General features: G+C 53.6%; 2 protein-coding genes across 3 annotated transcripts; both read right to left on the bottom strand.

The window, feature by feature from the left end:
- Window positions 1-31,630: 31,630 nt before the first annotated feature.
- Window positions 31,631-39,294, bottom strand: PLPP2 (phospholipid phosphatase 2). The gene is made up of 6 exons (XM_065874133.1): window positions 39,243-39,294; window positions 36,145-36,296; window positions 35,688-35,962; window positions 32,383-32,440; window positions 31,973-32,149; window positions 31,631-31,720 (listed from the first exon to the last, which is right to left on the bottom strand). Exons 1-6 carry the CDS (start codon window positions 39,292-39,294, stop codon window positions 31,631-31,633), a joined length of 804 nt encoding a protein of 267 aa, XP_065730205.1.
- Window positions 39,295-47,392: 8,098 nt separating this feature from the next.
- Window positions 47,393-60,335, bottom strand: MIER2 (MIER family member 2). 2 transcript variants are annotated; one of them, XM_065874964.1, is made up of 13 exons: window positions 60,248-60,335; window positions 59,232-59,374; window positions 56,583-56,708; window positions 56,028-56,151; window positions 55,410-55,501; window positions 55,068-55,137; window positions 51,515-51,666; window positions 51,319-51,400; window positions 51,121-51,215; window positions 49,348-49,472; window positions 49,131-49,264; window positions 47,889-48,327; window positions 47,393-47,414 (listed from the first exon to the last, which is right to left on the bottom strand). In XM_065874964.1, exons 2-13 carry the CDS (start codon window positions 59,364-59,366, stop codon window positions 47,393-47,395), a joined length of 1,596 nt encoding a protein of 531 aa, XP_065731036.1. In that variant the 5' UTR covers window positions 59,367-59,374; window positions 60,248-60,335. The 2 variants fall into 2 exon arrangements, with proteins under 2 accessions (XP_065731036.1, XP_065731037.1); XM_065874965.1 differs by having other exon boundaries at window positions 49,369-49,472.
- Between the last annotated feature and the right edge of the window lie 10,479 nt (window positions 60,336-70,814).

The raw sequence follows: 70,814 nt of genomic DNA, 5'->3' as shown, positions 1-70,814 counted from the left end.
GAGGGGCCTGACCACGAGGGCCCCGGGGGGGGGGGGGGGGGCTGCTGGGCACCTGTCCAGGTGAGCTCCACATCCTGGGAGGGGCCTGACCACGAGAGCCCCATGGGCTGCTGGGTACCGGCTCAGGTGAGTTCCATATCCTGGGAGGGGCCTGACCACGAGGGCCCCGTGGGCTGCTGGGTACCGGCTCAGGTGAGTTCCATATCCTGGGAGGGGCCTGACCACGAGGGCCCCGTGGGCTGCTGGGCACCTGTCCAGGTGAGCTCCATATCCTGGGAGGGGCCTGACCACGAGGGCCCCGTGGGCTGCTGGGTACCGGCTCAGGTGAGCTCCATATCCTGGGAGGGGCCTGACCACGAGGGACCCGTGGGCTGCTGGGTACCTGTCTAGCTGAGCTCCATATCCTGGGAGGGGCCTGACCACGAGGGCCCCGTGGGCTGCTGGGTACCTGCTCAGGTGAGCTCCATATCCTGGGAGGGGCCTGACCACGAGGGACCCGTGGGCTGCTGGGTACCTGTCTAGCTGAGCTCCATATCCTGGGAGGGGCCTGACCACGAGGGCCCCGTGGGCTGCTGGGTACCTGTCTAGGTGAGCTCCATATCCTGGGAGGGGCCTGACCACGAGGGCCCCGTGGGCTGCTGGGTACCTGTCTAGGTGAGCTCCATATCCTGGGAGGGGCCTGACCACGAGGGCCCCGTGGGCTGCTGGGTACCTGTCTAGGTGAGCTCCATATCCTGGGAGGGGCCTGACCACGAGGGCCCCGTGGGCTGCTGGGTACCGGCTCAGGTGAGCTCCACATCCTGGGAGGGGCCTGACCACGAGGGCCCCGTGGGCTGCTGGGTACCTGTCTAGGTGAGCTCCATATCCTGGGAGGGGCCTGACCACGAGGGCCCCGTGGGCTGCTGGGTACCGGCTCAGGTGAGCTCCACATCCTGGGAGGGGCCTGACCACGAGAGCCCCGTGGGCTGCTGGGTACCGGCTCAGGTGAGCTCCACATCCTGGGAGGGGCCTGACCACGAGAGCCCCGTGTGCTGGGAGGGGGCGTGTGTATGCGCATCCTCTCTCTGCAGCCGGCACAGAGTTGCTTAGCAACTTCCCTGTGGGCGGCGCTGGGATGAGATGAGAACCAGGAGATGCCGTGGACCCCCTGAACCCGTCCATCCAGGGAGATGAGGTCAGTAGGCGGGTACTGGCCACTGTGCTGCATAAGGGAGGCCCCACGGGTACCTCTCGTGTCATCCACCTGACGCCACGGAGGCCTCCCCAGGACAGAGAGCCTCGTGACCCTGCAGGGGACATGGGAGGGACGGACCAGGCAGGAGGAGGTGGGAGCCCAGGCAGAGCCATGGGGCTCGGGGCCGAGGGGGCCTTTCTGGCTCTGAGCTGGGAGTGGACGTGTGATCCAGGAAAGCTGCCCTGGTGACGTGAGGCTGACCGTGCTTCAGTGACAAGCTTCCGGGTGATCCCAGAACAGGATAGTAAGGCGGATCCTGTTAGAAGAAGGTAAGTGAATCCCCCCAAGAGGAGGCTCTGTGAGCTGGTCCCGGGCGGGGGTTGAAGGGAACAGGCGTGGAAGCTGCGGGGAGCGGGCAGTCCCCCTGGGCGGGCGGCGGGTGCAGACCCCACTCCGTGGTCCCACAGCTGTGCTTCCGGCTGGATTACTTGGCTTCTCGGAGCCTCAGCTTCCTGGTCTGCTCGTGGGGTGATGGTAGCATGGACTGACTAGTAATTTGCTCAGAACAGGGTAGGAAGGGGTCAGGTGGAAATTCCACAGAACACCGTCAGTGTGGGAATCACAGACCCTGTTTCCCGCAGGTCTGCCTTCAGGATCGGGAGAGCAAATCTGAGCAGACTTGCAGCAGGGCCTGGGGACGGGCTCCGTTTGGTGGGGCCCCCTGTTTCCTGAGTCTCGGAAGGAGCAGCTCCAGCGGGCAGTGGCAGCTTCATCCCACACCTGGGAGCATCCAGACATCAAGGCCCAGCAGCCCCGAGCCCTGTGTCTGGGCCCCCGGGAGGCAGACGGGACAGGCCGGCATCCTCCTTGCCCTCTTCCCGCCCAGAACATTCGGGATCCGGGCCGTCATTAGGGAGAAGCAGGGATGGGGGTGTCCCACGTGGGAAGAGGACACGGAGCGGCTTGTGCACGTGGACGTCCACACCGGGAATGGGGGTCGGTGGGACGCGGGCACCGGGAGGGGCAGGCGGTGGGCCTGAGGAAGCAGGGCGGGGCCGGGGGTCCCGGGGGTGGGGGTGCGAGCTTCGCCTGTGCAGGGCCTCAAACTCCACGAGGCTTCCCTCCCCTGGTCACTGGGCAGGAGGGGCCGAGCAGCGTTGGTGGAGGGACCCCTCGCGTCCCCAGCCCTCCAGGCTCTGGGTCGGGGAGCCTGAGGGGCGCAGGCCCAGCTGTGCCCGCAGGGAGGCCTGGAGGGGTCGGGCGGGAAGCACGGGTGTGGTCTCGCCTGTGCGGAAGCTCCCGAGCCAGTGTCCAGTGGGAGCCCTCACCTCGCACGTGGGTTTCAAGTCCACAGCTCAGATCACCTTCTAGCCGCTTGGTTTGTTTTCTAGACACAAAGTCCTAATATCTCCTATGTCCCCTGCCGGTGAAAAGGCGCGTCTCACCTGGCACCAGGGGCTGCCTCTGGTCCCTCCAGCAGCCAGTGTCACCGCGTCACGACTGTCAGGGGGTGTCAGGCGTGGGGAGACGAGAGCACACGGTCCAGGCCCACGAGGGGCCGTGCCGTCCACGGAGCCGGTGCTGTGGCTGTAGGTGTTCCCTCCCCCACCCCGTGGGCAGAGACCACCGTCCCCTTACAGACTGTTGCCAGGTGAAGTCATGTGCACCCTGCTCGGGCCCCAGCCTGCGAGGCGCTCTGTCCCAGCGGGGAAGGTTTCCTTTTTCCACGTGGGTTCAAGTAGGCAAGTAACAAAACCAAAGCCGAGACCAACACAGCACAGGCTCTATTCAGTGGCCAAAGAATGGAGAAGCGGGAACTAAGTTCACAGATCACCTGGCCCCCCTGGAGAGAGTGGTTTCATTTTAAAGAGTAAAGACAAAGGGAGGAGGAGGGAGGCTAGTGATGGGATGAAGAGGCCTTCCGGGGGAAGGGGCGGGGCTTTCTCCAAGGGGGTGGGGTACCACCTCCTTTTACCCGTTTCTGGTCCTTCATGTCCAGTCATGGCCCCAAGATCCTCCCCACCGACTTCTAAGCCAACCGCAGAGTTGGGGACCCAGAGACCCCGTCCCCGGCTTCTTTTTTCTTGGAGGCTCCCAGAGTTCCCTGAAGCTGTTATACCCAGGTGGTTATTATGGTGAAGGATGCAAGTTAAATCAGCGAGGACAGAGGGGACGAGCAGGGTCCAGCTTCCTCAGCTGTGGCAGCCCAGGGAAGCCCACCTGAGTCCTGAAGTGCAGGGTTTATTGGGGTCTGTCACGTCAATGTGGGGACCGCCGTGTGCCTGGCCTTGGCCTCCAGCCCCCGGGGGGACACAGGAAACCCCACCGTGTATCACACCGTCGGCACAGACCAGCCTGGAGCGAGGCCCACGGAGCACGGACACTCCCGTCAGACTCAAGGTGACCTCTGGAGCCAGGACAGAGGCCCGGCCTCTCTGTGGGCAGGTGAACCCACACCGCACGGGCCCTGGTGCAGTGCCCGTTCCACGTGGTCAGCTGGGTGCACGCGGGTCAGCCAGTGTCTGTGTGTCTCGGCCTGTAACCACAGACCACACTGGCCTGCTCTGCTCACAAGAGCGAGGCCAATGGAGGGACAACGGGGGTGGGAACAAAGCCGGGTCATGGTCCGGCTGGGTGAGAAAGGGTCCAAGGAGTGAGAACCCGGCTGCCCTTGCCTGGTGAGCTGAGAGCTGACGTCCGTTCTGTGGGCAGCCCCTCTCCCCACATCCCGAGGTAAGGCTGCCTTTCCTGCACCCTGGGGCAGGGTCATGCCTGTGTATACAGCAGTGCACGCAGCAGGCCTGATGCCTGCCCTTGGCATGTACTTGGGGGCTTGCTGAGGTTGGAACATCCCGACAGGACACGGGCCGACCCCGGGGAGGATGTAGGGGTGAAGCGTTTGGGAACCTCTGGAGGGCATCCTCACCTGTCTGCACACGTGGACTGAGTGGGGAGCCCAGTCCTGGGTCATCGCTGAGGCTGGAAGAGGGGTGTGGAGCTGGGGGTAACGGCGGTGGGGACGAGGGGCTGATCACAGGACAGTGTGGAGACAGCATCCGAGGCGGCGGGGAAGGTGGAAGACTGTGCCCGGCGGGAGGACGAAGAGACCAGCAGGGCGGCGCTGCAGGCGCGGGTAGCAGGGCTGCTCCCTGCAGGGCAGCGCCAGAGACCCGCACCGCTGGAAACCACGGGGCGTCCGGACAGAAGCCCAGAGGATTGGGGGCCATATGGGCGGGAAGAGTTTGGAAAAGTCACCTGATCTCCACATGTCCTGGGGGAGGGTTCCCTGCTCTTTCCTTAGAATCTCCCCACCCGGGGAAGTCAGCACACTCAACAGCCAGTCAGTGCGAGGCTTGGAATTTCTCGGGAGGATGAAAGGGAAGGGGGGGGGCGCGGGGGGTAAGGAATGACAGACAAGCTCTACGTGTTTGGACAGCACATGACACTCTAATTTCCAATCAGGAAGAGGAATTTCCCAAAGGCTTAGGCTGCCCCTGTAACCAGAATGGGGCTTGGAGCGATCCTGCCACTTTGTGGCCAGTTTCAGAAACAAGTTGAAGACAGCTGCTCAGGGGCACTGCAGTCCACAACGCCTGCAAGGTTGTAAATGACAACTATCGTAGAAAAATGTCTTGGGGTAAGTAACTGAAAAGAACTTGAAAACAAGGCAGAATTGCAGGAACCGGATTGCAAGAGGTAGATTGGACTCGCCGTTAAAGCACGTGAGAGCTGCTCAACATTGCCTATGATTCAGTTGGCCAAAAAGGGTGTAGAGAGGCCATACGACCTCTGTGGCCAACCAAACATGCGGGAAATACAGATCAACACTACAAAGATGTAGCACTTTGCCCCAGTCAGAATGGCCAACCCCACAAAGTGTAAAAACCAGAAATGGAGGAGAGGATGTGGAGAAAACGGAACCCTGCTGCGCTGATGGTGGGAATGTCAATTGCTAACAGCCACGCTGGAGAAGGGTATGATGTTTCCTAAAAATTCTAAAAAATAGAGTTACAGGGACTTCCTGGTGGCACAGACTTTAAGGATCCAACTGCCAAGGCAGAGGACACGGGTTCGAGCCCTAGTCCGGAAAGATAACACATGCCACGGAGCAACTAAGCCCGTGTGCCACAACTACTGAGCCTGTGCTCCAGAGCGCATGAGCCACAACTACGGAGCCCGTGTGTCACAACTACTGAAGCCCGATGCCTAGAGCCCGTGCGCCACAAGAAGAGAAGCCACCGCAATGAGAAGCCCGTGCACTTCAACGAAGAGTAGCCCCAACTTCCTGCAACTAGAGAAAGCCCGCGCGCAATAACAAAGACCCAACCCAGGCAAAATTAATTGCTTGCTTAATTAAAAAACAGTAGAGTTACAGAGCATACGGCACTACCACTCCTGGGTGTATATCTCGGGATAACCATAAATCTATAGGACACAGGAACTTCAACTATGAATGCAGCACTTTTGCAGGATCCTTGACTTGGAAACAATATAAATGTCCTCGGAAGGACAAAATGGATAAAGAAGATATGGTACTTATGTACAATGGAATAGTACTCAGCCGTGAAATGAATGAAATAAGGCCAGTTGCAGCAACTCGGGTGGACTTAGATACGATCATTCTAAGTGACAAAAGTCAGACACAAAAAGACACAGCATACGATATCATTTATAGGTGGAATCCAAAAGTGGTTACACGTGAACTAAATTACAAAACAGAAACAGGGTCACACATTCAGAAAACACATTATGGCTGCTAAAGGAGAAAGGTGGGGTGGGGTGAGGCATAAACCAGAGGGTTGAAATTAACACAGATACGGCTGCAAAGACCAAGCAGGTAATCGACAAGACCTACTCTACAGCTCCAGAACTGGACTCGGCACACTCCAGTCAGCAGACAAGAATATACACGACTGGTAAGAATCTTAAAAGAATATATGGATGTCTCTCTGTAAGTGAAACAAGTGGGTGTGCAGCAGCCAGAAAGAACGTGGAAAATCACCTTTACCCCATTACAAAAATAAATTTTAAAAAAAGACACGGAAAGGAAATGTTACAAAATTCGTTCAGGGGCTGTGATGCAACCTGGATTGACCACATCTAGACCCACAGCTGGATGAGACATAAGGCTGGTCGCTCTTGGGGCTGAGAGGATTGGTGAGGTGGGGTGAGCAAATGCAGACCCTTTAGAGTAGTACTTCCTGGTCCCCATTCCATGGATCCAAAATCTCCAAGTGCAGGGGACCCTCCGTACAGCTAAAACATGCATGGGACACCCTGACGATGGTACACCGTCGTATCGGGAAGAGTTTGGAAAAGGCCCCTCATCTCCCCGTCTCCTGGTGCTCGGGTTCCCCCCTCCAGCCTCTTTCCTAACAACTTCCCCACTAGGGGAAGTCAGCACCTTCAACGTCCTGTTTCGCACACTTCGGAATTTGTCCACAGGATGAACTGGAAGGTGGGGAACGATGAGAGACAACGCCTAGGTGTGTGGAGAGGCACATGCCACTCTAATTTCCAATGAGAAAAAGGAAGTGACCAAAGGCTCAGCTAGCCTTGGGAGCCAGAAGAGGGCCTGAAGCAATCCTGCTGCATGGTGGCCAGTGCCCAAAGAAACAAGTTGAAAAGTGGAGCTCAGGGGCACTAGAATTCACAATGCCGCATGATTGTAAGTGGTACCGAACGTGGAAAAATTCCTCGAGGTAAGTCACGGAAGAGGACTTGAAAGCAAAGCAGAATTGCAGGAATGGGATTTCAAGGGGGAGATTGGTCTCGCCTCGAAAGCACATGGAAAGGGGCAGAACTTCTTCAACAATGCCGCTGGCCAAAAAGGGCGTAGGCGTTTTTCCTGAATATATTCAGGAAAAACGCCTACGCCCTTTTTGGCCAACCAAGCAGGCGCGCAGTGCAAACCAACACTACAGAGACGTATCACTTCGCATCAGTCCGAAGGGCCGTCCTCACAAAGTGTAAAAACCAGAAATGCAGGATAGAGCGTGGAGGAAAGGGAGCCTTTTTACGGTGATTGTGGGAAGGTAAACTGCCAACGGCACTCTGCAGAAGTGTATTCTGTTTCCTAAAAAAAAAATCTAAGAAACAAAGCTACAGAGCGTACGGCACTTCCAGTCGTGGGCGTGTGTCTTTGGAAAACCAAAACTCGACAGGACAGAGGCACCACAACGTTTAGTGCTGGTCTGTTTACAAGAGCCTCGACTTGGACACAACAGAAATCTCCTTGGAAGGAAAACATGGATATAGAAGATGTGACACCTATGTACAATGGAATGCTACTCAGCCATGAAATCAATGAAATAAGGCCAGGTGCAACAACTCGGGTGTACTTAGGTACAATCATTCTCAGCGACATAAGTCAGACAGAAAAGAGAGACTTACCAGAAGATGTCAGTTATATGTGGAATTTGAAAATTGCTACACATGAACTAAATGTCAAAACGGACACAGAATCACACATTTAGAAAACACACTTGTGACTGCTAGAGTGAAAAGTTCGGTTGAGGTGAGGCGTAAACCAGGAGTTTGAAATGAGCACAGATACCTTTCCATAGACCAAATGGGCAATCAACAAGGCTTACTCTAAAGCTCAAAGGACTGGACTCAGCACACTCTACACACCGGAAAAGATTATATACAACTGGTAAGAATCTGAAAAAGAATTTATCGATGTCTCTCTGTAAGTGAATCAAGTGGATGTACGGCAGCAAGAAACACAGCACCGAAAATCAGCTACACCCCATTATAAAAATAAATTACAAAAAAAAAAAAGAAGACACTGAGTGGGAGATAAATTCTTAGAGGATTCGTTCAGGGGCTGCGTGCAACACGGATTGACCATATCTAAACACACAGCAGGATGGGAACCAAGGTTGGACACTTGTGGGGCAGAGCCTTGGTCAGCATGAGTCAGCAAATGCAGCCCCTTTAGAGTATTACTGCCTGGTCCTGATTCCATGGCTCCCAAATCTCCAGATGCAGGCCACCCTTCGTACAGCTAAAACGTGCTTGGGACACCCAGAGGACGGTACACCGTGTGATCGGGAAAGATTTCTAAACCGCACCACATTTTTCATCTCGTTGTGCTCGGGTCCGCCATTCCAGCCGCTTTACTAACACTCTCCCCACTTGGAGAGTCAGCACCTATAACCTCCTGTTTGGCACAGTTTGCAATTTCTGCGCAAGATGAACAGGAATAGGGAGAACCAATGAGAGACTAGCTGTAGGTGTCTGCACGGGCAAATGTAACTCTCATTTCCCATCGGGTAGAAGTATTAACCAAAGGCTCAGCCTGCACCCCGGAACCAATACAGGGCCTGAAGCAACCCTGCGGTTTTGCTACCAGCCCCCAAAAGAACGAGTTGAAGAAAGGAGCTCAGGGACACTGCAATTCACGAACCAGCAGAGTTATAAATGACAGCTATCGTCCAAAAATATATTGAGGTAAGGCTGCGAAGAGGACTTGAAATCGGGGCAGAATTTCAGGAAAACCGATTTCAGGGGGTAGGCTGGAATTGCACTTAAAGCAATCGACAGTGATGCAGTTGGCCAAAAAGGGCGTATGCGTGTTTTCCTGAATGTATTCAGGAAAACACGCATACGCCCTTTTTGGCCAACCAAGCAAGCCTGTAAAGGAAATCTGCACTACAATGAAGTCTCACTGCCCCCCGGGCAAAAGGGCCATCTGAAAAAAGTGTAAAATCCAGAAAGGCAGGACAGGACATGGAGAACAGGGAGCCTTGTTATGCTGATGGGAGGGATGTAGATTGCCAACAGCCACTCTGGAGAAGTGTATGGTGTTTCCTGAAATATCTAGAAAACAGAGCTACAGAGCATAGAGCACTTCCACTTACGGGCGTATATATTCGGAAAACCAAAAATCGACAGGACACAGGCACCCCAAAGTTTAGGGCTGCTCTGTTTACAAGGACTTCGACTTGGGTACACCTTAAATATCCCAGGAAAGAGAAAAATGGATAAACAAGTTGTAGTACTTATGTACAATGGAATATCACTCAGCCATGAAATCAATGTCATAAGACCAGTAGCAGCCTCATGAGTGGGTTTAGGTACGATGATTCTAAGTGAAATAACTCAGAGAGAAAAAGAAACTTATCATAATATTTCACTTATAAGGGGTTTCGAAAAACTGCTACACATGAAGTGAATCAGAAAACAGAACAGAGTCACACATTTAGAAAACACACTTATGGCCGCTTAAGGGGAAAGGTGAGGTGGGCTGATGCCTAAAAGAGGAGTTTCACATTAGCACAGATACCGTTCCATAAACCAAATATGTAACAGAAAAGATCTACCCATTGCTCAATGAACTGGACCCAACACGCCCTTTTCACTGCAGGAGAACATATCTGAGCAGTAAGAAACTTTAAAAGTATTTATTGATATCTCTCTATAAGTGAATCAAGTGGGTATAAGGCAGCGTAAACAGAGCAGTGAAAAGCAGCTAGACCCCATTATAAAAATACATTTCAAAGAAAAAACAGTGAAGGAGAGAGAAATTCTTACAAAGTTCATTCAGAGCCTGTGATGCAACCTGGATTGCCCACAACTAGACCCACAGCTGGGTGAGACATAAGGCTGGACACTTGGGGCTGAGAGGATTGCTGAGGTTGGGTGAGCAAATGCAGACCCTTTAAAGTAATACTGCGTGGTCCCCATTCCATGGGTCCCAACTCTCCAGGTTCAAGGGACTCTTCCTACAGCTAAAACATGCATGGGAAACCCAGACGATGGTACACCGTGTGACCGGGAAAGGTTTCTAAACCACACCTCATTTTTCATCTCCAGGTGATCGGGTTTGCCATTCCAGCCGCTTTACTAATAGTCTCCCCACTTGGAGAATCAGCGTCTTTAACCTCCTGTTTCTTACGGTTTGCAATTTGTCCGGAGGATGAAGGGGAAAAGGGGGAACCAATGAGAAACTAGCTGTAGGTGTTTGGACGGGCACACGTCACTCTAATTTCCAATCAGGAAGAAGAATTAACCACAAGCTCAGCCACCCACCCCCCACCCCGAACCAGAATAGGGCCTGAAGCAATTCTGCGGTTTTGCGGCCAGCTCACAGAAAAGGAAGTTGAAAACGGAGCTCAGGGGCACTGCAATTCACAAACCTGCAGGGTTATAAATAATAACTATCGTCCAAAAATATATTGAAGTAAGGCTGCGAAGAGGACTGGAAAGCGAGGCAGAATTGCAGGAAACCGATTTCAGGAGGTAGATTGGAATTGCATTTAAAGCATAGGAAAAGAGGCAGAACGTCGACAATGATGCACTTGGCCAAAAAGGGCGTATGCGTTTTTTCCTGAATATATTCAGGAAAAAACGCATACGCCCTTTTTGGCCAACCAAACAAGCGTGCAATGGAAATCCGCACTACAATGAAGTCTCACTTCCCACCGGTCAAAAGGGCCATCTGAAAAACTGTAAAAACCGGAAAGGCAGGACAGGCCATGGAGAACAGGGAGCCTTGTTATGCTGATGGGCGGGATGTAAATTACCAACAGCCACTCTGGAGAAGTGTATGGTGTTTCCTAAAACATCTGAAAAACAGAGCTACAGAGCAGAGGGCACTTCCATTTACGGGCGTATATATTCGGAAAACCAAAAATCGACAGGACACACGCACCCCATAATTTCGGGCTGCTCTGTTTACAAGAACCTCGACTCGGGTACACCTTAAATATCCCAGGAAAGAGAAAAATGGATAAACAGGTTGTAGTACTTATGTACAATGGAATATCACTCAGCCATGAAATCAATGTCATAAGACCAGTAGCAGCCTCATGAGTGATTTAGGTACGATGATTCTAAGTGAAATAAGTCACACAGAAAAAGAAACTTATCATAAGATATCACTTATAGGGGGTTTTCAAAAATCGCTACACATGAACTGAATTACAAAAGAGGACAGAGTCACACATTTAGAAAACACACTTACGGCTGATTAAGGGGAAAGGTGAGGTGGGCTGATGCATAAAACAAGACTTTCAAATGAGCACAGATACCGTTCCATCAAGCAAATATGTAAGACATGCAAATCCAAATTACGACACCCTATCAGCTCACAGCAGTCAGAATGGCCATCGGCAGAAATTGTGCAAACAATGGATGCTGAAGGGGTTGTGGAGAAACGCGTACCCTTGGTGCTAAGTGGGACGTGGTAAGAGCCACGAATGAAAACACAATGGAGGTGCCTTAAAAAGGTAAACACTGAGCTACCATATGACCCAGCAGGCCCATTCCTGGACCTATAATCTACAAAGACAGAAACAAAGACACAGGCAGGCAAATGTGCATTGCAGCAGTATTACAACAGCCAAGACATGGAAGCAACCGAAAAGTCCGTCAACAGATGAGTGGACAAAGAAGAACTGGTACAGGTACAGATGGAATATTAGCCAAGGAGAAACATGACACAATGCCATTTGCAGCACCGTAGAGGAGTCTAGAAGAATCACGCAACTTGTAGTAAGTCAGAAAGCGAAAGACACATGTTCTACGATATCACTTATAGGTGTTACCTAAAAATTGATACCAGTGAAGATATTTCCACAGAGACAGGCAATGAGACATTCATTAAACAAACTTATGGTTTACCAAATGTAAATGTGGGAGGATTGCATATATTAGGATATTGGAATTAACAGAGATATACAAACACATGTGAAATATATAATCACCAAAAACCTATGGAATACCAAGAGAAGAATACTCAACATTGTGTCATAACCTACATGGGAAAAAGACCCGAAGGAGAATAGATATATGTATATGTGTAAAAAGAACACATCTTGCACACCTAGAAGAAACAAAACATTGTAATCAGATTTGCTGTGATAAAAAATAGAAATTAAATTAAAAAACAAGAAAAAAAAAGTAAAATTTTAAAAAACGAACAAGAACTAATGAGACATAAAATTAAGGGACTTTTTCCTGCCACAGTCCATTCTAATTTACGACCTAGGAACACGACTTCCAGAAACGCTCCGTTGCCCTAGCAAGCAATTTTGGGAATGGAGAAATGCTGCCGCCTTGTGGCCGTTTCCCACAACAGCAGCTTTAAACCCAGCGCTAATACTCATGTAATATTCAAAATAATTGCAGACGTGTAAATAACACCTGTCGTCAAAAAAAGTCCTGGCATCGTAAATCGACCGGAAAATTCAAAAGATGTCAACATTTCAAGAAGACAATTTCAACAGGCATATTCAACGCACACTTTGTCTTTCTTTTTTGTTTGTTTAAAAAAAAGAGGCACGGAAAAATACTCAACATCAGGAATTAATAAAGCCATGCAAACCCAGTCTACAGAAACGGTCACCTCACAGCCGTCAGAATGATCATCAGCAAAAACGTCTACAAAGAATAAATGCTGAAGGGGATTCAGAGAACTGTGTACCCTCTAGCTGCTGGGGGGATGTAAACTGGTAACAGCCAGTAGTCAGAACAGAATGGATGTGCGTTTAAAGGTAAAAATTGAGGTACTATGTGATCTTGTAGGCCCTCTAATGGGCCTACCACCCGAGCAGAGCAGAATCGAAAAGACACAGGCTGGCAATCCCGCACTGCAGCAACATGTACCATAGCCAAGACCTGGAAGAAACCGAAATGTCCAACAGAAAAATGCACCAAGAAGAAGTCGTCCATGTACACAATGGGATATTAGCCATGGGAAAGCATGGAACAGTGCCGTTGGCACCGCCATAGAAGGACCTAGAGATAATCACCCAACTTGAAGTAAGAAAGAAAACAAAAGACAGGTATCCTATGACACCACTTCTAGGTGTTACCTAAAATATGATACCCAAGAACTTATGTCCAAGAGAAGGACACACATGGATTCAGAAAAGAAAATTATGTTGAACCAAATGGAAAGGTGTAAGGAATGGATGAATTAGGTTATGGGGGTTAACAGACATGTACTAATACATACGAAATATATAGTCACAAAATACCTATGGAATACCAAGAGAGGTCTACTCAACACTCCGTAATAACCTACATGAGAAAGGATCCAAAGATGAATAGATAGATACACAGACATGATAAACCAGATTCCGTACACCTAGAACAAGCAAAACATTTTTATCTGATTTGCTCTGATAATAAATTTTAAAAAATTTAAAAGACAAACAAGAAGTAAGGAGATATAAGCTCTTGGGGGTTTGCCCTGGCACATTCCACTCTAATTTGCAGCCTACTAACACGATTTCCAGGAAGGCTCAGCTGCCCAAAAAGCCAGAGTTGGAAATGTGGAAATGCTGCCCCCTTGTGGCCGTTTCCCGCAAGAGCGGCTTTAAAACCACAGCTAATGGTCACTTAACATTCACAAGAATTCAGGGCTGTCTGTAAAGGACACCTGCCCTCAAAAAATATCCTGAGCTAGGGAATGGCCAAAAAAATTCAAAACAGGCAAATTTTTCAAGAGGATAGTATGAAGAGTTAAGTTTTACTCACTCCTTTTTTAAATAAAGGAAAATGGGTAAAAGCTCAACATCAGGTATTATCAGACTCGTGCAAATCTAGCCTACAAAGAGGTTTCAACTCACGCAACTCAACTACCATCCGCAAAAAGTCTACAAACAATACATGCTGAAGGGGTTTTAGAGAACTGTGTGCCCTCTAGCTGCTGGTGAGATGTAAAGTGGTAAGAGCCAATAATGAGAACAGAAAGGAGCTGCGCTTAAAAGTAAACATTGAGCCAGCATTCCATTCAGCAGGCCCAGCGCTGAGCCTCTCACCTGAGAAGACCAGAGTTGAGAAGGCACAGGCTGCAACATCTGCACTGCAGGAGTTTTCACAACAGCCAAGACACGGAAGCAACCAAAATGTCCATCAACAGATGAATGGCTAGAGAACAAGTGGTCCACGAACAAAATGGAATACTAGCCATGGAAAACAGTGAAACACTGCTCTTCGAGGCACCATAGTTGAGCCTAGAGATAACCACAGAACGTGAGGTAAGTCGGAAAGCAAAAGACATATCCTATGATATCACTTATAGGCGTTATCTAACAAGTGACACAAATGAACGTATTTCCACAGAGAAAGACACTCACAGACTAAGAAAACAAACTATGCTTATCTAAAAGGAAAGGTGGGGGCCATGGAAAATTAAGATGAGGGTTACCATACGTGTACAAATACCTATTAAATACGTATATCAAAAAGACCGACCATATAGCAAGGGAGGTCTCCGGAACACTCTGTAATATTTTACATGGGAAGTGGATCTGTACATGAATAGACATAAAATGTACAAAGGAACCAGATTGTGTACCCATAGGACAAACAATATTCTAATCATTACCCCGATTACAAAAATTAAAACAACCAGGAAGAAGTAATGAGACATAAACTTATGGGGGTTTCTCCTGGCACATTCCATTCTAATTTACCACCTAGGAACACGACTTCCAGAAAGGCTGTGCTGCCCTAGTAACCAGATTTGGGAATGGAGAAATGCTGCCGCCTTGTGGCCGTTTCCCACAACAGCAGCTTTAAACCCAGTGCTAACGGTCACTAAATATTCACACTCATTGCAGGCCTGTAAATGACACCTGCCGGGAAAAAAAAAAATCCTGGGGTCGAAAATCGAACAAAAAATTCAAGAGGGCAACCTTCCAAGAATTCAATTTCAAGTAGTATATTGTACTCACACTTTTTTCTTTCTTTTTTTTAACAGAAAAGAAAAAGGCATGGAAAAATTATGAATTGTAGGAATTTTTAAAGACAGGCAAACCCAAATTACAAAAACCTATCAGCTCACAGCAGTCAGAATGGCCATTAGCAAAAATGCTACAAACAATAAATGCTGAAGGGATTGTGGAGAAATGCGTACCCTGGGTTCTAAGGGGGACGTGATAAGAGCCACTAATGAAAACACAATGGAGGTGCTTTCAAAAGGGAAACATTGCACTACTAGTCAATCAATCATACCCACTGCTGGGCCTATCATCTGAGAAAAAGAATCAAAAAGTCACAGGCTGGCAATCCTGCAATCCAGCAATATTTACCATAGCGAACACTTGGAAGCAACGAAAATGTCCATCAACAGAGGAGTGCACCAAGAAGAAGTGGTCCATGTACACAATGGAATATTACTCCAATAAAAAATATAAATTAAATTTTAAAAACAAACAAAAGTAAGGAGACATCAGCATTTGTGGGTTTATCCGGGCACATTCCACTCTAATTTATAACCGAGGAACACCACTGGCCGGAAGGTCTGTTCCCCTAGTACCAGCGTGGGGAACGTAGAAAGGCTACCGCCCTCTGGCCGTTATTTTACATATTTATTGGAGTATAATTGCTTTACAATGGTGTGTCAGTTTCTGCTTTATAACAAAGTGAATCAGTTATACATATACATATGTTCCCATATCTCTTCCCTCTTGCGTCTCCCTCCCTCCCACCCTCCCTATCCCACCCCTCTAGGTGGTCACAGAGCACCGAGCTGATCCCCCTGTGCTATGCGGCTGCTTCCCACTAGCTATCTACCTTACGTTTGGTAGTGTATATATGTCCATGCCTCTCCCTCGCTTTGTCACAGCTTACCCTTCCCCCTCCCCATGCCCTCAAGTCCATTCTCTAGTAGGTCTGTGTCTTTATTCCTGCCCTACACCTAGGTTCTTCATAACCTTTTTTTTTTTTATTCCATATATATGTGTTAGCATACAGTATGTTTTTCTGTTTCTGACTTCACGCTGTATGACAGACTCTAGGTCCATCCACCTCACTACAAATAACTCAGTTTTGTTTCTTTTTATGGCTGAGTAATATTCCATTGTATATATGTGCCACATCTTCTTTATCCATTCATCCGACGATGGGCACTTAGGTTGTTTCCACCTCCGGGCTATTGTAAATAGAGCTGCAGTGAACATTGTGGTACGTGACTCTTTTGGAATTATGGTTTTCTCAGGGTATACGCCCTGCAGTGGGATTGCTGGGTCGTATGATAGTGCTATTTTTGAGCCAACTATTTTAAATAAACAGATAATTTTTTATTACTCAGTTTTACTGACTCACGGCTAAAATTTTGGAAAGAAAGATATATCTATTCGCATTTGACTGCATAATTGTGTATATCTTTTATTACTGGGTGGGGGGGTCTCAATCAAGAACCTAGGAGGGTAAAGGGAAAATTATTTTTCTACCATACATATGCAATAAAATAATACTCGGAGATAAAAAGGAAGAAACCATCAACCCATGCAAGAAACATGGATGAATCTTACATGTATATTGCTAAGTGATAGAATTCAGTCCGAGAAAGCTACACAGTGAATGACTCCATTTATATCACATTCTGGAACAGGTCAATCGGAGATGGTAAACATGTTAGAGGGTGGGGGGTGTCAAAATATTGCATATGACGCTTTAGTGATGGATACCTGCCACTACGCTTTAGTCTAAACCCATGGATTCTTACAACCCAACAAATAAATCGTAATATATTCAAATATGACATGGGAGTGTCATGGGGTGGAATAGAGAACGTGACAAAGAATATGATTTATAAATGTATGGAAAAAATTCACTGTTGGTGGTGGGGCAAAAGGTACTTGACCTAGTTAACTATAGAAAAGAACGGAATCTGTACTACAAAGGCAAATTCTGTCATACGTAAATACTGGACTCTGTAAGTTCTTTCCCGTGGTGTTCGGAGCTAACAATACTGAGGGTACTATATCTGTAATCTGGAATGGAGCAGGCAATGAATTCAATGAATGACAAATGGTGGAACCCTTGGAGTGGGAAGTTACAGATGAACAAAGGCGGAAGGTTACATTCCCCTTGTAATAATCGATAGATTCTATTTCCTCGGTTTTAAAAACTTCTGTGCATCACACGGTACTACCCAGAAAGTGAAAACACAGACCACAGAACGGTCTGTGTTTGCACATAAGACATATCCGAGAAGAGTCTGTTCTTCCGAATGTATCAAGAACTTTTATGAATCATCAACAAAAAAAACAAATAAGCCAATTTTTTAAATGGACAAAGGATTTGCATGGACCATTCTGCAGAAAAGACATACAAATGTCCAACAGGCAGATGGAAAGATTTCAAACATCAGTAGTCATAATGGAAATGCAAATTAATGCCATAATACAATACCGCTTCACATACACTAGAATGGTTATAAACGAGAAAACTAAAGATAATATGTTGGCAACGACGTAGAGAAATTGGAACCCTTAAACATAGCTTGCGGAAACGAAAAATGTTGCAGCTTTATGTGTACAATACTTTGGCATTTCTTTGAAACGATAAAAATACAATTACCGTCTAGTTCAAAACTCCACTCCTAGATATAGCCCCCAAAGAACTGAAAACAAAAACTTGTACACAATTATTCACAGCAGCATTTTTCTCAACAACCGAAAGTTAGAGAGAATGAAAATGTCCACCAGAGCGTGAATGGATAAATAAAATGGAGTAGATCCATAAACTACCATATTATTCTGCCATATAAAGGGATAAAGTAAAAGGAAAACAATACGGCACTTCCTCAAAAATGTAACCATAGAGAAACGTATGACCCACAAATTCCACTTCAGAGCATATACTCAAAATATTTGAAAGCAGGAACAGAGATCTGTACACCCATATTCATAACAACATTATTCACAGTTAGCCAAAAGGTGGAAGCAACCCAAGTGCCCATCAGTGGATGAATGGAAAAACAAAACGTGGTATATGCTCAAGGAAATATTATTCAGCCTTAAAAACTAAGGAAATTCTGACGTGTGCTACAATGTGGATGAAACCTAAAGTCACTATGCTAAGTGAAATAAGCCAGTCTTGATGGACAAGTATATGATTCCGCTTCTATAAGATACCTTGATGAGAGAGAGTCAGAAAGGGAGCGAACGTGGGGCAGCTGGTGAAAGTTGAAGTGGGCCTGTGGAATGGATTATAGTGTGGAAACCGTGTGATTTCCGCATCTGGGGGTTATGTGCTGGTACACGGGGCGAGCGTTCCTGATTTGGGTCAAACACACTGCAGTGCTTTGTGTAAAGTGGTAAGTGTGAGTATTTTTACTGTTACTGAAGGTTTTCTATACGTTGAAAAGCTGAGAAACATCAGACTTTTTTAGAGAGGCCAAGACTTACCCAGACCACGTTCACCCAAAACGATGATGCCAATCGCCCTTGTAGGAGTCCATATGTTATTAAGAGGCACTATGGGAAGATTATATTAGTGGCCACAATGTCTCGGGTGTTGTGGATGACCTGGAATACAGTGGAAACTGTGGGATTTTAGAATTACAATTTTCCACATCACCCCACCAAAAAAATTGTCAGAATATAGCTGCAGAATAGAAAATCAAGGTACAAAACTCAGCTGCATTTCTATACACTAATAACACACCGTCAGAAAGAGACATTAAGAAAACTATCCCATTTATAATTGCATCAAAAAGAACAAATTACCCAGGAATAAATTTAACCAAGGACATGAAAGACCTGTACTAGGAAAACTATAAGACATTGATTAAGAAATTGAAGAAGACACAAATGAATAGAAAAATACTCTGTGCTCATGGAATGGGAGAATTAATATCGTTAAAATGTCCGTCATACCCATAGCAATCTACAGATACAATGCAGTCCCTATCAAAATATGAAAGGTATTTTTCACAGGAATAGAACAAACAATCCTAACATTTGTGTGGAACCACAAGGGTCCCCGAACAGCCAAAGCAACCCTGAGAAAGGAGAGCAGCCTGGAAGAATCACACTCCCTGACTTCAAACTATATCAGGGAGCTACAGCAACTAAAACAGCATGGAACTGGCAGAAGAGCAGACATGTGGACTAGAGGCATAGAGCCCAGATATAAACCCACATACGTGTGGTCGGTTAATTCACGACGAAGGAGTCAAGACACACAGCAGGGAAAGGACGGGCCCCTCAATAGAGGGCGCTGGGAAAACTGGACGCCATCTGCGCCACACACAAAACCAATGAAAAACCCACAATGCTCCAATCAAGCCCTTCTTCTGCTGGGTCCTCAGCATTGGCCCCCAGCAGTCAGCCATGCACAGGAAGCTTCTCCCCACTTCTCCCGCCATGGCGCCTCCTCCCCAGCAGGTCCTGAGGACACACAGCTCCCGTTCTCTGTGCAGGGAGCCAAGACCGCAGATAGAACGCACACACACTGCGGGGTCACAGAGGCGGGCTCCGCACCCCCAGGGAGCCGCTGAGGACATGCAGGCCACACCATCCCACAGTTCAGTGGGGACTGTGCTCCCTGCTGGCAGTCCTGGTGAATCCACTAAGATTTGGAGATAAAAATATGAAAATAGCCAAATAGCCCATGACTTCTCCACAATTAGCTATGGAACAATTAATTGGAAACTGCATGGAATGAAATGAACATAGACACAAACTTTACAACTCACACCAAAATTTACTCACCATTGTCCACAGACAAATTTATAATGCAAAACTATAAAAATTCTAGAAGAAAATCTACATAACCTTGGTTTTGAATCCACGCACCTCTGATTGGGACTTGAAGCCATGTGCCGGGACTCGGACCCAGCCGAAACCCAGATTGGGGGCTAGAACCCACAGTCTTTTAATTAGAATCACTCACCCGGTGTCTGGACTTACTGAGGCTCAGGTTCTTTGTGTCTCCAGTTCAGCGAGAGGCAAAATGATAGGCAAGAAGTAGATTTATAGGGCACTTGTGAGGGATGCAAGCGGGCAAGAGAGGGGGCTCTGCCCCAAGGATCAAGTGGGCTACGTTTTTATAACCAAAGGGAAGTGGGGAGGGGAAAAGACCGCTTTCTTCGTCATTCTTCAAGTTGAGGTCAGGCTTACATCACCGCACCTGTTTAGTATCGGGCAGGATACCTGCCCTTGGTCCTAAGGGCCATCCCCTTGCTGAACCAGCAGAATGCAGGCCTCATTTGTTCCTTTCACTTAATGACCTAGGGTATATCTCGTGGCTTTATTTATTTATAGTTAAACAAGCCTGCTTCTTGCCCGACATTCAGATAGCTTTCTTGAGCGGTCATTAACTCTCAGTGTTCTCCCAAAGTTCCCTGGGTTTCCCTCTCTATCTATAATGCCCTACTGGGACTTCTACAACTACCTGTGTAACTATCCTACTCTATCCCTATCGGCTTTGGTAACGAATTTTAACACAAAAATCACCAAAGTCTACCCACAAAAGAAAAAAAAAAAGTATAATGTGGACTTCAGAAAATTAAAAATCGTTACTCTGTGAAAGACCTTATTCAGAAAACCAAAAGACAAGCCACAGAGAGAAAAAAATATTCTCAAAACACGTATCTGATAAAAGTACTCAAATTACACCAAGAACTCCAAAACAATACCATTTAAAGTGGGTAAAGATCTGAACAGACACCTGGTCAAATAACATACAGACAATAGATAAGCATACAATGTTTCGTATCATATACCATTGGAGAATTACAAATGAAAACAAGATAGCACTGCACACTTACTAGAACTGGTAAACTCCAAAAAAGTGACAGAACCGATTGCTGGAGGGTGAGGAAAAATAGGAACTCTCCCTCTTTGCTGATGAAATGCATGTACAGCTGCTTCAAAAGACAGCTTGGCAGTTTTTTCCCAAAACTAAACAAGTCTCACCTCAGGATCCAACAATTGCTCTTCCCACCATTTAGACAACTGTTTTGATCAACTATGTCCGCAGCACCTCCACTCAGAATGGCTAAAAACATAAAGAAATCAGTATGTCCTTCAGTGGATGAAAGCATAAGCAAATTGGGGTACATCCATGTCACGGGAACTGAACATGCCACCCCAAAATATGTCTCTTTGGCATAAGGATTATTGGGGGCTGATGGTGGTTTTTGTTTTTTGGTTTTTTGGGTTTTTTTAAAAGGGACACATAGGGACTTCCCTGGTGGTCCAGCAGTTAAGACTCCCTCTTCCAATGCAGGAGGTGCGGATTCGATCCCTGGTCAGGGAGCTAAGATCCCACATGCCTTGCGGCCAAAAAACCAAAACATAAAACAGAAGCAATATTGTAACAAATTCAATAAAGACTTTAAAAATGGTCCATATCATTCTGTTTTTTTTCCTGGTAATCTTTTATTATGGTGGTGGTAGGCAGGGGTGTCTCAACAAAGAACCTACAATGATAGAGGGAAAATTTCTTTTTCCTCTCATACACAGGCAATGGAAATACTATTCAGAAATATAAAGGAAGGAACCATCAGCCCATGCAAAAAAAAAAAAGGATGAATCTTACATGAATTCTACTAAGTGAAATAATACAGCCAGAAGAGGCTACACATTGTATGACCCCCATTCATATGAAAATGTGGAAAAGGCAAAACAGAGACGGTAAACAGATTCTGGGGTGGGGTGGGGTAAAGGGTTCCATTTGATACTTAAGTGATGGATAACAGACACCATGCATTTGTCTAAACCCATGGATTTGTACAGTCCAACAAGTAAATCATAATCTATTAAAATTTAGTTATTTAGGATATAGGAGTGTCACACGATGGATGCAGAATGTAAGAAAGAATCTAACAATTTACAAATGTATGAAAAAAACTCACTGTTGGTGGTGGGGCAAAAGGTGCTGACCTCAGTAACTTTGGAAATGAACAGACTGTAGACTAAAGGCAAAATGAACCACACACAGACTCTATTTTATAAAAGTCTTTCCCATGGGGTAGTAGCTACCAATACTGAAACCAGTATATCTGTAACCTGGAAGAGAACAAGCAGTGAATTAAATAAACGACAGACAGCGGGAGGCAGTGTTCTCACCGTCTGAGTGGAAAGTTACAGATAATTAAGGGGAGAAGGTTACAACATCCATGTGATAAAAGATCATGTTGGAGACATCAGTGTAAACTCATCTTTAGTTTAATATGGATAAAGACAGTTCCACACAGAAATCTTTATAATTAGATGAATATACTGTCAGCGAGGGGGAATTTCCCTTTTGAGTCCTTGAGGCTGAACCGATAATAAAATTGACACAAGACAGATTAACAGGAGGAAAAAAACAAATCTTTATCCCTGCACACAGAGGTCTCACAGAAATGGGACCCAAGTAGTAGTCAGAGCAGGCAGCTTTTATACTTTTTAGGCAAAGAAACAATAAATTTGTGAGGAATCGACAGGACAAAGAAACTGAGGTTTGACGTGTTCAATTAGTGAAGAATCTAAACAGAGTCTGGGCTTCGGGAGTAAATTAAAGGAGTAGGGGCTTCCCTGGTGGTGCAGTGGTTAAGAATCCGCCTGCCGATGCAGGGGACACGGGTTCGAGCCCGGGTCCGGGAAGATCCCACATGCCGCGGAGCAACTGAGCCCGTGCGCCACAACTACCGAGCCTACGGGCTGCAACTACGAAAGCCCACGCGCTCTAGGGCCCGCGTGCCGCAACTACTGAGCCCGCATGCACAGACCCCATGCAACAAGAGAAGCCACCGCAACGAGAAGCCCGCGCACCGCAACGAAGACCCAACGCAGCCAAAAAATAATAATAATAAAATAAAACCCACTTGGTGCTGGTGTACGATCGTTTAAAAAAAAAAAAAAAAAAAAGTAACGAGGTTTGTTTATCTATGTTCCTGGCCCTGAATTCCTTGTCTCTAGCGATAGCGATGTCCTTTTACCTCCAGATGCACCTTTCACACAGGAGATTTATTTCCTGCTTTCAGGGAGACAGAGAGAAGGGTCAAAGTGTTCCTCTTGCTTCAGCCTGTTTCTTAAGTAACTTGAATTTAAAATGATCACTCTGTCGTTGTGACATAGTTTGGAGCTGCCCGCCCGCCCTGAGCGCCAACAACTCACACGGGTTAGAATGCGTGCATAAAAAAAAAAAAAAAAAAAAAAAAAAAGAATGCGTGCATAAATTTCCCTGCATCGTCAGCTGGGCACATTTAGCTCCCACATGTTTTAATATCATTCTCTGGTAAAAGGAACCAGGGCTCTTCGAAGAAATGGCTGATACTAGGACTGAGACAGTACATATATCAGCCAGGATAACCCTGAAGTATAAATAAGAAAGTACCAAGAAAAAGAAAACCACCGATGGAATTATGTCAAGGGAAACAGGACCAATGGACAGAGCTCACGGTAGCCAGAGCAGGAATGAATGAAGCAACCAAACACTGTAGTGCTGGATTATAAACCAAAAAGCCTAAAATATCTATACAGGTGTCCACACTGGTAAGAAATAAATGATCGCACAGCTTTTTTTTTTTTTTTTTTAATAAATGAGGTTGAACAGAAATCTCGTATGCAGGGGGATTCCGAACAATTGATAAGACACTCAACCATGCATCAGGGAAGTGAAGCTAACTCCCCTTTCCTGAAGTGTGGGGTCTGCACGGTGACCTACCTCCGTCAAGGTCATTGACACAAGGCGTCTAGAAACTGTCAAAGCCAAGAGGAGCCCAAAGAGACATAACAGATAAATGTCATGTGATACCCTGGATGGGATCCTAGCACAGAAAAGGTAGAAGGGAACCCAAATAAAAGACGGACATTTTAGTTTAAAATGACGTATGAATATCGGTTCACTAATGGTAACAGTTCTGTAGAAAACTAGAAGAAGAGGAGAAATCGAAAGTCAAATATGAGAAACCTATCGCATCAAACTGGAAAACTAGTGGAAATGGGTGATTTCCTAGTAAAAATACACAGTAACGAAACTGACCCTAAAATAAAGAAAATACAAACAGACCAGTTAACCACCCGGGGGCCTCTTCCCTCTGCTGGTTCTTTGCTCGTTGTTCAGGGGTCTTCCTCCCCCGGGAAAAGGAACAGGGACAGAGATGTTTGGCAGCTCCCCTAAAACCAGACCCCAACCAGTGTCTTCAACTCTTCCAGCCATGCCACACCCAGTGAGGACAACTGAAGGAATCTCAGGGATTACGGATTCTCTCAAGTGTCGGGACTTTTTTGATGGCAAGTGACTGGACACACTTACTGAAGTAAAGTAAACTAATATCTTTAAATGATAGAAGTAAACTAATCGTTGCAAGAGGCAGGTTGAAGAACGGCTTTGGACCTGGCAGACCCAGGGGCTCACCCTTTCACGGTGTGACCTCCCGGTCCCTCTCCAGCCCTACCCTACTAAGTGCCCTGGGGTGGCCCATTCACAGGCACAGTCTCTCTCACTGCTTCCGCGGGTCTACTGCGAAGGGTTTCTGCGTCCCTAGGGCTCCATGACAGCTTTAAATGCCTTTGGCCTGGCTTGGGTCACATTCTCATCCTTGAGCCCATCAGAGCACCCACAGGATGGAACATGGGACTGGCTAGACTTGGATCATACACCTGTCTTCACAGTGGGTGAAATAGAGGGTCAGCCCTCTGGAACTGTTTAGACTGGAAGCAGGGGAGAGGTAGTTCCCAAAGGAAAGCTGAGGTGCTGGACTTGGACATGAGGACAGATGCCAACTCAGTGAAAGCAGCAGATTCCACGTCACTGACAGCCCGCTGTACAGCTGTGGGATCGGAATCCCAGGGAAAGAAGGGGTTGACTCAGGGTCAGGGGCTGCAGCCGCACACCCAGTGCCCTTGCTGTTCTCCCAGGATGGCAAGCTCTTCCACTTGCTGAAAAAGCAAGGTAGGTACCGGTGGTAAACTCAGGGCTCCCGCCTTGGGCACTGGATCCCTGCATCTCAGAGACTGGCCGAGAATAGCCCATGTGCCTTCGACCGAATGCTAGGATGGCAAGGAAACTGGCTCAGTGAAGCAGAGGGACGCTCAAGGATTATTCCCTACCATGGAATCCAGAGTCGGCTGGCTTTCTGGAGACCACAGGGGCTGGACCGTGGACGCACATGGCTCTCCAAGAACACAAGGCCTTAGTGTGAAACTGCCCATTGGGAGGCCCAGTTGCTCCCATATCTTTGATTCTCAATGAACAGGAATGTCAAACTTTGTTACAACCAGAAGGGCAAAGGACTGCAGGGCCACCGTCTGGTTGCGGTGGCCAGGGCCACAGTCAACGTTTAGAGGGCCATTACCTAACTGGATGTGAGGAAGGAGGCCCTCTTCCCAACTGTGGGGATATTGGGAATTAGAAAATCCCAAGGGGCTCTCTAGGCTGCCCCGGTAGCTGGTCAATGGCCCAGCAGCAGGGTCAGCTGAGTAATTGGCCACGGGGGCTTGAGGGGACCCAGACTGACCTGAGCTGGAGAGCCACAGATGCCTGCCTGGATGGTCGGAAACCAAGGGCTGTTCTGAGACCTGTTTCTGCTGCCCGCTCAGATGGGACAAAGGATTCAGCAAGTCCCAGGAGGGCCACATCAGCCATCAAGAAGGCAGCACCTGGGGGCTGGCAGGTCGCTGCCCCCAGTCCTGCATAAATCTATACACGTCTACTAAGTACCCTCATGTGTCAGGGCTGTGCTGGACCTGGGGACTGCCCGGATAGAGAGGGGCCAGCATCACCTTCCCCGCCTGACTTCTGAGGCCCTTCACAATCCTTGAATGAGGTTAGGTTGGATTGAAACAGTCAGTGACCAGTGTGGACATTTCACTCTTCCACTGTCAGAGCCCAGGACTAGGCAGGGCAGACAACCAACTGTCCAGCTCAACTCCTGACTCATGTGTCAGACTTGAGGGTCTCTTTGAGGCCCCTGGTACCATGCAGACCCTTGTCAGGCTAGGGCCTCGTGACCAGGTGAGTCCTATCCATCCTGGAGGCCTCAGAGAGATGGGAACGAAGAGGGGGAAGTGGGCCAGTGAGGCTTAAACCTAACCCCAACCTTCAACTTCAAGCCCTAAACCCTAACAACCCTAACCCTGGAACCCTAGACCTTCGACTCTAAACTTTGACCTCTAACTCTGATCCTGACCCTTAACCCCTGACTCCAATCCCAACCCTAAACCCTAACATTTATATCCTAACTCTAGCCCTAATGTACAAAAAACTTTTACAACTGAACCAAACACAAACAACGCAATTTTTAAATGAACAAAGCACCTGAATAGACAACTGTCCAGAGAAGGTTTACAGATGACGTCACCTGAAAAGATTCAACATTAATCACTACTAATTAGCGTATAGATACAACAACTGATTTTTGAGTTGTATTCTGCAACTTTGCTGAGAGCATTTATTTCTAGCAGGTTTTTTGTTTCTGGTCTTTAGGGTTTTCTATAGATAAGATCATGTCATCTGCAAACAGGGACAGTTTTCTATTTCTTTGCATCTCACAAGTTTTGGTACGCTGTGTTTCCATTTTTGTTTGTCTCAAGATATTTTTAAATTTCACTTCTTATTTCTTCTTTGACCCACTGATTGTTCAAAGTGTGTTATTTAATTTTCACCTATTTGTGAATTTTCCAGTTTTCCTTCTACTATTGATTTCTAGTTTTATTCCACTGTGGTTAGAAAAGATACTTGGTATATATCAATCTTCTTAAAGAGTTGTTGACCTAACATGTGAGCTATACTTGAGAATGTGCCATATGTGCTTGAGAAGAATGTACATCCTGCTGTTGTTGGGCTGAAAGTTCCACATATGTCTGTTAGGTCCATTCGGTCTGTGGTGTTATTCAAGTCCACCGATTTTTATTTTTATTTATTTATTTATTTTTGCTTGTTGTTGGTTCTGTCTGTTAGATCCACCCACTACCAAAAGCGGATAGCAAAGTCTCCACTATAATTGTATGGCCGTCTATTTTTCCCCTCAGTTTAGTTTATGCAGAGAATTCCAATTAATTGATATAGTCACTCAGCCACCAAGGATATGGAGCTACCTCCTCACTCCGTAATGATGACCTTGACCTTAATCTCATCCTGAACCTAACCTCTGACCCTGACCTTAACTCTAACTTGGAACCTTAACCCTAACTGAATTTTCTTTGTTTTAATTCTCTATAAACTAGAATATCTCAAAAGAATTCCTCCAATGACAGAAATATCCTTTTTCTTCTCCTCAGCCTACTGTGACTGGTAAACTGGATTTTCATCTTGTTCATTTAAATTAATTTGAATTTAAAAAGCCACGTGTCATTGGTGGCTTCCATATTTGGACAAAGCACCACATGGTGCCCTGTGATTAGCCTAACAGATAATCACCGCATGTGTGGATGACTTCGGATCCCTAATGCTCTTCCTTTAATGCAGGTGGATATTCAGAAACTATATTTACATTCTGATCTTTGGACTTGACCCTGAGGAGATCAACAGGAACACCAATCACCCACCTAACACACCCTTAGGATATCACGTGTACATTTCCTACGAAAGAGACCAAAGGACCTCGGCGAAGCTCCCTGGCATGGCTGTCAGGAGCGGGCCAGACCAACCTGTATTTCACCTGTGAGAAAGAGAACACAGCCACCGCTGTCACTGCAGGAACCACATCAGCTTTTTCCTGCTCAGGGGGACACTGCTGGACCTCTACAAATTCCCACAAGTGGAGATGAAGGCGCGGCGGGGGCAGAGATGAATATACATCCTGTCCAGCAACAGAACACGGCGGTAAAACAGATGAAGAGAGAATGTCCTTGTACATCGTTCAAGGTGGAAAACCGGAAAGCACAGAACTGGAGCGGCATGTTCTTTACTTGACTCGGCAACGACAAGGGAGAGAATGAAGACTTTACAGGCTGAAGTCAACCGCAGGAGGTCCTAGAAATAGGTTCTGAGCAAGTTTTCCGGGTAGCCCTTCCGGTGACGTTGAAAATAAAATATGGGGAGTTTCCTGGTGGTCCAGTGGTCAGGACCTGGCGCTTTCACTGCCAGGACCCGGGTTCAGTCGCTGCTCAGGGAACTAAAACCCTGCAAGCCGTGCGGTGTGGCCAGAAACATAAAGAAAAGAAAACGTGGTACGAAGAAACCCTTGCAGCTGCACTTACTGAAAGTAACGCTGTTTAATATCTAGATCACTTTCCATGGCAGGTGAAAAGGAATAGGATTCAAATGAGTACCACAGAGGTATTCTCTCTTGATGGTTCCCTTGGAGAAGAAACTGACCATGCTTTTCTCCTTCCCATTCAGGTCACTGAAGGTCCCCGTGACCTTCTGCTGAGTGTCAAGGGTCAGTCACCAGGTCTGAGTCAGGTGGCCTCCGGGAGTGTTCCTCTGGCCTCAGGCGTGCTGTGGCTGCTGCGCCCCGTGGCTGGACCCGGGCGGGGCTGTTGGTCTGTGATGATGTGAGAGGTGAGCATTCTCTCTGGGGCCCAAGGAAAGACATGCACAGGGGAGATCTGGGCACCCTTGCAGGGTGGATGCCTGTTGTCAAGTGATTCCAGCCTTTTTCCAGTTGGAAATTGTTACTTAGTGCCCTAGGTTCACCCAAAAATGTAGCTCTCGATTGTATAAACTGGGCTACTTGGATCCCGAAAAATCACACTGATGAAAATGAGGCCAACAGAAAAATTCTGGGGCATGTTTACATCAGATACGGGAAGTCAGCAGGCCGACAGGAGACCTAGGAGCTGTCCAGCTGCTGAAAATATGCTAAGAGAGGCTGAAGGAAAAGCACAGGTTTTAAAAATTGCAGTAGAACCGCACCCCCCGCACCCCCCATAAGAGGTGCTCGACGGCTGACGGTACTGGAGGGGCTAGTCTAGCAGGCTTGAGGCTGCGAAGCCTCCAGGAAGGATCCCCAAACCACACAGCCTCAGGGGGTGACCCTCCACAAAGTCCCTACCAATGGCCTGTTTGTGGTCGGTCAGACAGACATGAACGTCATGACCTCCACTGCTGCCGGGAACCCATGAGCAGAAACCGCTACAGTAACCAACGTTACAAAGTTTTTCCATTAGGATTTTACGTTGTTCCAACTTAAACAGGGATTTATTTGGTGAATGAGGAATGAATGCATTATTTTTCAGCTTAGGAAGATTTACTTAGGCAGAGCTTTCCTGTTTTGAATTACTGTAAAAGTTTTCAAAATACAGTAAAGAGAGTGACATAATGCATTCCTATACACAAACAGGCAGACTTCATAATTACTACGTTTTGCCACATTTTCATCCCATTTTTGTACTGTGAAATATTGTCAGTCACAGCCCTTACAAAATCTCACCTGTGGAAAAGCAAGGATGACTTCCCACAGAACCACAGCACCAGGCTGCACAGAAATTCCTGCATATGGTTCGATACTCAGTTAGGAGGGGTTCTCAAAACCCGCCATCAGAGGGTAGACGGAATGTTGAGCGTCGAGAACACGCCACGAGAAATGGTATTTACCTGGCTAAGGACCTAGGAGTTTCCCATGAGAATCAACTAAAGAAACACCACCCCCACCCGCCTCCATGTAAAGAGGAAAAGAGAAAAGACTATTCTCGCCATAGAACCATAAGGACCGTAAACCTCAAATTACGCACGAGAGTTTCCTTACAGCGCTGCCTGGGTGTTATCAGTATGTCCTAACTTCCAATGTGACCACACACTGATGCTTGGATTCGTAAGAATTACTGCACCTGAAACACTGCATCTCTGCTCTTCTTGTCAGATGCAAACCCTAGATGTGTCCCCCTCACCTGCAACCGGGGCTTGGTCCCTGTCTTCTACCGTGCCCTGGGAAACCTGGGCTCCTAGCCCTGGGGAGCTTCACCAGGGCTTTCCTGGCCCGGAACCTGCCCAGTACCTTCAAGGAAGCCAAGTTCCTGACCTTCAGCGTCCTGCTGACGTGCAGTGTGTGGGCCACCTCCCTCCCCGTCTACCACAGGCTGAGGACAAGGCCACGGTGGCCGTGAAGATCTTCATCTTCTCCATCTTGGCCTCCAGTGCAGGCTGCTAGGCTGCATCTCGGCCCCCAGGCACTGCTAAGACCAGACGGGAACACCCTGAAACGGATACAGAATAAGACAGGTTCTGGGCGCAGGTAAAACAAAAACAGACTCTTAAAACTAAATCACCCATTTTGCCCAGATATTTGACGAAAGATTAAACTTCCTACTTACGCTCTGGTTGAGCAGGTAAGCTCTGTGTGTTCTGCAAGTTTCAGGGACCCCGGCCCATCAGTGATCAGGTCCAGAAGCTTCAGTCACCTTGGACACCTTCCTGGCACATGGAGTCTATCCCCCATCGTCTGTTCCACCGCTTGACCCCCCCCCCCGCCTCGGCCTGGGCCCCAGCTTCCCTCTACCTCCCGTTCTCTATTTTTCCCAGTTACAAAAGTCTTCCCCACGCTAAGGTTTTGAACCTATTTTCCCTCTTTAAGGTTTGTTTATGGCCTGATCTACGCCGCTTGCCTGACATTCACTTTTGTGGATGGTGAGTGAGCGGTTCCCATTCCAGGGCAGAAGTCATGGGGGCCCGTTTCTGAAGCCCCATGTGCACAGGGGTCCATGTGACCAGAGGGAAGGGGTCAGGACTGGGGGAGTTTCAGCTTCAGTGAGTCCTCCAGGGACACAGGGAGTGGACAGACGCAGGTGGGCACTACTGAGACGGGACGATCCGAGGGCAGAGGTCCCGGTCATTCGAAGGGGAGGGACTCTGAGGCCTGGGCCGGGGCTGGGGTGGTATATCCCCCAGCAGAAAAGGGCACAAGGAGCCCACTCCAGGCCCAAACCCCATGTGTGATCTTTCAAACTCAACACCAGCCACTGCAAGGCTCCACCTGGCAGAGCCCACGGGAGCTGCCCTCCCAGCGGACCTGAGCACAGCCCTGCACACAGTCAGTCTCTGGGGGTGCTGATGAGGACCCAGGCTCCTGTGGCCATGGTCTTAACCACATCTGAACTTCTTCCCAAGCCCTTACATTTGGGGGCCTGCACAGGGACCCCCGGCAGAGGCCTCCTTACTGGGAGGAGGGAAGAGCTGTAAATACACCTCTCCACGCGACGTGGACTCGGGTCTCTGCTAGCCTCCCCGGCCCCAGGGGCCAAACAACGGCAGGTGTCTTTCGTTCAGGGCTCTCTCTGCAGGGTGACACCCCGATTGCTTGTGCAGGTCCACCTGACCCCCAACCTTAGCACCACAGAGAGTGGAACGGGCAGTCGGCCTTTCTCCTGCACCCCTCCTGCCCACGTGACCAGAGCAGCAACGCAGGCATGGCTGGTTCGCTCAGCTAAGCCCCCAACCAGAGAGGGTCTCCCCCCTCTGCTGTAGGAACAGAGTCCTCAGAACGGCCATAAGGAAGAGGTGCTGATAACATCTGTCAAGCAAACGCCCTATTTTACTAAAAATCCACATAGACGTCACATTTTACAAAACCGGCATCCACTGGGATCTCTCAGTCCCTTCCCTAATCCAACAAAAGACAGGGATTCTGAGGAAGAGTCCCCCTCCACACGCTAGGGCTGCCCCAGGTACCCCCTAGCCCAGTGCATGGAGGTGGAGTTAGTGGAACCCACGCCAGGATCCAGCCATCCTGGCTTAGGGACCTGCCAGGACCATGGACACGCTCGCTGCCCACAGCCCGAGCCCCAGCAGGAGGGGACCCGCAGAGGCTGCAGCCAGCCTCGCCCAGGGCCAGTGTCAGTGATGGCTGGGTGCCCGCTCTACCTCTTCATCCTCCAGGCAGTGCCGCGGGGGCCGGGCTTTGAAGAAGTCGGAGACGTAGCGGACCTAGCAGAGGAGAGGAAGGCAGGAGCTGACTGGGCGGGGGCAGGACGGGACGGGGCAGCACAGGGCAGGGAGGGGCAGAAGAGCCCAGGAGCTGAGGGGCACCGTGGCGGGGTCAGTGAGGACAGCAGAGGGGGGGATCTTAGGGGAAAGATGGGAGGAGAGGGCTAGGGTCCTGGAGAGGCAGAGAGAGGGCAGCAGGGCCCCAGAGGGGGATCTCTGGTCAGGGCAGGGGGTCGGGGCCCGGGAGCTCACAGTGAGGCCAGCCACCAGCGCCCCCTGCAGGAGGCCAACGAGAACATCACTCCAGTGGTGTTTGTGGTCAGACACACGGGTGTAGCCCACGTAAAGGGCAAAGGCCACCAGGAAAAACTGCACGGTGGGCCGCAGCAGCCGTGCCCCCTTCCAGCACAGCCGGGCCTGCACGTAGAGCTGGGGGCCAAGAGCAGCCGTCAGCATGGGAGCCTGCCCGCCCACCCCCGCCGGACGCACAGACGGTGACACTGAGGCCAGGAGCCTGGAACCTGTGGGCCCAGGGCCTCCAGTTTTTATCAACAAGCCAGAGCCCATCCATCACCACCTCCACCCACCCCGCTTTACTGAGGCCCAGGGAAGGGCCTAGGCCACCACTCCACAACAAGCGAGTCACAGAGAAACAAACTCACCGCCAAGAACATCATGCAGTACATTCCAAATGAGGAGTGTCCAGAGTAGAAGGATAATCTGAGAAAGGAGAGTACGGCAGGTTTCAGGAGGGCCCACACTCAGCACCTCTGCCTTCAAACACCCCCGGCCCCGGTCCCATCCTGCCATGCCTCCCAGAGTCTGGGAAGATTTCAGGTAGAAACACGGCCACCGTTGGACACCATCAGTTCTTCCCTTTCCATTTCTCTGACAATGCGATCGGGTCTCACGGTCTTTAAGGCCTCACCACAAAGACGCTGCAGGCCCTGAACTCAGAACTGAGGGCAGACAACTGTGTCCAGCCAGCAGCTTCACTTTCACTGTGTTTCTTTTCAAGACTATTTTCCACCTGTGGTCGCTGATACAAGGCTCACGTTTTCTTTTTTCTTTTTTTTTTTTTTTTTTTTGCAGTACGCCGGCCTCTCACTGCTGTGGCCTCTCCCGTTGCGGAGCACAGGCTCCGGACGCACAGGCTCAGCGGCCATGGCTCACGGGCCCAGCCGCTCCGCAGCACGTGGGATCTTTGCGGACCAGGGCACGAACCCGTGTCCCCTGCATCGGCAGGCGGACTCTCAACCACTGCGCCACCAGGGAAGCCCCACATTTTCTTTTTATATAATTTCAAGTTTTAACAAAGGACATCAACGAACAAGAGAAAAGATGGCAGATTAAGAGACTCCAAAGGTCCATCCCCCCACCCCATAAAAGCAACGAAAAAACTGACAACAACGGTAAGAATCAGATTGGTGGTGGCCGTGGAGGAAGAACAGAGCTCACTTACAAAGAACTGAGATAGTTCGGTCCTGTCTGATGGCTCCCTGGATCACTGGTCGTAAATATTTACAGCAAATATAATGGTCACCACTGCCTGGGGCAACGGATAGCAGTTGCAGCAAACAGACTCACCAAAAAGCTTGGGAGGAAAGGTCAGGGAATGAGAAGCTCTGGAGAATAAGGGCTGGGATTCCAGAGGCCAGGGCTGGGCCTCAGGGCTCAGGAAAGACCTGAGAAGGCCCTAAGCTCTCACCTCTGGTTGACCGAGCAAGAAGTAAGTATAGGTTAAGGCAGAGTTGTCAGCTGACATGCCCCAACATAGCACACAAAGCCCGTCTGTAAAATGGAATTTTTTCCCCCCGGTTCCAGGTATTTAAGGACCTATCTGTCCAATCGTTAGCTGATCCCTCAGCTAACAGCCAAACTTCACGGCCACTCCAACTCTACAAAGTTAGCTCACAACACTCACTAAGCAAACAACCAACAACTACAACAGACGGCAAAAACAAGCCCTGGGGAGAGTAGAACCTGATTTCCAGAGTTGCTACATTATAACATTTAAAATGCCCAGTTTTCGAAAACAACAACAAAATTATAAGGCATGCATGAAAAAATGCGGGAAGTACCTAGGGAAAAAAAAATCTGTTACTAGAAGCTGTCCCTGAGGAAGCCCAGATGTTAGACTCACTAGATAAAGACTTTTAGTCTGCCATTTAAAATATGTTCAGAGAGCTAAAGGGACTGTGAGAATGATGTCTCACCTAATAGAGAATACCAAAAAGAAACAGAAGTTATAAAAAGGAAACAAATAGAAATTGTGGAGTTCAAAACTACAGTATCTGAAATAAATCACCCGACGGGCTCAAAAGCAGATCTGAGCAGGCAGAAGCGTGTGTGAACATGGAGCTAGGTCAATCGAGACTTTTGGTCCAAGGAACAGCAACAAAAAAAAAAAAGAATGAAGAAAAATGAATGAACCGCAGAGCCTTGTGGGACACCATCAAATGTACCAACGTATATACATATAAGAGTCTCAAAAGGAGAAGAGAGAAAGCGGCAGGAAGAATACTTGAAGAATATTTTCAGCAAATGAAAAACATCAATCTACATATCCAAAAAGCCCAATGAATTTCAAAGAGGATAAACTCAAAGAGAGCCACAAAGAGACACAGTATAATCAGGCCACCGAAAGACAGTCAAGGAGAACATCTTGAAAACAGCAAGAGAAGGCATTCATTGTGTACTAGGAATCCTCGGTAAGATCAGCAACTCATTTCTTATCAGAAACCATGGAGGCCAGAAGGATGACATACTCAAAAGTACTGAAAGGAAAAAAAAAACCCTGTGAATCACGAATTCTACATCTGGCAAAATGATCCTGTAAAAATAAAGGAGAAATTTAGACATTCCCAGACCAACAAGAACCAAGAAAATTCATAGCTCATACACCTACAAGCTCTACAAGAAATACTAAAGGGAGTCTTTCATGGAGGAATGAAGGGTACTAGACAGTAACTCAAATCCACAAAAAGACCCGTAAAAGTCACCAGTAAAAGTCAATACAGAACAAAAACAGCAGTGTTAATGTATTTTGGTTTATAGTCCTGCTTTTCCCTACGTGATTAAAAAAAGAAAAAACAACAGCACATAACTAAACGTACTGGATCATTCCACAATAAATGCAAACATCTCATCATTATGTTGGACACCTGAAACTAACATAACGTTATATGGCAAATAGAGCTCAATTTTCTAAAAACCACGTAAAACAGTAGTTATAAATCTATGTTGATGAGCACACAATGTATAAAGATATAATTTGTGACAATAACCTCGTAAGGGGGCGGGGGGGGGTGTGGAACTATATAGCTGCAAATTTTTGGCAGAGTAAATACCTATTAACAGAAAAGGCAGTAATGGAGAAATTGAAACACGAACGAAAAAGATAACAATATACACAAAACAAACAACAAGACAAAGAGCATTATATAGCGAGAAAAGGATCCATCCATTAAGAAGGTATAAAAATAACAATTACAAAGATATAAGCACCTAACAACAGAGCCCAAAATACAGGAGGCAAAAGCTGACAGAAGCTTAAGATGGTTAAATTGGTGAATTTTATACTTTGTGAATTTTTATCTAATTTTTAAAGAAGGAAAATAAGGACATCAATTAAATGAAAAGTTTACCAGTAGAGGGTGAGAGGACAGAGCAGCAGCGTGAGGATGGGGCCTGAAATTTAGGGGAGGTGGGTCACTCCTCCTGAAACCTCCTGGTCTGCTCCAGGGCCCGACACGCCTGGCGCCACCTCACCTCCCCGCCTGCAGGACACAGGCCCACGGGCACCTGCAGGCCTTGCTCCTGCCTGTTCTCTGCCCAGCGTGGAGCCCCTGTACCTTCTATACCTGACAACTCATCCCTCAATATCCAGCTCCCGAGGGCCCTTCTCCAGCCCCCACTCTCCTCCCCGGGTGGGGTGTCTGCGGCCCGGGCCCCCCGCAGCACCTACCTGGACTCGGTGACGTCAGCAGGCTTTCCCCTGCACACCTCCACCTGCACGTACACGGAGCAGTTGACGCGGCTCCAGTCAGGGTCACACACGGCCAGGAAGTTGGGCCGCAGCCGGCCGGTCATGTACTTGGCCAGGTCTGTCAGCGACTGGCTCACTGCAGCCCCGAACAGGAACGCCCCCAACACCTTGTAGAGGGCGGCCAGGTAGTTGTTGAAGTCGGAGCGGGAGTAGAGGCGGTCTGTGTACACCAGGTAGGCCTCCCCGGCCGACACCTGCGGGGAACAGCCGGGGACTTCAGGGCCGCTGAAGAAAGGGGTCAGGGTGCGCGGCCTCCTTACGGTCACTGGGGGGCTGGGAACTCCAAGGGGGCCCTCTCCCCCGCAGACACCACCCCGGGCAGGACTCGACCTGCTAACGCCCCAGCCCTCCGCCCTCCACGCCCCTCCTGCCTTACAAGTATGATGGTGGTGGCGATGATGACCCCGGCCATGAGCCCATGGGTGATGGTGTCTGGACGGTAGGGGTACCGGATGGAGTCATCTCCGCAGTAGAATCCTCGCTTGTACGGGGCGTTCACGAGCGTCAGGATGGCGGAAGGCAGAGAGGCTGGGGTTGGGGAGAGGAGGCCGGTAGCCACGAGGTTCTCTGAGCCCCAGGGCCACACGGACGAGCCTGCGCCAGCACCGAGCGCTTGGACGCCTGCCTCAGCCTCCCTCCGGGTCTCCGAGCCCTCCCGAGAGCTAGGAGGAGCTTTTCTCACAGCAAATGGGAGGTCACTGCCCCATTAAACCCCCTCGTGGTTCCCCGTCACCATCAGATAAACACGAATGTCCTGCCCAGACCCGGTGTCCACCCCCCCAGCGTCGCCCACCCTCTCCCCGCCTCGCTTCCCTCCAGCCTCCTCTCTGCCCTTTGCACGAAGCCAGCAGGCAGCCACCAGGGCCTCTGCTCACATCCTTCTCGTGGCCCAGAACATCTCGAACTCCCTTCCGTGCTCCTGGGAGCCCTCTCACGGCAGGAAACTTCCGTTCTTCATGGTCCTTGCCTGTGAGCAACTGTGCAATCACCGTGTGATACTCGAATGGTTCTCCCGGCTACACACAGCGCTCTGTGAGCACCTGGGGTCGGGGTGGGGGTGGGGGCCGCGCCTGTCGTGGTCAAGGCTGAGTCCCTGGAGCCTGCCGGGGCCTGGCCAAGGCCAGTGTTTAACAGGCATCTGTTAAAAGGAGGACACTCTGCTCCTTGTTCCAGGGCCGGCCAGAGAGATAAGGAACACACCTCATCCACGTGTTGTCCCTGAACCGGCCACATGGTGACCCGACAGGCCCGGCCCAGGCCCCGGGAGCTCAATCCAAAGGTGCTTTCAGGAGCCACAAGTCATGACCGGGCCCTGCCTGGCGCGGCCGCAGCCCCGGAATCCAGAGGCCCCGCCAGCCAAGGGCGACCAAGGGCGGCTGGGGCACAGGGCTCCCTGCTCCCCAGGGTGGGTGCACAGAGACAAACCCAGGCAGGGTGCCCTTTGGCCTTGGCAGGGCAGGTGACACGTGGAAAAGGGTGTGGCTCTGCTGGGGCCTGACAACCAGAGCAGGGGGAGGGCAGGGCCAACTCCTCCTTCCAAAGGCCAAATTCAAGGGCCTCCGGGACCACCGTGTGATGGTGCTGATGTAGGGAAAGACTCGGTGAAGAACACGGATATCTGCCTCATGCAGCTGAGAGCAACTGGGAATAAAAATAATACGCACACGATGACCGGGATCGGGGAGGTGGCTGCGGCCTTCAGGAGGGTGTCGCGGAGGCCACACAGGGAAGGTGCCTTAAAGGAAGAAGTACAGGGGAGACCTGGGAAAAAACATCCCCCAGAGGGGTGGCCAGTGCCAAGGCCGGAGATGGGCCTGAGCCTGGAGAGCAGAGCACTGGGGAAAGGGGCTCTGCGGCAGGGGCGGGGGCCTCAGGAGGGTTGCAGCAGAGGGAGGGAGAATGTTTCCAAAAGACCTCTCTGGCCAGGGCGGAGGCCTAGGAGGAGAGGCCGAGAAAGCCCACGGCCTGAGCAGAGCAGGGGCTCCCATGGGGGCCCGGGCATCGAGTCAGCCCACCAACTCCTGTCCCCAAGCCCCAGCCCTCCCCGCTGGAGATTCGGGCACCCCCAATCAGAACTGGAGCTGGGCTCTCCCGGGATTCAGGGCACAGAGCCCAGAGCACAGGAATGGAGCCTCCCTCTGCCTGGGCCGCACCAGCTCAGATGTACCCACAGCAGACACCACCAGAGCCTCCCTGCCCTGGTGTCAACCCCTGGTGTTTTCCCCAGGGCCCTTGTCACCATCTAAGACTGAACTGTTTTGTGTCCTGAAGCTTCTAGACTGGGAGCTGGCTCTGCCCGGGCCCCCAGCACCTGGCACATGGCAGCTGCACCCAACCCCCCTCCCCCACTGCTGTGTGACCTCCAGCGGGCACCTGAACATCTCTGGGTGGAAACTGGGGAGCATAACAGCACTCCCTTATAGGTTGATTGGAGAAAAAGGTTTAATTATTTGCAGGCTGCTTAGTGCCTGACATACAGTCAGTGCCACACAAATGTTTAAATAAATAAGTGCTCAGGAAACGATGCCCAGGGTTGGCAGACGCCCCCCGGGGACCTCCAGTTGCCACCTGGCGCATCCCAAAAGGGTCTCTTCTAGGACATGCGAAGAGAGCCTGGCCTCTGCCTGTAGTCAGGGCAGACCCCTCGGTCCCCAGCAGAAGAGCAGCTGCCTGACTGGGGGTAGGGCAGTTTAGGCTGGAGGGGCCCCTCCCTGCGCGGGGAGGTGGGGGGGGGGAGGGGGTGGGGGTGGTGGGGTGGGGTAGAATTCCGGGGCCATTGTCCGCACAGCCTGGAGCAAACACACAGCCTTTGTTTCCAGGACCCTGGAGGAGGGGCGGGGAGGGGGCCTCTGCCCCCAGCTTGGCCCACAAACCCGCCCGACAGGTTTGGCCCGCGCCACCCCGAGGCCTCCAGTTCCACAACAGCCTGCGGCCCAGTCCTTCTCCTGGCTCTCCTGGGCCCGAGCGAGGAGGGCGACGGGGCGCGGGTTCGAATCACACCACTGCCCGTGCGCCCCCGGCCAGGGCTCCGCCCTCCCAGACCCCACTGGACCAGCCGACCCAAGGTGCGGGGTGGAGGGCCTCCCGGGGCGACCCGCGGCCGCGCCCCCCGCCAGTCTCGCCCGAGCCCAGCCGACGCCCGCGTGAATCACCGCCCAGGCCGGGCCGGGCAGGGCGGGAGGGGAGGCATGGGGGGCCCCCGGCAGCGACTTCCTGCTGCCGCGGGCGGGGGACACCGACCCCCTCCAACCGGGGATGCGCGGGGGAAACAGACCTGAGAGGCCGCGCGCGAGCGCCGGGGCACGCGGGGCGGGGGCGCGTTGCTCGATCCGCGGCCCGAGGGTCCTCCCCCGGCTCCCCCCACCTCCAGGGGGCTTCCGAGAGATAGGGCCGCTGCAGCCCCCAGCCCGGGGATGGGCCCGCCTGGGAAAGGGTCCTCACACACACACACACCCTGGTCCCCGCGGCTCTTACCGACCAGCACGCACAGCACGTCGAGCAGCACGAAGACCCACCTCCGCTCCATGCTGCCCGCGACCCCCGGCGCCCGTCCCAGCGCGTCCCGTCGCGTCCCAGACGGGCCGCGGGGTCACATGGCCAAGGAGCCTGGCCCAACCCGGGAGGGGCGGGCAGGGCAGGGGAGCGGAGGGCGGGGCGGAGCCTCCGAGGGGAGGGGGCGGACTCTGCCTCCGCCCCGCCCGAGGCGCGCGGGGAGGAGGGACGTGGGGAGCGCGCGGGGTTGGCAGGGGAACAGTGTCGGTACGAGACCCGCGGCTGAAGGGGCCGCGGGTCTCCGAGCTGGGGGAGGGGGGGTCGTCGGTGCCCAGCATTTTCCCCGCCCCCCGCCGGGAGGCTAAGGCTCAGGGACGGCTAGTCCGGTGTCACCCCAGAGCGTCCGCGTCCGGCCGCACGCCCCGGTCACCCACGGATTGGGTCGGCTGAGTCGGGGGTCAGGAGAAGGAACGAACAAACGAAGGAATGAGTGAGGGGTGAACGGACAGGCCATCAGGAAGGGGTGTGGAGGAGGACGGAGCTCGGGCACCCGCAGGCTGCGCCTCGGTTTCGTCTTTGGGGCACTGAGCTCCTGTGTGCCTGTCTGAGTACGTCTGAATCAGGAAGTGCCTACAAATAGATGGGGGGTGTCACGGCTTAACTGCAGGGTTTCTTTTCTTTCCTCCTGATGCTTAAAAACCTTGCAGCCCTTCCATCCCTGGCATTGTTAAGAAAGTTCCTCAACGCCCACCCTGCTTGTGCCAGGCCCTTCTCCTGGGTGGCATACTTCCTACCCCCTTTTACAGGGAGCAAATCGTGCGGGCGGTAGGAACTTGCCCGCACGCTAGGAAGGGTAGGGTTAGGGTCTGTGCCCTGCACGCCCACCCGGTCCCGAGGCAGCCCTGAGCTGGGAGGCGCAGGAGGTCCACACACGCGCACACGGGATCCTTGGGGCTGGAACCAAATGAGAGGCCTCGGGGCGTGTCACCACCTCCTGGAGAGCCCTGCCTGGACCTGGCGAGACACAAGGGAGGTTCTGCCACTCTCTCAAGGTCACACAGTGGCAAGAGGCAGGGCTGGGGTTTGAACCCAAGCAGCCTGGCCCCAGCCCCACTAGCAGCCGAGATGTGAACTCAGAGTCCCTGACCCTGCTTCCCGGGAGGATGAACAGACGCCTGCACCGCGGGGGGAGTGAGGGTTGGGAGAGAGCCAAGGTATTGCGGGGGGGGGGGGGGGCGGCGACAATGCACAGCTGATCTGTGGCTCCTCCACCATTGGCCAGACTGTGGGGTTGAGGGGGGTGTCTCTGGGCCGAGGCCCCTGAACCCCAGAACAACTTTCCCTAAGCAGGCCATCAGACACCGCCCCCCCCCCCCCCCCCACACACACACACACACACACTCAACTCAGCCCACCCCCAGGACATAACAAGGTTCTGCATGGAAGCTGATGGACCTGGATTTTCCGCCTGCAGCGTGGCGGAGACAGTGCGGGAAGCACATTCCAGCAACCCCCCCTTTCCAGCCGCACACCCTGAGGAGTTGGGAAGGCACATCCTAAAAATGCAGCTTCCTCCCTCACCCCCAGACTTCCTCCAAGGCGTCCAGAAGAATCAGATTACTTGCCCGGAAGATTTTTCTCTGTCTGAGCAGGGGTGGGGCTGTCGCCAGGGATCAGTTTCAGGCTCAGGGGGATCCAGCAGCCCTGGACTCCTTCCTGCCAGCGCAGCCCCGCCCTGGGAAGGCTCCGGCTCCGTCCACTGGGTCCTCCTGCTGTAATCACAGGGAGGGGTGGGCCCTGTCATTCATTCATCCCTTCATTCATTCATGCAACGGAATTCTACGAGCGAAGGTACCTGGCATACATGTTACGTGACTGTTAGCCGGCGTCATCATCATGGCACTTTCTTCACTTCAGCCTTGCGGCCATCGGGTGACTCCTCTCTGTGTAGTCTTGACACTTTCAGTTTAGGTAGGGAAGGTGCAACAGGATACTGGCATCAATGAAATGTGGGCTTCTTTATTAAGCACCTACTGCGTGCCGGGCGGGGCCCGCCAAAGAGGAGTGTGGTGGGGCCCGGCCTGGGTGGAGACCGTGGGGTTCTTGAACCCGGGAGGCTCCCGCGGGCAGAGACTGGGTGGGAAGGAGCATGGCCTGTTCCTGACGAGCCGGGAGACCAAGTGGCTGAAGGGAGAGCATGCGTCTGGAGCAGATGTGGTCACCCTCCTTCCCCACCCCCCCACCCCGCTGACCTGTCTCACCCTGCCCTTAAAATACCTGGGCGGGATCAAGGTCAAAATGTGGTGAGGGCAGCAAGGATTAGGATGAGGGGTTAAAACTAGGGCTAGCTGGGGAATCCCCCGGGACCAGCAAGGCCCGCCCCACGGGGAGCCGGGCTTGGCGGCATGATGGAACCGAGCCCCTAGTTGGGGCCCGAGAGCCTCACCTGTGTCTCCTGGAGACCGGGCCTCCCCTTGTGCCTGGCGGTCACCGCTGCCCTGCTGCCGCCCCCCACCTGAGGGGCCCAGGCTTGTCTCAAGGAAGAGGCGCTGGGCGTGGGCAGAAAGGTGCTGGCACACAGTAGGTGCCCCCTGAGTGCAGCCTGCAGCCCCGCCTCTCTCTGCACTTCTCGTGGGGCTCAGGCCACCCTGGAGTCAGCTCCTTGACACGGGCCTCCCTCCCTGCCGAGGGTCCTGGAGCCCAGGCTGTACCCCAGGTGGCTGTGCCGGGCGCGTCCAGGCAAGGAAGGCTAAGTGGGCAGTCGGCGCCTCAGTCTCTCCATCTGCACGATGGGCACAGGCCAGCACCCGCCCTGGGGTCATAATGAAGTGCTTGACCAGTGGCCTGCCCCGCTAGGAAGCACTAGACAAAATGGTGGAGGTGGGCACCTAAGGTGGGCTTCCGTCAGAACCCAGCGTCAATTCACCCAGAATCCCAGAACCGCGTTGCTCCCAGGACTCCGCCACCCCTCAAGGGCGCACCACCTTCCGGTAGGGGACAGGGTGACCTTCCCGGTTTAGCACTGAGTCCCCATTCGGAAGCCCGTCCCAGTGACGTCGCCCCTCGTGCAGGCCACCCCGACCTCACGGTGCCCTCCACACCCCTCCTGTGCTCTCAGACTGTATCGGCCCACCCCCAGGCTTGAGCCCCAGGAAGCAGGACAGCACAGACCCGGCGCTCAGTCACTGCTTCTGAATGAGGGTGAGCCCATGAGCAACGAACAGCCCAGGGGCCAGAGCCCAAACTCTCGCAGGATCACAGCCGTGCGAGACAGTCACAGAGCCGTCTTCACGAGACTGGTCTCCACCTGCTCCTCAAGAAACGAGGGAAGACAGGGCAGGTCACCCCATCGAGCATGCCGTCAAGCTCCCACCGCACCCCTCCGCCCTGCCCGCAAAGCCACGGGCCCGGGTCCTTCAGGCAGGTCATGACTGATGAGGAAAAGTGACACGGGTGGCACAGGAGGGCCAGGGAGTCCTCCAAACCTCAGAGGCCAAGAACCCCCTTTCCGTGACCCCACCACTGTCCTGTGTGTCGCCCAGTAGGGACAGCCCACTGGAGCAGGGGCTGAGTTCACTTCCCAAGTGCTCACCATGGAGCTCGATCCCAAGTCTCCTCTGAGTAAGGGCTGCGGCTCCAACTACGGGGGGGCGGGGGCTGTGTGAGCAGGCATCGGACCCCCACAGACGCCTCCACGCCCCAGCTCTGCAGCCACCACTGCCCACCCTCCAATTCTGCTTTGGGGGGGAGGGCCAGGCCCCACCCACTGGACCCCCGAGATAGGGAGGCACTACAGGCTCCAGTCAGCCCCCAGACTGGTGGGACGGGAGCGGCCGCTGCTGGACAAAGCCACAGCCCAGCCCCGACCTCCGGACATTCACCGGGCGTCCGATGTGCCAGGCGCCCAGGCTCCATATCCTTACAGCAGCCCAGCAATAGGGCTGCCAGATTCAACGAGGACACGCACGGGACTCCATTAAATTTGAATCCCAGATAAGCGACACGTCACTTGTTACCATTAAGTATGTCCCAAATGTTATATGGGATATACTTACACTGAAATATCTGTCTACCTGTGATTCAAATCTAACTGGGTGCCCAGTATTTCATCTGGCAGCCCCATCCCAGAACCACAAGCCAGGAAAACAAGAACAGTGGGGACAGAAGTGTTGGCTAAACAGTGGGGTCGGGTCTGAACAGCCCAGTCCCACTCCAGAACCCAGGGTCCTGGGCCAGGGAGGCCGAGGCCCCAGCCCAGGACTGTCAGCTTGGGGCCACCTCCTCCGTCCCCCTCCCAACCCCGGGAGCTGCCTGTGGGTCCAGCCTCCAGTGTGGCCCTGGCTCATGCCAGCCTCCTTCAGCAGAGGGGCTGGAATCAGGGTCACCTGATTCCATGCCATGGAATCCTGGCATGTCCCCTGGGAAGGCCCCTCAAACCAAGTGCCCGGTATGGTTAGAACGTAGGTCACAAAAGAGCTCTACTCCCCCCTGTGTAGAGTGGAGAAAACCCTGGACAACCTGGGAAACAGTAATAGTAAAAGTACAACGACGCTTCTCTTTGTAAGAAGCCCATCCCAGAGGCTGTGCAGGTGTCCCCTACCACCGGGGACGGAACGGGGGACCTGGGTGTGGTGCGGTGCAGCTGGCGACTCTGCCCTCGGGTCTGGGATGGAAACGAGTGGACCTTCAGGAAGGCAGGGCCTGGCTCACCACCAAGACCCCTGAACCAGAGGTGGACGGCACGTCGCCTGCCGCTCCCCTTTCAGGGCCTCTTTGTGCACGACGTCCAGTGATAACGAACAGTACGGAAGGTTCCTGGTCAGCAGGCAATGCCCCTGAGGGGAGCGACGGTCACCCTGCACCAGCTCAGGAGCCTCGGAGGCCCCTGCTACCTTGCAGTCAGATTTCCAGTCCCCGGGCCTAGAGGGACAGCCTCCTTCGCCTGGCCCTCCACTGCCCCATGACCCCACTGCTGATGCCACTCCTGTGGGCCCAGCCGCCACCCTTCCTGCCCACGTGCTCGGTGCTCCTGTCACTCCCCCCCAACCTGGAACGCCGGCCCCTCCCTGGGAGGCCTGTCCGACCACCTGAGGGGAGGAGGTGGCCCCCGCCCAGCCAATCTGAAGACCCCTCCTGCCCAGCCAGAGTTACTAGTGCGGTTATGGGTACAAGACCCAGAAACAAGGCTCACCCAACCTTCTGCAGGGACCACAGACTGAGGGTGGCCGCCTTGGTCACCGCAAGGGGCCATGTGCCCGGGCACAACAGTTAAGAGGAAGCAGAAAGAAGAGAAGCAGTAAACACCGCAGTAACACTGATGCTTGGCTCCTGAACATACTCCCGTCCACAGGCAGCCCTGGACGGCGCCACGAGCGGGACCCCCGTAGCCTCGCGCCAGGCAGTAACATTCTGAAAACCAAGGCAGACAGGCACCAACGCAGTTATGGCCAGGAAGGCCCGCAAAGCAGCAGCCACGGCCACAGGGAGGCCGGGCAGGGCACTGGCAAGAGACTCCTTTAAAACAACCACAAGAATGGGAGACGCCGTTGACCCATAAGCATGGGAAAACAGTTAAGAGATGTGCGTCCAGGAATAGCCCAGACGGTGAACTATCCAAAGGTTTAAAGTAACTGTTATAAAAAGGATAAAGAATGTACAAGAAAAAAACCGGAGAATTTCAGCAAAAATATAGAAAAAAACAACTGCAAATACTAGAATCAAAATACACAGCGTAGGCGTCACAGACGCAGTGGGACGGGCCAGGTGGCAGCCTGGAGCAGTGGAAGGAGGGATAGGGAGCAAGGACGGGTCCAGACACACAGGGAGGACAGGACGACACATGCAGAGTCCGCAGACGACGACAGGGGTCTGCTGAGTAACCAGGGACCCAGGAGCAGAGCCCAGAAGGGGCAGCAGAAATACCTGACACATGACAGCCAGGAAGCCCCCCCAGCGATGAAAGGCATCAACCCTCAGGTCCAAGGAGCTCCATGTAGGAAACACCAGGCGCGACACATCCAAACATACAGAGAAAATCACGGTATGAAAAAGAAGACATCGTATTTAGGGAACACAAGTGAAAATGCCAAATTTCTCGTCAGAAACAAGAGAACCCAGGAATAAACGGAACATCTTAAAAATGCCGAAAGAAAAAAAGGAAACCTAGAATCTTATACCAAGTTAAAAAGAAAAACAGTGCTTGAAAAACCAAGGAGGGGTACGGACATTTTCAGCCAACGAGCACGAAGAGCACACTGCGCAGACTCACTTCCCGCCCCAGGAGGGTGAGCCTGCCTTTGGGGAGCGTGGGAAGCACCTGTTGGGACGGTCCCGACAGCCCCAAGCGCTGCGGGGCCGGGCAGCCTCAGGCAGGGGCGCACGGAGGGGCAGCCACCCTGGAGGTTGCCACGCGGTCCAGCTCCTGGGTGTTCACCAAACACACACCTGCACACGGGGGCTTACGGGCGCTGCGTCCACCGCCACCACACCGAGGACACCGAGGTGCCCTCGGGCAGGCGAGCGGAGCAACGCCACAGTCCGTTCCAGAAAACACACACTCAGCACAAAGAAGTGAACAATGAAGCCATGAACAGCCACGGAGGAACCTTAAACGCCCAGAGTGGGGCAAGAAGCCAGCCTGGAGACGCCACTTACTGAGAAAGAAGGAAACCAGAGGACGGCAAACACCACCTCTGAAGCACTGAAAGCACGAACAGACCGAAAACTCCGTCACCACCATTCCAATCCCTCCCGTCCCACCCAAGCGCCCTGGGCTCCCACGCTGGCAAGCCAGCTCTGCCAGGACTGACCCCCGACTCCACACACTCAGCACAACTGGCCCCCGAGCCTCCTCCACTCGGCCTCCCTCCCCATCCAGGCGGCCCTCACCCCACCCGTCCAGTCTCCACAGGGGCCCCTGCCCCGCACGTGTGAGGCCCCAGCCTCGCCCTCACACGCGCTCACAGGCAGGCCTGTCCCCGTCAGGGTCCAGCTTGAAAGTCACCTCCACTTGCGTGGCCACCTCCCTCGCACTGTCACTGAGACACAGAGCATGCTCCCCCACGACCCCCGTGCCCCCAGGTCCCTGGATGGGGCCCAGCACGGGGTCCACTGGGGGCCCAGCACCTCCTCGCGTCCCACCCACCTGACCCACCACGAGGCACCCACGGGGCTTCAAATCAAGTTTAATAAATAAAACAGCAAGGGGATCAAGGCAGTTGTCACTTCACAGTGTGGTCCTTGGTGGGCCGAGGGAAGGTCGAGTCCGGCCCTGCGGACGGGCTCGAGCCAAAGCCCCCCCTTGGTGACACCGGGGCCGGGAGCGCTGCCCTGCCCCTGGAGGACCCCACTCCGATTTGTAAACAGAAACATAAATAAAACGAGGAGGCTGGAGAGGAGAAGGCCCAGGACCCCAAGCCATCTTGCTAGGAAGCCTCAACAGAAACACGACCTAGGGGGTCAGGGAAACGGGCTGGAGCCAGGCCCCTTAGTGTGGCAGGCGACAGGCCTCGGTACCAAGGGGCTGTGAGTTCTGCGTCCTCAGACCCACACCCGAGGCTGCTGGGGGCCCCGGGGTGGAGGTGGGCGTGGGGTGGGGGCATAAAGTGCGGCTTTTCCTGAACTGGAGAGAGCGGGTGGACGTCAGGGCGGGGCGGGCCGACATCGAGGTATATGGCTCTGTGCCCCACAGGGTTTGGCACCGAGTAGCAGCTGCCCCCTGAGCCCCGGGCGGGGGCAGCCCGAAGTCCGGCCAGGCGCAGGGAGACGGGCGAGCAGAGTGCCGAGGGTGCCGGCGGAGGCTGCTGCTGGTAGGGGCGGCGTCCGGCCCCACCTCCCCACGTCCCTGGCGGGGCCCGGACGCCTTCCTCGCCTCTGCTGGCTGGATGGGCCAGCCCTCCGCGCCCCGCCGCCCGACGGGTCCCGTGGTGGGCGCAGAGGCTGGAGCCAGGCAGCAGTGCTGGTGCGTGTGTGGCGTGGGGAGGGGCCACCGCTCAGCCCGGTCCTTGACGTGCTCTGAGCAGAGGAGCTACCGGAGGCCCGCGAGGAGGGGAGGGTCAGGAAGACTGACAGGCAGGCCTCACGGCGGCCCCCAAGTCCAATCTGGGCCACAAACGCCCGCCTGTGGCCAGGGATCAACAGGTCATCACGTTACAGCTGCAGGGGGAGAGAGGGAGAGACAGGAGGTCAGTGCAAGCCCAGAGCAAGAGGCCCGGCACAGGGGCGTGGGCGGGACGCAGGCTGGACCACGGCCTCGCCCCCGCCTCACTGGCAGACACCGCCCCACAGCCCGCACAGCCCGCACAGCCGGCACAGCCGCCTGGCCTCCCCCTCTGAGGCAGCACTGTCCTCGGCGGCCGCCTGGGGAGGGCTGGCAGCTCGGCAGGGCCGGGAGGAACCTGGCACTGGCCCCGTTTGTACCTTCTTGGATTCTGAGCCACATGAATGTATTACGTAGCCAGGAAGATGAATGAGCCAAATAAAAACCAGAAGAAAGCTGAAGAAACCACTGGCCTGCTCCGTGGGGCCACGCCATCCTCGGGCCCGGGGGCAACCCCTCCCGCTGGCCTCAGCTTGGACTGAGGCTGGGGTACAGCAGCTGGGGGTGGGGCGGGGAGGGGCCGCACTCACTGTGACAGGGGCTCCGAGTGCAGTGCAGGGGCCGGGCACGCGGGGTGGGCGGCCAGGAAGGGATTCACATCCCCGATGCCGATGAGTCCAAACTCGGCAACCGACAAAGCCACCTGTGCGGGGGCCACGGCCTCCTCGGGCTCTCCGTCCATATCCACGTGGCTGGAGATGAGGGGCAGCTCCTCGGGGAGGGCCCCGGGCAGGGCCAAGTCCACAGCCAGCCTTGGGCTGGCACCGGGCTCTGGAGCGGCCGTGGTGGGGGAGTAGAAAGCTGGCTCAGCCAGGGCTGGGGGCCGCCGAGGCAGGGGCACGGCCGGGGGCGCGTCTACGTCCGGTGGCTGGAACGAACAGGGCCCTGACTCCGAGGACGGGGGGCCGTCGGAGGCCTCCCCGGGCGCGCCGAGACTCCCAGATGTGCTGCTGCCCATGCTCAGGGGCTCTGTGGGGGGAGAACACGGCTGTGGCCAGGCCCCGACAACGCCCACGCCCAGCTCCACCGGGTCAAGGGCAGCCCGGTACGGCCTGCTCGCCCCAAAGCCACAGTCACCTCAGGCTGTGCCTGGTGCGGGGCTCCAACCTGCCGGGTCCAGCAAAGCCAAGGACCCCTCCTCACAAAACGCTCTCACACAAACACGTAAGACACACAGGGATGCAGAAAAGCCCTGTCACACCGGAAGGGCACACTGAGGCTAAGGGCCCCACCTGGGAAGGTCGTGACCCCCATCTTGTAGGGCAGGACAGGACGCAGCAGTTCACAGAGTGAGAGGGGCGTGGACTCGGGGAGCTCCCGCACACGGCCGTGGGGCCAGGCACGCGGACAACCCCCCGGGCACACCACAGACCCAACTGGACCCTGGAGCCAGAACAGGGGAAGCCCCAGCGTCCAGCAGACCCACAAAGCAGCATCCTTGTTCCCTGGGGTCCCCTTCAAAAACTGCAGTCGCCACCTGGGCTCTGTCCTGCTCCTGCACGGCCCTGGGCCCAGACACCAAAGGGGGCGCAACACCCCCTGGGCTCCCACCTGGGACTGCAGAGCAGCCCCACTTGGGGCCCAGGCCGCACAGGGTACCCCCATGTGGAGAGCCAAGTCCTGAGGATGACTCGTGTGTGACACCCTGTGAGACCATGTGGGGGTGAAGGGACATTGGCCCCCGGATGCCACTCACTCCTCCGTGTCCACCAGCCCAGGGTGGGCTGCCGGGGAGAAGCGCCCCCTGAGAAAAGGGGCCACCCCCCACTCACCGGTGCGCATCCGGGCCAGGGGGTCCCGCTCAGGGCCCGGGCCGTCGGCAGTGGCGGGCAGAGGCAGGGGCGGCGAGGAGCGGGGGCGGCCAGGGCCATCGGGGTCACCGCCATCCAGGTCCTGGTCTGCGTCCCTGCAGGGGGAGGAAAGGTGAGGGCAGGGGCTGCCTCAGGCCAGGGCGCCTCCCCCACCACCCCGCGGGCACCTGGCACATACGTGGTTCCCGACGGGCCGTACTTCCGGCGGCCCAGCCGCGTCTGCTGGGAGAAGTAGTCGTAGCGCTCAGACTTCTTCCACAGGTAGTAATACTCCACGCACTCGCCCACGGACCGTGTGCGCACCTGCGGGCGGTGCCGGTCAGCTTGGCCCCCAGCCCCTTCCCAGCCTGCTCCCCACCACCCCGTGCCCTTAGCTCAGCACCCCATCTAGTTGCCCCCGCTCTGTGCCCGGCCTCGGCTCCAGGCCCACCGTCTGCCTCCCTCGCCCCAGACGCCCCAAGGACGGCCGCACCCACGTGTGCTCTGTTCCTCACGGGCCCGGTGGAGGGGGGCAGACAACCCCGGCCCAGAGGGCACGCGGAGCGAGCCCGCTTCTCACTGAGCGTGGGGGTCACTGGCGCTCCAGGGAGAGCCGTCTGCACAAGGGCACGCCGGGTGCGTGAGCCAACTTGAGGGCATATTTACAACGCAGCACAAAAAGCCAGGCCTGCATCCTGGAAGGCCAAGGTCGCCCCGCGGGCGCGTGTCCAGGGTGAGCGATCGGGGCGTCTTCCCATCTCGGAGGATCGCCCGCAGCTGACAACCCCACCCCCACGGGACCCAGCGCCCGTGCCTGGGGAGGGCTGAGACAAGCAGGCGCAGGGGCACCCAGGGACTGCCTGATCTTCTCACTGAAACCCCCTCGTGCGACAAGCCTCCCCGAGGCCAGCTTCACGGCAGACCTGAGACTCCGGTGGGAGAGAGGTCACCAGCCCTAAGCTGGGTGGGGGGCGTGCGGCAGACAGCAGGTCAGGACACAAAGGCAGCAGCCCAGCGGGTTCTGGGGCAGAAGCGGCCTCCGCTATGCGACAGGCGAGGCGGGAGCCGCGGGCACCAGTCCCAGAGGACCAAGTGCTGCCTGGCCGCGCCGGGTTCGGTCAGAGGGGCACCATCCCTGTCCTACAGAGCCCCGAGAGGGCCCCTCACCCACTGCAACCTCCCAGGGAAGACGCCCAGACGGCAAGCGTGAGCCCGGTGCCGGCCAGGCCCTGCTCCTCCACCTGTGGGGAGTGGGAGTGGCCAGGGCTGCCGGCCCCAGGGGAGCAAGACAAGACAGGGACGAGGGGCCGGAGTGGGAGCCACTGTAACGGCGCAGAGGGACAGCCAGGTTCCCAGACGAGCCACGGGCGCCCGGCCAGGCAGACGTCCAGGGCTGGGGGCAGAGGGCCGGGGCAGCGACAGAGGTCAGCGTGGGAGTCGTTACAAGGGAGCCACAGGCAGGGAGCACCCACTCCCTGGTGCTCAGCACAGCTCATATAGTGCTGTGGGGTGTGGGGAGACCAGTGACCAGGCCTGGTGCTAGGGACACGGGCCTGGGGAGGACGGGGGTGGGGGGGACACGGATGTGGAGACGGGCATGGGGACCTGGCATTAGCAGCCACTTCGGTCATGCCTATTTGGTGCAATGGTGGGAGAGCGTGTGTCCCTGGATGGAGTGAACATGGAGACCCTCAGTCCCCACGGCAAGGGGGTGATGGGGGAGATCCAGGCGGGGGTCAGCGCTGGGGGACTGGCAGTGGGCACGAGACCCTTCCCCAGACTGGAACCTTTCCGAGGGATGGGGAAACTAGAGGAAGATGAGCCGGGGAGCCCACCACGAGCCTGGGGTTCGTTCTGACTCCCGCTGCGGGTAGACAACAACTGTGCCGGCTGCCAAGCCCTCCAGCCCCAGAGCAGCCCCCAGCGGGCCGGGAGGCGTGGCGGGCGGGCAGGCAGGCGGGCAGGGCCTCACCTTGTTGGCCTGGATCAGGTGGAAGTTCTTGCCATGCACACGGAAGCCGTGCTCAAAGTTGCGGCGCTCCTCCTCGCTCCAGGCGCACAGCCCGTCTGCGAAGGTTGGAGCGGTGGGGGGAGGGGGGGGCGGGTTGGTCAGCGCGGTCCATGGGGAGGGGTGGGGGGTGGGGGGGGCCGGGGCTGGGGCTGCGCTCACCTCGGATCACCTTCACGTTGAACCGCAGCCTCCGCAGGGCCTCCTCGGCATTGAAGTTGCATTTCACCAGCTCATATAGTGCCTGGGGGAGGGGAGCCACCATTGCCCAGGACAAGTGGTTTCCCTTGAATTCGTCACCATCACACAACCACACCTGCCCCCGCCCCATGGCTCCTCCGCCCCCAGGGCCGCCCACCTGCTCGCTGTCTTTCACCGCCTCTCCCTCCGGGAGCTGAGACTCAGCCACCTCGCGCCACCGCCGCTTCGCCGCCCGGTACAGGAACTCCTCCACCGCCCCCTCAGGAAGGATGCTGGGGTCCCAGAGCAGCTGGTCTTCATTCTCATAGACTGTGCAGGAGGGGGCAAGTTCACGTGCCGGCACGCAGTCTGCACCTCCTCTGACCTCCTCCCCAAAAGCATCACCAGCAGGCCAACTCAGCCCCTCTGGAGGACAAGGGCCCATCGGGGCCTGGGCCTCCACCTCTGCATCTCACAGGGCCAGCTCCGGGCACCTGGGTGCTCGAGGTGGCGGGAAGGCAGGAAGGGGTGGGAGGTCAGTGGGCCCTGAGCAGCCAGTTATCAAGGCCAGTGTCCCAGAGGGGGCAGCAACTAGCCCAGGCTGGAAGGGGGACTTCTGAGTGTGGCCCATGAGGAGGGGCTGCAGGACGAGCTCAGGGAGGCGAAAGGCAGAGGCCCAAGGGAGCAGCGAGAAGAGCCCAGACTCGATCAAGCACAGTGGGGAGACCTGGGCGCCAGCGGCCTCGCTCAGGCAAGAGCTCCCATGGCTGCCTCAGCCCCTACAACCGCAGCATCAGCATCACACGGGCCGCGTGAGAGCAGACCTCCCGGGGAGAGGAGGGGGGGGAGGAGAGGGCAGTAGAGGTCCTGCCATGGCGGGGGAGGGGGGCAGGTGCATTAAGGAAGGATAAGAAAGGGACTCTGGCTGCAGTCTGCTTTGGGGCAGGGCGGGCGGGGGGACAGCCTCCAGCGGGGGGAACGGCGTGGCAGCAAGAGGCAGAAGGGAAGGTTCAGGGCCAAGCCTGGGGAGACCCCAGGGCCAGCATCTCTTGAATACTCAGGGAAGAACCACAGGGGCCAAAACTAAACAACACACACAAGCCAAACACCCAGTGCAGTGGCTGAACAGTGGAACCGGCTCCATACTGGACTCGCTCTTGTGAGGGAACCAGCGACTCTGGGGCTGGCGCCCCTGTAGACCTGCGACCACCTCTCTCCATCTGCAAAGTCAACCCCGAGTCCCAGCCCCTCTCTAGAGAAAAAGCGACACCTGCCACCGTCGCCGTGTGTCTACCTATGGCATGAAGGTGAGAGGTAAACCACGTGACAACACGTAACTCCACAAACAGCTGGACATCAGAGTTAGCAGACAGGACTTCAGCATAACTATGATTAACGCTTTAGGGAAAAGGACAAAATCAACGGAAAGTTGGAACTGAAATCAATTCAAAAGAATCACATGGACATTCCAGGGCTGGAAAATGCAGTGTGTGAATTATGAACCCACTGGGCAGCTTCAACAGCAGCAGAAGACGTGATTAGTGAAACTGGAAAGAATTCCATTCAAAAAAATCAAACTGAAGCTTAAAGAGAACATAATGTGGGACATGTGTAAGATGGTCAAGCAACCTAAGACATGTATAACTGAGTCATGGAGGAAGAGGACAAAGCACAGGACCAATTTTGAGGAGATAATGGCCAAGCAGTGGTGCAGTGGTTAAGCACCTGCCAATGCAGGGGACACTGGTTCGAGCCCTGGTCCGGGAAGATCCCACATGCTGCGGAGCAACTAAACCCGTGCGCCACAACTACTGAGCCTGCGCTCTAGAGCCCACGAGCCACAACTACTGAGCCCACATGCCACAACTACTGAAGCCCACGCACCTAGAGCCCATGCTCCACAACAAGAGAAGCCACCGCAACGAGAAGCCCGCGCACTGCAACGAAGAGTAGCCCCCGCTCACCGTGACTAGAGAGAGCCCGCACACAGCAATGAAGACCCAACACAGCCAAAAATAAATAAATAAATAAATTTATTTTAAAAAAACACACACACACACACACAAAAAGGAGTCAGTGCAGTAATGCAAGAAAAATAAAACATAAAAAGATCACAAAGAAAGAAGTTATCATACACAAATGATATGATTGTATGTGTCTAAAAGTGCGAAAGAATCTACAAGGTAATAAAATTAGTAAGTGAATTTAGCCAAGTCACTGTGTACAAGATTACTTAAAATAATAAACTGCATTTCTGCATTTCACAAGACTGCTATACTGAAAACTCTAAAAACTGCCGAAAATAAAGAAGACCTAAGCAGAGGAGTAAGTTATGTTTGTGAACTGGAAGTGTCAATATCGTTCATGTATCAATCTCCCCCAAATTAATAAAGAGCCAATGCAACCATAATCAAAATCCTAGCAGGCATTTTTGAGACAAATGACAAGCTAATTTGAAAACTTATGTGGACATACAAATAAAAGTTACAAAGTTGGAGGGTTTGCACCACCTCAGACTAACTTCAAAGCTGCAATAATTAAGAGAGTGGTAAGGACCCAGGGTTAGACAAGAGAACAACAGAAGAGAAGCCCCAAAAGGCAGATATACATTACGGACACGACTCCTGATAAAGGCACCACTGCAATTCAGTGGGGGAAAGAACGGACTTCTCCATATGCAGGGCTGGGGGTGGGGGTGGGGGGGTCAACCCTGACCCATACCTCCAACCATACATTAAAATTAAATTAGATCATAGATGCCAACATAAAAGGGGAAATAAAAGAACATATCTTCAAGACCTGCAGACTCCCTAGACAGCATACAAACACATTGTGGCTAAAATAAAGATAAGCTGGATGTCACTGAAATCAGACACCACAGACTGGGAGAAAACATCTGCCGTGCACACAGCCAACCAAGGATGTGCATCCACGCAGAAAGTCACAAGAGAAAGGCAACCCAATTTAAAAGGGGAAAGGCCTCAGCAGGCACCTCCCAAGAGACACCAAGTGGCCAGTAATTGCAAATTAAAGCCACAACGGGGCACAACTCCACACCCGTCAACAAGGCAGACCACACCAGGCGCTGATGAGGACATAGAGCAACTGGAACTCCCACGCTGCTGGCGAGCGGGGGCCCCACTCGGTGCCTACTGATGACGCCCCAGGAACAAGTGTGTGTGTCCACGAAGACAACCACAGGGCAAACCACTGTGAACGCTGACCAGCAGGAGGATGAGCCAACGTGGCATGGCGCGTGCACACGAGGGAACCCAACACCGTAGCGTACGCAACGCACATTCATGCAGCGGGATCGAGAGACAGACAGACTACAAGTCCAGGATGGTGAGCGCCCTGAGGAACAGGGCCAGGCAGAACGCAGAAACACACACGTCTCTGGAGGGCCTGTGGGACGAGCCGTGGACAAGGTGAGGGACTGACGCGTGGGTGACGTGGGGAGAGCCCACACACCCCGGGGAACAAGCGCAGCAGCCCTGGGGGTGGGTGGCCCACAGGGCCCAGGACCAGCCGGCGGGGAGGGACGGCCACTTCCCAGAGTGTCCTGCAGGCTCAGCTGCCCCGGGGAGGTGGCCACCGGACCTGGGCCAGGACCCTCAGGCTCGCTCCGAGGACCTGGGAACTGGCTCTGGCTGGACCCGGGAGTCTCTCCTAGAGGAGTGGGGTTGGCATTTCTCCTGCTCCCTGTCCCCCCACCTCCCAGGCCCACTTACTCTTCTCACCCTGACGGTTCGAGTGCAGCTTGCTGAGGTCGGCTTGGAACTGAGGCCCAACCATGATCTCCTGCAAAGGCAAAGGCCCAGGAGAGTCAGGGCAGACGGAGGCCCAGGCGCGCGGTGCTGACGGGGGCTGCAGGCTGCCGCCCAGAGCCAGGCCACCTGGCCCGACGTGTGAGGTGGGCGGCAGAGGCCAGCTGTGCGTGTGACTGTGTCCAGTGCAGCCAGTCCTGGGGCGGGGGCGGGGGGGCCTCGGGGCTACGGCACTCACTCGCAGTCGAGCCCCAGCCCAGCAGAGGCCCGCGCTGAGGGCGCCGCCACAGGGTCAGGGCCGCGTACCTTCTTACACTTGTTGGCAGGAAGCGGGTCCTCCTCGGTGTCCGACGAGCTGGAGGAGCCAGGCTCCTGGTCTGCATCAGGCAGGAAGCGGGCTTTGGGGAAACAGGAGCAGGTGAGGCACCTCCTCGGCCCCGCACGGCCCCCCAGCCAGCAGACCCCGGGGCCTCCACCCCATTCTCCATCCACCTGACCCCGACGTGTGCCCCTCCTGAGAAGCAGCTGGGTCCAGGCCCTGGCCGGGTGACAGGCTGTGACGGGCACAGGAGCGGGGACTCAGGAGGTCGCCCTCTGCTGCAGTCGTAAACCAGGGGCCTAGACCCCCAGCACCTCACGCTGCCCCTGCTCAGGCCACAGAGACGCACAGGGAGTAAGGGACGCACGGCCCGAGGACGCTGCCCTGGATCTAAGGGACTTTCAGGCACAGGAACCAACACGTTCCCTCCTCACATAAACCAAGGTCACCAGCCTCAGCTCACTGGCAGGGCAGGGGAAAGGGGTCACTACAGGGGCTCGAACAAGAGCAGGGCATCCCCAGGGGTCCCGAGGTCTGTGTCCCCAGCGGCCCAGGGCCCCTCCTTGGCCCGCCAGCCCAGGGGTAGGAGCGGGTGGGACACCTACGTCCACTCTGATTAGGGAAAAGGTCAGAGGCCTCATGGGAGGTCACAGATGGGGTGAGGTCATCGGCTGAGGACTGTGTTTCTTCCTCTTCTTCCCCTGAAAGCAAATCCTTCGCTATTTGTTCCTTTTAACAAGAAAGTAGAGAACGTTTTTGCAGTTTGTTTTAGCAATCTCAAATAACCCTAACCCGAACAGCAGTGGTGGTGCCAAGGCGGACGAGCCTCCCTCTAGGCGTGCAGGGCTCCCACGGGGCTGCTCTCCCTGCTCCGCGGACGAAGCACTTGCACGAGGGCGGGCCAGCCAGGGGCACCGAGTCGGGGAGGGACACGGCCTCCGCCCGAGGCTGAGGACAGTCAGAGCCCCTCCCTCCTGGCCAGGCCACGACCCGCTCGGGACCCGGAGCATCTCTCCCTCCCAGAGCCGTCCCTGCGACCACCCTGACCCTGGGTGTGTGGCCAGAGCCAGCAGCACTAGCTATACCCATACTGCCAGGCTATAAGCCACGCTTCTGCCTGTCTAGGGCCTTCCTGCCCACCCCCAGAACCGCCCCCTCACCTTGTCCAGGGTCATGTCCGGGAGGTTGGCTGTGGTGTCGCTGCCCTCACTCTGGCGCTCCGAGATGGGGTCCGAGGGCTCGTAGCCGTAGAGGGCCAGCAGCTCGTCAAGGGGCATGTCGCTGCTCTGGGGGGCAGGGCTCTGTCGGCAGGGCTGCTCCGGGGCTCTGCTCCCCCACCCCTGAGCCCGTCAGCCCTACGACCAGTCACAGGGGCTCACCCCAGCCAAACCGCAGGCCCAGCCCCTCATCTAAGGGCCCCTCACAGCCCCAGGAGGGAATCGATGAGACACCTGAGCCCAGAGGCGTCCGCTGTCTGCCCAACGCCCCTGGCCGCGAAGGGCAGAGCTGGGCAGGCTCCCGTCCACCTCCACCTCCCCGCCCAGGCCTGTGCAAGCTCCACTCAAGCACTGCGAGGACACCCAGTGTCTGGAGATCAACTGTCACCATACGGGACACCAATAAACAAGAAGGGGAAAAACACGGCCCCTTAATGAACGTAAAAAAGGCATCTGGTCAAACCAACATCACTCCTGATCTTCTAACGCCCTCAGTATGCTAAGTAAAGAGATGGACGCCTCAACAACGTAACAGAGAGGCGGCTGACCCTCGCCGCACCGACCACAAACAAGGGGGTGCTCGAGGGCCCCACGGCTGCCGCACCGACAACAAACAAGAGGGTGCTCGAGGGCCCCACGGCTGCCTGACACGCTGACACTTGGAGCCACCGCGATATGACAAGAGACAGAAATAAGACCCTTAATCACCGGGAAGGAAGAGGCAAAAACTACCACTGCCTTCCACTCAGGTACTGCTTTCCAATCCTGTTTCTGCAAACCTCGCCTGCTCGAGGCCAGTGCCGCCGGCCATGCCGCGTCCTGACCCCTGAGGGTCTCAGTCGGCTTCCAGCCTCCTGCACACGCCCTGTGCCTCTCCCAGTTTCTAACTGTGCACCTGTGGGTGGGGTGGGAGCTGACATGGTGGCTCCCCGGGAAGCGACCTGAGGAGCAGCACGGGGGCGGCTGGGGCAGCCTCTGAGGTCAGGGCGGGGGCACCGAAGTGCGCGAGCACCAACGTGCTCACCAAGGGCGTCAAGAGACGCCCGTCTCACTAAAGAATACGCTGCAACGCCTGTGTGACGCCACGGATTTTATGAAAGCTCACCCTGAGCGGGTGCCGTTTTGATCTTCTGTGGGAGGAAAGGGGAGTAATGGAGACGGCACCCTGGAGCTCGGGGCTGGCGGACAACTCCCGCCTCCTGCCAGGCACTGGCCAGACGAGGGAGACCACTGACTGCGCTTCTTGACGGAGTAAAACTCAGCGTAAAAGCTTTCAAGCACAAAATTCCAATTGTGGAAAACTTGGATGTGACAGCGTGAACTTCATAAACCACAATGCCCGCTGGTGAGGGAATATAAAAGGCAGGTGTTTCTCATTTTGCTTTGGCTATTAAGTTCTTTCCTTTACTTAATCAGTTTACAAAAATTATATCTGAAGAAATTTTTTTTTTTTTTTTTTTTTGGCCGTGCCACATGCCTTGGGAGATCTCAATTACCTGATCAGGGATTGAACCGGGGTCACATCAGTGAAAGCGCAGAGTCCTAACCACTGGACCTCCAGGGAACTCCCCTGAAGAAAGCTTAGCTGAGGTAATTTAGCTAATGAATAGCTGATTTTTTTTTTTTTTTTTTTGGTTACTTTTGAGAAGTTCTGAATTCAAGCTGAACCCCTTAAAACTGATTTTTCTTTTTTGAACAGAAGACATGTTTTGGTTATAAGACCAAACGGGCACCAAGTGATACACAGCACCAAGCTAAATAAATGCCCTATGATTACTCCTTAAAAAAACACTCAGGGCTTCCCTGGTGGCGCACTGGTTGAGAGTCTGCCTGCCGATGCAGGGGACACGGGTTCGTGCCCCAGACCGGGAAGATCCCACATGCCGCGGAGCGGCTGGGCCCGTGAGCCACAACTACTGAGCCTGCGCGTCTGGAGCCTGTGCTCGGCAACAAGAGAGGCCGTGACAGTGAGCGGCCCCCGCTGGCCGCAACTAGAGAAAGCCCTCGCACAGAAACGAAGACCCAACACAGCCAAAACTAACTAAATAAATAAATAAATAAATTTATTTATTTAAAAAAAATAAACAGAACAGATCTATATGAGGCTAGATTTACACTTTAACCAAAAGAACAAATCACAACAGGCTAACGTCTGCCTTAAAAGACAGCGTTCACAGAGATTTACAAAAATGTCAAACTAGTCCACTCTTCTCCCTAATTATTTTGTCTTGAAAATAGTTATTTTTCATTTTCCTAAAAATGTGTTCTTTCTACTAACAATGGGTTTGTCGTATCACCAACATAAACCAAGCTCCTTGAGACCCTCAATAATTTTTAAGAGCACAAAAGTGAGTTCTGTGGGCAAAAAGTTTGAGAACAGTGAGTTCAATGTCCAGCCACCCGCTCGTCTGGAGCCCAGCGCCCCATGAAGGCGGGACTGGCCTGGTCCATCCCCTGACCTCAGTGCCCAGCATGGTCTGGCCTGTGCAGACAGAGGGTCGGCGGCACAGGTCGCCGTGGAGTCCGAGGAGCTCAGGGACTAGGCGGACGGAGCAGCGGCGATGCCCCCTGGACGCCCCGCCCACCGGGTACCTGGGAGACGAAGTCCTTCTCTAGCTCCTCCTCCGGCTTCTCTGGGCCCCGCGCAGCCCCCTCATGCTCCTCCTGGACACCGTAGTTCCGAGACAGGATCTCCGCCAGGTGGAACTGATGGTCTGCGGACCCCATGGACACCACTGTGGGGAGACGTAGGCCCGTGTGAGCTCCTTGCCACCGTCCCAACCACTGAGCTTCTGCAGATGACCACAGGGCGGAGGAAGCCTCGGGGGCCCAGCTGCCACCACAGGGGTGTATGCACGCGCGTGTGTCCACGCGGGCCGGGGTCAGCACGCAGCAGCCCAACCGATGCGCCAGCCCTCCTCTGGCCTCGGCCCAGCAGCTGGGGGACGTGACCAGATCTGGGGTTTTCCCTAAAGAACCAGGATGTGTTCACTGCTCTCTCTCCATGACTGGTCTTCAATGAGTTGATTTTTAGAAGAAACAAAACAGAAAAGGAAATAGCTAGGTCTCACTCAACCCCAGCCAGGGAGCAGTGAGGGCCCAGGCTGGACCTGCGTGTGGGTCCCGAGTGCAGCAGACGGGAGGGGCAGAGCCACAGGGAGCAGACGGGAGGGGCAGAGCCACAGGGAGCAGACGGGAGGGGGGCAGAGCCACAGGGAGCAGACGGGAGGGGGGCAGAGCCACAGGGAGCAGACGGGAGGGGGGCAGAGCCACAGGGAGCAGACGGGAGGGGCAGAGCCACAGGGAGCAGCCAGACACAGAAGGACCCACAGGGTGTGATTCCACCGATGGCAAACACCCAGAACAGCTCAGGGGAGGCACAGGGCCCCGGGGAGGGAGAGTGCCTGCCCAGCACCACCCCCTCTTGCAGCCCCCACCCACAGCCTGGGCCCGGGGTTGGCCAGGAAGCTCTGGAGAACGGAGGCACTCGGTCTGGACAACAGGAGACAGCCCTGGCCACCCCGCCCGCACGCCCCCTCCCGAGGCTCCAGGGACCAGTGTGCCGTCTCTCGCACCTGCCAAGGCCCGGGCCCCAGGGAGGAAGGTACCTGCTGTGGTCTGCAAGCCGGGCTCCCCAGGGCACAGGCTGTGAGAGAGGCAAGAGGCCAGGCCAGGGCTCCGCCTCTCTAGCGAGGAGGCCTGCGGAGGAGACGAGCAGGATTAGGGCCCGCAGCCAGACAGGGCGGTGGAGGGTCAGAGCCAGCCCCGGGGGCATGGGGCACCAGGTAACAGAAGGCCTCCGCAGGCTGGGGCGGGGGTCAAGGCGGGCCAGGTGTGTAGCTGCGCTGGAGTCCAAGCGTCCCTGCGGAGACAGGCAGGGAGGGCCTAGGGCCCGCGGCGGGAACGGCACCCACGGGCACGGTGAGGAGCCTGGGACGGCCGGCCACCAGCAGTGCTGATCACAGCCCAGGACATGGGGCCCAGGTGACCCAGGCCCACACACAGCCCTGGTGCCACACCCCGCAGCCAGGTGCTGACACCACAGCCACTGCACAAGGGACCAGCCTCCGAAACTTTGTCTTAAAAAGGCAAACAGCCACTATGGAGAAATCTGGCAATTCCTCCAAAAGTAAACAGTTACCAAATGACCCAGCAACTAATTCTACTCCTAGGCACACACCCCAAAGAACCAAAAACATGTGTCCATAAAAGGTGTACACATGTGTTCACAGAAGCACGACTTACCACAGCCAAAAGGTGTAGACACCCAAATGCCCATCACCAGGTGAATGAATAAACAAGACGTGGTCCATCCTTATGATAAAATATTACTTGGCCACGAAAAGGGGTGAAGCCCTGACACTCGCTACCAGGTGGACGGACCCTGAGAACACGATGCTCAGTGAGAGAAGCCAGACACAGAAGGACCCACAGGGTGTGATTCCACCGATGGCAAACACCCAGAACAGGCCGATCCACAGACAGACAGTGGGTTCCTGGTTGTCAGGGGCTGGGGTGACTGCTGATGGGGTCAGGTGTTTTTCTGGGGTGATGGAATGTTCCAGATAGAACTGAAGGTCTCAAAACTTTGTGAACATACTAAAAATCACTGAATTAAACACTTTAGATGGGTATATTTTGAAGCACATAAGTTATACCTCAAATTTTTTAAAAGTGCAAATGGAAGCATCATAACAGCTACCACTGGGACTTCCCTCGTGGTCCAGTAGCTAAGAGTCCACGCTCCCAACGCAGGGGTCCTGGGTTCAATCCCTGGTCAGGGAACTAGATCCCAAATGCCACAACTAAAAGTTCACATGCCGCAACTAAAGATCCCGCATGCTGCAACCAAAGACCCAGGGCAGCCAAATAAGTAAGTAAATAAACTTTTTTTTAATTGTCTTTAAAAAAAGCTACCATTATCACAATGTTCAAAAATTTATTAAGAACAAGAAAACTAGACCAATGTCTCTTACAAACAGAAACACAAAACTCAACAAAACCCAAGCAAACTGAGTTCAACGACATACAGAGAACACTGCACACCAATGAGGAGAGGCTCAGAGCAGGGACGCAGCACAGGTGTGACACCCAACACAACCAACACAGCGACACACTAAACACAAAACCCACACCAAAATCATCTCAGCAGATGCAGAGACGACACATAGCAGAGTCCAACACCCTTTCATGATGAAAACACTTGACATATGAAGGCTGCAAGGGAACTTCCTGAAAAAGGCGTCCATCCAAACCCCAGCTACTGCCACCCCTGAGGCAAATGGCTAGCGCCTCACCCGAAACCAGGGCACGGTCTCTTCAGTCTCTTCAGGGCACGGTCCTGGAGGAGGCAGCAGTCGGGGCAGGAAAGTAAAATAAAAGGAATCCAAACTGGAAAGGCAAGTCATGACCTGGGACACAGAGGATACTAAAGAATCCACTAAAGAAACCAGAACTAATAAATGAGTTCAGCAAGGCTGCAAGACACAAGATAACCTACAAAAATCAACTTTACTCCTATATACTAGCAATGAACAATCCAAAAAGAAAATAAGGAAAACAATTCCATTTCCAATAGCACCAAAAAGAACAAAATACTTAGGAATAAATGTAGCAAAAGGAATTCAAAACTAATACTCTGAAAAGTGCAAAACACATTGAAAGAAACTAAAGATCTACCTAAATGGAAAGACATACTATATTCATAGCTCAAAAGACTATTGCTAAGATGTCAATACTCCCCAATTCATCTACAGATTCAACAAAATGCCTATCAGAATCCCACCGGGCTTCTATGTAGAAACTGACAGACTCCAAAAATCATATGAAAACTCAGGGGACCCCAAACAGCTAGAACAATCTTGAAAAGGAAGAACACTTCCCAATCTCAAAAGTACTCCAAAGCCGCAGTAATCAAAACAGTGTGGTGCTGACATAAAGCCAGATATTTAGATCAAATTAATAGAACTGAGAATTCAAACACAAACCCATATATTTACAGTCAAGCGAATTTTTAAAGGGGTGACAGAAAAATTCAATGCAGAATGAACAGTCTTTTCAACAAACAGTGCTACGGCAATTGGATATCCAAACGCAAAATAATAACATTCAACTCCTATCCTACACCGCACACAAAAACTCACTCAAACTGGATCAAAGACCTCAAATATAAGAGCTATCACTATAAAACTCTTAGAAGAAATCATAGCGATAAATCTTTCTTACCAGGCAATGGTTTCTTAGATAAGACACAAAAAGCATAATCAACAAAAGAAAAATAGATAAACTGGACTTCATCAAAATTAAAAATTTAAAAAGACAACTCACAGTCCGGTAAAAGATATTTGCAAATCATACGGTCCCTTTCTAAAGGGACGAACAGGCAAAGTCTCTGAATAGACATTCCTTCAAAGAGATACACAAATGGCCAATCGGCAGGTGGAAGCAAAGCTCAGCATTAGGGACAGCAAATAAGCACGTCAGACACCACTTCTGTGACCAGGAGGACACATGATATCAAGTGTGGGGGGAATGCAGGCACTTGGGGGGGGCGGACGTGCAATGGGACAGCACAGGGAACACACCTGGGTGTCACCGGATGCCCCCCAACACGCCACCCTGGCACAGGGTGACCATCAGTGAAGGCAGGTGAGAAAGCAGACCCGGCCCCGAGGCAGAGCACACACAGTCTACTGACCAGCCCCACTCCCCTCCGCCCATAAGGCACGGCCCCCAGAGGTCAAGGCCTTCCCTCTGCACTGACCGCCCTGATGTTCACACACTCCTGAGCCCTGACCACCCCTTTGGGGACTCCTCGTCGGGTTCTTCCGCATGACGCGCACCACCTGGTTAACAAGCTGCTTGTTTCTCTCTCCCAAAGCTGCCCTTGTCAGCCAGAACCATGGAGCCCCAGCCAGGGACCCAGGGGGGCAGAGGGAAAAGTTAAGCCTCTCCTCCCTGAAACACCCAAGACAGACAAAAACACTCATCCACGCTGAGACCTGTTCACGAGTGTTCTCAGCAGCATGACTCACAACGGCCAAAGGAGGAAAGAACCCAAATGGCCATCAGATGGAGTATTACTCAGCCAGGAAAAGAGGAGAAGCCCTGACACTCGCTACCACGTGGACAACCTTGAGAACACGATGCTCAGTGAGAAGCCAGACACAGAAGGCACACAGGGTGCGACTCCATTGACGGGAAGTGTCCAGAAGAGGCAGAGCCACAGACAGAGAGTGGGTTCCTGGTTGTCAGGGGCCGGGGAGACGGATGGGGGAGAGATGACTAACGAGTGCACGGTTTCTTTTGGGCTGGTGAAAATGTTCCAGAATTGACTGGTGATGGCTGCACAACTCTATAAACATACTAAGAGCCGCTGAATCGCACACATTGAAATGAATGAATTGTACAGTAAATGAATTATACCTCAGTAAGGCTGTTTACAGAAAAAAAATAGATATATATATATATATATAGATATATATATATAGAACACAATAGTTAATAAACTAAGTTTTCAAATTTTAGAAAAAGAAGTTTAGTAGGAACTTCCACACTGATTTCCTCACTGGGTCCTCAAGAGGTTGTGTAATCATTTTCTTCATAAGAGAAATAAGGGACTTGCAGCTCAGAGAGGTCAAGTCAGTCACCCGCCATTCCCAGCACCCTGGATGGTCCCGCCCAAGCCTAAGGCCCCTGTTTTGCCAAGGTGGGAGAAGGAAATAGATGAGGAGCTGACTAAGCACGTTCTGGGTTAAAAAGAAAAAGAAGAAAAAGAAAGTGGTGGGGGGGCGGGAGGAAAGAAGGAAGGAAGACAGCATTCTACGGACTTGGCCCCAAAGGCGAGTGGGGTGGAGGAGGGAGCAAGCCCAGGGCGGGAAGGCTGGGCCCAGTGCTCAGACGGAGGCGCTGCTGGAAGCAGAGCCGCATCTGATTCCCGCTCAGTCCTCCAAGCCTAACCCGCAGTGACCTGTGGGAGGCCATCCTCCTAGGTGGCTGCACCCAGGCACGCCACCCACAGGCGTTCCTCCAGGCACGGGACACCGACGTGCCTCCCCACCCTGTGCGAGGGCTGGGCCTGGGACTCTGGTGGGAGGGCTTCCACGTGACCCCCAAGACTAAGCTGTGAAATGCAGTGCAGTTCCCACAGCCGCCCATGCTGTGAGGAAGCACAAGCCGCAAGGAGAGGCCACGCCAGCAGGCGGCATCACAGCCACACGTGGGCGAGGAAGCTTCCCTCCACTGGTGCTGGCTCAGCCCAGCCACCAACCAACCGCAACCACATGAGGGACCAGTCAGCCCTCAGAACCGTGACAGGTAATTAAAAACTGATGGTTGAAAAAAAAAAAAAAAAAAACTGATGGTTGGGGCTTCCATGGTGGCACAGTGGTTGAGAGTCCGCCTGCCGATGCAGGGGACACGGGTTCGTGCCCCGGTCCGGGAAGATCCTACATGCCGCGGAGCGGCTGGGCCCATGAGCCATGGCCGCTGAGCCTGTGCATCCGGAGCCTGTGCTCCGCAACAGGAGAGGTCACAACAGTGAGAAGCCCGTGTATCGCCAAAAAAAAAAACCCAAAAAACCGATGGCTGCTTTGAGGAACTGAGTGTCGAGGTGACTCATCAGGCAGCAGCGTTAACCAGACCCCCCCACCCCCCGCCCACACCCAGCAAAGGTGTCTGGTCCCGCTGGGCCACCCAGCGCTTCATCCCTGTCTGACAGCCTGTAGAGCACCCGCTCTGGGCCGGGAGGCAAGAGGCACTGGGTGCACAGCAGTCAATCGACAAACAGGTTCTGCCTGTCCAGTCTTGACGAGTCAGCCATCTCGTTGGGGATACAGATAACAAACAAGCAGATGTGCACAGTACTGAGGGGAGGAAATGGGGTAGGGGGCCTGCACAACTAGGGAGGGCCTGTGTGGCCGTCTCCAGGCCGAGGCCTCCAGGGCAGCGGGACGGCACCACACAGCGAGTCCCCCCAAGGCTGCAGACAGCACAGGGAAACAGAAGGAGCCCAGGGGGTGGAAAAGGGCGCAGGGGGAGATCCTCAGAGATCGTGCCACCGGGCCAAGGGTCACGGGGAGGAGATGCGCTTTCCCCTGAGGACAACAAAAAGCCGTGTCTTTTAAGCACAGGACAGAGGTGGTGGACTCAGGTTTGTCGAAGAGCAAGCTGGGATCCGCGAGGAAAGCAGCAGGAAGCGCCCCACCTTCTCTCACGGTGCTGTGGCTACTTTGGCGGCAACAGAAATCAGGCAGCTAATCCCGATCGAGCACTTACCGCTCGGTTACGAATCGCCATTTTTATCAGTTCAAGACAGTGACTGCACAAGGTTCAGCTTCTCTGTGCAAGCACGGAGCCATGATCTCATGAGACCTCCCCATCTCAGAGAGAGTGACCGACCCAAGGTCACACGGAGTAAGAGGCTCCAGAAATACAACGGGTCTCCTGGGCAGGGGCTGGCCATGCCCACCACGACTGGAATTTACACACCTGTTGTCCTTCACTGCCAGGCCCTAAGGGCCTCCCATGGAGCCAGGCATTCGGACTTTCTTTTAGGAAAACAACCCCAATTCACTCAACAGGCACCACCCCAAACTGGACACAGGACAACAGGAGCACCCTGGACACCCGGCTGCTGTGACACTGGTCAGGGCAGAGTCAACAGCCAAACCCCGCAGCGCTCGGGGCGGGCTGGCTGGGAGTCTGCCCCATCCACCTGTAACACGCAGCTACCTGCCAGGCCAAGACAGCTGGCCCCTGGGGCAGACGCACACACAGAACGCCGTGCCCCTGCTGGGACATCGGGAGACCCGGCTTCTGCCTCCGTCCCACAAGTCCAGCCACCACCCAGGAGGCCTGTTTCCCCAAACACCCTCTAAGGTAGGAAAGGTAGGAGAACTACTCTGGAAGGGCCCTTTTGGTCCAGCCACCCAGCGTAAGGCAGGAACTAGCTGGGGAGGTCTGGCCTTGGACTGAGATGCCCACGCCCTTTTTGGCGCAAACGCAGGGCCTGTCGCTGCCTCTGAGAAGGTCACTGGTGGGAGAGTATGACCAGTCCTGCCCTCCACGACATCCACCCACAGTGTGCCAAGATACAAACACCCAGTGTGGCCCCATAACCAGGCCGAGCATCCCAGGACCCGGCTGCACCTCACCGCGTGGGTGCCTGCTCCTCTCTGGGCCCGGGCGGCCCCACCCATTGGGTGAGGATCACTTGCTGAGTCCAGGGACCTTCTTGGCATCCCCAAACCGAGCGTCTGCGCTAAGAGTCACGTTTGCTGAGTCCCTAATAGGTGCATTATTCATTTCATCCTCACTAGGGTCCTATAAAGTGAGAACAGGTTCGCACTGTTTTATCCGACATTCAAAAAAGCCCTCAAAGTGAAAGTTTTTCATCCCTGGTTTGACCCGCCACGAAGCTATTCAGTGTCTTGATCCCAACGATACCAGGTGAGTTTGCTCAAACATCACACCCCAAACCCTCAAATCCGAAACACTGAACTCCAACATCCATCTGGCCCCAAGGACTTGGGGTAAGGGGTCTTGGGCCCGCTTTCCGGACAGAGAGAGGAGGCTCGGAGAAGTAACTTTAAGCCGCCGGTAAAGGCAGCCCTACGCCCCCCCGGGGCCGGAACCGCGCCGTGAGGGCCCCAGGTCAGAGCTCCAGTCCCGCCCGGAGTCCGGCGGGAGCGCGACTCCTTGGGGCCAGCGCCGCGGGGGCGGGGGTGGGGGTGGGGGTGGGGGGGTCAGCGGCCTGGGGTCCGGAGGGAGCGCGACTCTGCAGGGCGAGCCCCGCTGGCGGGGGGAGGGGGGGGTGGCCAGTGGGCGGGGGTCCAGCGGCCGAGGGTCTGGTGAGTCGGGGTCCGGAGAAGGCGCGTGCTCCGCTAAGTTGGCAGACGCGGGGCGGACGCCGGGGGCGGCGGGCGGGGGAGCGGGAAACCTCCGGCGCGCACCCCTTCCCCGCCCCCGCAGCCCCCTCCCCACCCCACGCCCACGCCCCCGCCCCCCGCGCCACACATGCGCTCTGCCGCCCGCGATGTGGCAGCCGGGAGGGGGGGCCGGGGGCGGCCGCCGACGGAGCCCAGCGCCCCTCGGGCCCCGACGGAAGCAGCGCCGCGGCCCGGCCCCGAGCCCTGGGCAGGGGTCCGGGGGCCCGGAGCCCCCACGCGGCCGGGCCGGGCGGCGTGGGCGCAAGCCTGGGCGGGGGCCGGCTCCCCCGGCCCGCTCACTCACCTCCGCCATGGCCGTGTGTGCGCGGGAGGCGGTGGCCGTGCCGGGATCCCCGGATGCGGGGCCGCGCGCTCATTGGCTGCTGCCCCTGGGCGGGTGGGGGCGCCGGGGCGGGGCCGGGGGCGGGGCGCGGGCGGGCGGGCGCGTAGTAGGTGCGCGGACGGGGACGCGCGGGCGGGCGCGGGATGCGCGGGATGCGCGGGATGCGCGGGTTGCGGAGTCTCGCGGACCTTGGCCTCGTCTGGGAAGTGGGGGCGCCGTGGTGGAAGTGCCAATTCCTCATAAGCACACCTTAAGCACTGGTCCCAGTTCCTCCTTCCCGTCTGTAGTGCCCCCGTGTTACAGGTAAAGATACGGAGCCCAGGAGTGACGGGCCACCCGGGCACAAGCGAGCGGCAGAGCCCAGACTGAAGCCTGGGCAGCGAGGTGCTAGAACTTTCCGCACGTTTGCACCAGTGATGACGGATCTCATGGGAGACTTGGAACCCGAGTGCCCCGGGTGGGCAGGGGAGGTGGAGGCCTGCCCGGCCGCTGGCTCTGGAACTGTGGTTGTCATGGGTTGTAACTAATGGATGAAATGTGATGGGCCTGCGCTGGGCACTGAGGGGGAGAGTGAACAAAGTGGTCCTGACAAGGATTCCCCCACGTCTCGCAACTTAGACAGAGACGAGCTGGGGGCATCCAGGCAGAAGGTGTAGACAGAGGGGGCATGGGGGCCAGTGAGGAGGCCTGAGCAGGGGCTAGGGTGTGGCTGGAGCAGAAGCAGAGAGCAGGCCCCCAGGTTTCTGGCTTGCACAAACCGGGAAGAGTGCAATGGGGGAGGGGGAATTCAGGATCCCCAGTCCTTTCCAAGCTGTTGTTGATATCAGTGTCATTGGGGTGCTGAGGAGGTGAGACGCACCATGTTCGATGCTTGATGTAAAAGCATTATGCCAGCGCTCCAAGAACCTACCAGCCAGGAGAGAGAACCCCTGTTAGAAGGCCTGCCCTGCTCTCTGCACAAGTCACACGTTACATTAGTCGTGGGCCCCCACTCACCTTGGCATACATCACCCAGACTGAGAGTTCAGGCCCTTGTGACAGAGGGTCCTTGCTCAATCAGTCAGTCAATCAGTGTGCCCTGCCGCCCTCGACTGGGCGCTGGACAGCCAGAGTTCCAGTGAGGCAGGGAGACGCACCAACAGATGCAGTGACAGTAGGGCTCTGTGTCATCATGACACGTGGCAGAAACCGAGGGAAAGGGCTTGAGTCATCCTTGGGCAACCAGAGGAGACTCTTTGGAGGGAGCTTTGACAAGAATCATCAAATAGTCGCAAAATGCGGGGGAGCAGGGCGATTCGGATGAAGAGAGGGATGCGTTCATCCCTCTCTGTAAGTCTCTTCCCCGTACGACAAAGCTGCACTCATCGAAACAGCATGGTAGTGGCACAAAAACAGACATGAATCAATGGAACGGAATACAGAGCCTAGAGATACACCCATACACCTACTGTCAATTAATCTTCGACGAAAGAGGCAAGAATATACAGTGGAAAAGTCTCTTCAGCAAGTGGTGTTGGGAAAGTTGGACAGCCTCATGTAAAACAATGAAGTTAGAACACTCCCTCACACCATACACAAAAATAAACTCAACATGGCTCAAAGACTTAAATAGAAGACATGAAACCATAAAACTCCTAAAAGAGAACAGAGGCAATACCTTCTCTGACATAAATCGTACCGACGTTTTCTTAGGTCAGTCTCCCAAGGCAACAGAAATAAAAGCAAAAATAAACAAATGGGACCTAAGCAAACTTACAAGCTTTTGTACAGCAAAGGAAACCATAAACAAGACGAAAAGGCAACCTACAGACTGGGAGAAAATATTTGCAAATGATGCAGCCGACGAGGGCTTAATATCCAAAATATACAAATAGCTCATACAAGTCAACAACAAAAAAAACAGACAACCCAATCAAAAAATGGGCAGAAGACCTAAACAGACATTTCTCCAAAGAAGACATACAGACGGTGAACAGGCACATGAAAAGATGCTCAACGTTGCTAATTATTAGAGAAATGCAAATCAAAACTACAATGAGGTATCACTTCACACCGGTAAGAATGGCCATCATCAAAACGTCTACAAATTACAAATGCTGGAGAGGGTGTGGAGAAAAGGGAACCCTCTTACACTGTCAGTGGGAATGAAAATTGGTACAGCCACTATGGAAAACAGTATGGAGGTTCCTCAAAAAACTAAAAATAGGGTTGCCATATGATCCAGCAATCCCACTCCTAGGTGTGTATCTGAACAAAACTATAATTCGAAAAGATACATGCACCCAAATGTTCGTAGCAGCACTATTCACAATAGCTAAGACATGGAAACAACCTAAATGTCCATTGACAGAGGAATGGATAAAGAAGATGTGGTAGATATATAATGGAATATTACTCGGCCATAAAAAGGAATGAAATAATGCCATTTGCAGCAACAAGGATGGACCTAGAGATTTTCACACTAAGTGAAGTAAGCCAGACAGAGGAAGACAAATACTGTATGATATCCCTTATATGTGGAATCTAAAATATGATGCAATACGAAAAAATACATACGAAATGTTCTACGAAACAGAAACAGACTCACAGACATAGAGAACAGACTTGTGGTTGCCAAGGGGGAGGAGTGTGGGGAGGGACGGTTTGGGAGTCTGGGATTAGCAGATGCAAACTATTATATATAGAACGGAAAACAACAAGGTCCTACTGTATAGCACAGGAAACTATATTCAATATCCTGTGATAAACCATAATGAAACAGAATATGAAAAGAGTGTATATGTATGTATAACTAAATCACTTTGCAGTACAGCAGAAATTAAACAACATTGTAAGTCAACTATACTTCAATAAAATAAATTAAAAAAATAAAAAAGTGAAAGTCTCTTCCCACAGACTATTATT

This window comes from Phocoena phocoena, chromosome 3, assembly GCF_963924675.1.
Source record: "Phocoena phocoena chromosome 3, mPhoPho1.1, whole genome shotgun sequence".
Classification (NCBI taxonomy): Eukaryota; Metazoa; Chordata; class Mammalia; order Artiodactyla; family Phocoenidae; genus Phocoena; species Phocoena phocoena.
Note: the sequence above shows the minus strand (reverse complement) of the source record. Positions and strands in the feature narration are given on the sequence as shown.

Bases quoted from the DNA above. Each gene is read 5' to 3' on its own strand.
- MIER2 (XM_065874964.1), bottom strand. From the start codon at position 59,366: ATGGGGTCCGCAGACCATCAGTTCCACCTGGCGGAGATCCTGTCTCGG. The intron at 55,502-56,027 runs GTAGGTGTCCCA...GTTTCCCCAAAG, and splicing joins TTTCCCTAATCAGAGTGGAC to CCCGCTTCCTGCCTGATGCA. The intron at 51,216-51,318 runs GTGAGCGCAGCC...CAACCTTCGCAG, and splicing joins CAACGTGAAGGTGATCCGAG to ACGGGCTGTGCGCCTGGAGC.
- PLPP2 (XM_065874133.1), bottom strand. From the start codon at position 39,294: ATGGAGCGGAGGTGGGTCTTCGTGCTGCTCGACGTGCTGTGCGTGCTG. The intron at 36,297-39,242 runs GTAAGAGCCGCG...CCCCAACCCCAG, and splicing joins CGTGCTGTGCGTGCTGGTCG to CCTCTCTGCCTTCCGCCATC. The intron at 31,721-31,972 runs GTGAGCTCCCGG...CTCCTCTGCTAG, and splicing joins CGCTGGTGGCTGGCCTCACT to GTCCGCTACGTCTCCGACTT.